We start from the raw sequence: 72,089 nt of genomic DNA on the forward strand, positions 1-72,089 counted from the left end.
AAAAGTACTGCATACAGTTTAACAAAAAAGAACAGTGTTTTGAAAAATGGGACAGTCTGTGACCAGGCTAGAAAGAAAGGGGGAGAGGAGTCTCTTGACCCCTCTTGGGGCTTTGGCCAACAGTTTATCCCACATGAAAGCTTGAAATCAAAGCCTTTCTGCAATACCTTTAAGAAAAGGTATCCGCTTTTACATCCCTGCTGCTACTTTTTCTGTCTACTGGAAGACTAAAACATTGTGATGCTAAGGAACTGATACTCTTAAATAACAAGGAGAGCACCTCAAAAGCTATTATTATAGGAAACATATTTTTTGAAAATAGAAAGCAAATGTGCCCTCACTCAATAGGTGGTTCAACAGAGTTGCTCAGCTGTTTGAGTAGCTGTCTCCTTTGTTGTGTAAGAAATCAGAAGTTAGTGAAATTCCTGGAAAGATTATAAATACCCATCTCCCCTCTCTTTACTGCCAGGCTTCCTAGAATAATCTGCTGTCCCTGGTTACTGTGTTCTCCGTAAGAGAAAGCCGGAGGTTTTTCTAGGAATGGAAAAAGCATATGGATGGATAGCTGTCACAGTTCCTTCCAAGAGGATGTATAGCGGTGCTGCATGCTACCTTGGGGCCTGTGCTATATCACTGTCCTGATATATTGTCTCTGTGTGCTAGAAAGTAGAGGAAAAAGGTGGTATGAAAGGATGTTCTGCAGTCATTTAACCTCGTGCTACTTTGGCTTTAATCCTGAAGTTTGTCTTTCTGTGCTGTGCCTACTAAAGTAATTTGGGCTTGGAGCAACCATTGTGGAAAAATCTGTAAGCATAAAACCATCATTTGTGGGTTTCTGGCTCAAGCAACCATTGGTAAAATCAACTTTTCATCCTCCACTATGGGGGCTTTCGGTAGATGGCATCCAAAAGGAAATCACACCAGTGACTTCCACCCACAACAGACTGGCAGCTAGTCTCTTGTCACAAAAGGTCTCCTTGGAGAAAAGCCTTTGTGGTAGTCTCTACACATTACAAGGAGTCTGAGTTACTCTTCCAGAACAGAACCAGCCACAAGTATCCTATAACTAATTAGTACTCACTTGGATACAATACCGCAGTCTTTTGTCTCTTGAGTAAGTGAAAAGCTGGGCATGAAGAATCAGCAGGGAAAGGAGAAAAAAAAAAAAAAAAAAAAAAAAGAATGACAAAAGAGATTATCCCCATATATTGAAGAAATTTTCCATGGCAAAAGCAGCTAAACATCTCACAGATAAGAGATAAATTGGAATAAACAGCTGTCAGTGTTAAATAAATATCCTGGATAATGTGCAGGACAGAAATAACTACAGCATCGTCAAACTCCTTTCTTCACTTTATTTAGCTGTTCGTGCATGTAGCTCCCAATCTTTGCACTGCTTCAGTTAGCGGAGCATTTATTTTTGAATCAGCTGCATTTGTTAAGACTGTAACAACGAAAGGCATTTCCTGAGAAGCTACAAGGATGAGCTGCAAGAAAGAACAACAGCTAAGGAAATGCGGGACCCTAGTAGTGCTTTTCATCTTCCAAGTTCAGATTTTTGGTTTTGATGTTGACAATCGACCTACAACAGATATCTGCTCGACACACACAATTTTACCTGGACCAAAAGGTGAGGAATATGAGGTTACTAATGCTGAGACCAGTACTGATAAAGGCTGATTTTTTAAAATAGATGTGGAACGCTTGTGGCACAGGCTGGGGATGAAAGATCTAAATTACTGCAGACCGTACAAATGTCTAGAAAAGTGAAACTGTAGTGGGGGAAAGTGATGAAGCAAGGAGATTTGTATTTGCTTTACTTTAGTTTCAGGAATTGTCTTGCATATTCTCATATAAATTAAAGTTGTCCTTTTGCACCTTTCTGCAGCCATATAAATCTTCTCTTACTTCTTGTATTCATCACATAGCCGGTACAGGTAGCAGCCATAAATTGAGGAACTTTGTCTGAAAGTAAGCACCTATTTTGAACTGTTGATGGCTCACTTTGCATATAGGTAGAGAGAGAAATGCAATATTTAAAATGATTGTATTGACATCATTTCCAAATGCTTACCTGTAAACAGAGCTCTGCTGCATTCATCAGACCTGATAGAGAAGCTCCTGTTGAATTAAACACCACCTTCACTGCAGACCTCAACAAGAATTAGATCAGCTCTGGCATGTGCAGTTCTTTTGTCTTCAAAATTCTTTGCAAATGTCTGAAACCAAATTTTCTGCATTAACTTACTTTTTGGGTAACATAACTAATGTCGATGGAATTGCCTGGAGGGTACCTCAGCCAAAAATTAGGACCATGACATACAAATCTATCTTGCAATGAGAGATCTAAAATCTATATTCCACACCATGGCTACTGCAGTTCAAACTATTGCTTTCTTTTTTAGTAATTCATTGTATTTTTCTATAGGCTACGGATTGAGAGGAAAAAAAATTGCAACTGATTTAAATTTTAAGCAGAAAAAAGATTATCAAGTCTAAAGCATTGCTCCAGACTCATTTGTTTTTATGATGGATTATTCAAATGCATGTTGCTTAAAGGACCATTTTTAATCAGCAAATTAATTTCTTTATGATTACAAACCAAGCTTAAACTTTTGCTGCCACAGCATAAATGTAGAGAGATGTAATGATTCCCAGGGGAGCTAGTGGGAGTTTGTTTAGTTAGTACATGAATAATGGCAGGCTGGAGAACAAAGTTTGACAGAATTGTGTTTAACAAGTCATGAGGCTAATGAGGTGGTCTTGTGACAACATGAGAGTAGTTGGGACTCCAGGTGGTTTCTGTGGTCTATCTGGGACAGGGAGCACTTAAAGGCTAGATATCATGATTCTTTGCAAGTGCGGTACTGAGAAAGTCAGTATATATACATTTCCAGTCCTACTGCCCCCTGGCTGATGCTGCAATGGAGAAGCCAAACGTGTTGGCAGGGTCCTCACTACTACTGTAAAATTAGATTACCATAGCCAAGATCCATGATTGGTAAAAGGAGTGTAAATGAGCTCCAAGTTACTGGCTCAAATCCGTTGCAGGTCATCAAATACGTTTTGCAGTTTACATGATACGATCCTATAGCCTGATTTCAGGTCCTACCAGATCTGAGCTCATCCAGGGCAGTTATAAGCTGAAGAGCTGGGCAACTAAAGACAGAGCTGGCTGGGTGTGTGAACTACTCTGCTACTCCTCAGGCATCTCTTGCAGTTAGTGATGAAGCTTGCTGGCCTAATATGGCAGAAGCCAGTCTGTCCTGCTGCCAGTTTTCCTCTATCCATCTTGTGTCTAAAGACTCAGAGCACACGGTCCCCAGCCTAGGACCACACAACAGATACAGGCAACACTGCTGCCCAGACTTTAACCCTGACAATGGACAAGGCTCAGACTTCCATTGCTGTAAGGTTTATTTTCTGTGCTACATTTGTTGTGCCCTTTTGTCAAACATTCTCCCAGATATAGGTTTTGACCCACACTGCACAAGTTCCTCCCCCTCACCTCCCATTTGCTCGGTGGTGACACAGCTATGGTGGTGTCACAAGTCAGAGGTCAGAGGTGCTGGGCTCCCACAGTACAGTGGCCAGCATCTTCCACCACCACAAGCCAGATTCCTGTTGTGGCAACTTCATCCCTCCATCCAGACATTAATGGGATACCTTGAGGATCTTATGGGACCAAGCACCTACATGTGCAAGGAATTCAAAGGTATTAAATAGTTTTGCAAAGCTGTGGTGGCACAAACTGTCCTGTGGGCTAAATCCACTGTGTGGGCCGCAAGTGGGATCAGCCTTGGTACCACACAGCAGTAATGCTGCTCTTCCCATCACACGACACCATGGAGAGGAGGCTAAGGGAGGAGAGACGATGTTTGGAGAGATTCAGGCCTTATCACCCTTACATTCTTGCACTGTTGAAGGCTGCAGTACTCACTTCATCATTTAGGCATTCATAGTTAATACAGGAGCAAGCACTTGACCTTCCTGCATGTTCATCCCAAAGATCACCTGTTCAGAAAGAGTCATCGGTGTCACTGCTTGTACCAGCCACTTGTAACTTTTCCAGATAATTTGTGTAAGCCAAGCTCTTCCCCTTCAAAAATATAGCCTTGTTTATGCTCTGACCTGAGAGGTCACAAGAGAGGTATGATATGAGTGATGGGATGAAAAGAAAGGGTAATTCCAGGCTGATCACCAGGAAAGTCTTCGAACCAGTTGTGACAGACCCAGCAGTCTCCCAAAGTGTGTCAGCAGAACCACAAAACACAAAGAGCTAGAAAATACTCTGGAAGGACACAATCTCATAGGAACAGCAGAAAGACAGCAGACATCCTGTAAGTCTTTTGCACTTTCAGTTGCTATGATAAGCGTCTGCCTGAGTTAAACTGTTCAGCATTTAGAAATGAATAAGGGTTTCAGCCTGACCCCTGGTGGTTATTTGCGATCTAAACCAGGCTCTCTGCAATCCCCTCCATCTATCTGCTGCTTTTCCATGCCTGATGCAAGAAAATGAATGTTGAGGTCTATTTTTAAAGAATTATGCAAAGAAATTTTGAATATATATAATATATATAAGAGAAAAAAAAAAAAAAAAAAAAAGCTGGCCCTTCTCTCCCAGTCTCCCTTTCTATGGAATGATCAGGTCACTTCTCAAAAAGAGGGGAATTTTTTAATGAACCCTGGTGCAATGGCTGTCTTATCCTGGCTCCTTGAGAAAGCTTTTGAGGTACATGGCAAATTGGCTTGTATAGAAGTTAAAAATAGAAATCTGAGAAGTGTTTTCTGTGACCCTTATTGAAATACTGGAAAAGAAGCAAATTCATGCTTTGGACCAATATATGTGTTCTGCATTTGTAACTAGTGATTTTTGGTGTTTGACATGAGACATTTAAGAAGAAATTGGATTTAGCTGGGTTGATTTGGTGAAGTACCTCTGAAAATTTAGTTTAGGCAATGCTTATCCACAGCTGGCTAATTAGGACAGTAAAGACCAAATTCTGTACTCCATTAACTTCTTGGGAACAAACAGAACCAGATCTAGCATAAATAATGCAATGAATTTCCCAGGGTAGCCAAGTGCTTTGACTAGCAAAATTAGTTATGGCCCCATTGCTTACTTTCAACCCTTCCAAGCCTGGAAATAGGCTGGGGGATGCTGATCCTGAGAGAGGAACCAGAAACTATGGGAAAGCAGCAGCAAACACTGTGAAAGGAAAAGCACCAGCTGTCAATCCATGCTCCAGCCTGAGTAAATCAATAAGCCAAAACATGAGGGCAGAAATAAACTGAGAGCCCAAAACTTTGACTACTAAACTCCTAACAAAAGCTTGAGCAGGGGGAGAAGAATAAGGCACAACATTGCAGAAGTGCAGAGCAAGGCTAGAGCTGATTTCATGTGAATTTGGGGGAGTGTGTCTGAGCATTGAATCCAGATCTTGCTGTCTTGCTATCTTGCTATCAGGTCCCAGATCACTTCCTTTGAAATCCAGACACGGGAACTTCAAAGGCCTTGAATCAGGCCCAGGTTGAGAAACTGGAATGAGATGAAATCTGAAGAGTATTGGGAGTTTCCCATAGCAATTCAGATGGAAAGCATTTCCTTACTATTATTGCTGACAAATGATGTTTATAAACTCTATGACTTTGGCTGGCTCCTCAAAATAGCATTTACTGTGGTCTCCAGTATAGCTGTCCATCTCTCAACTTTAATCGCGCTTACGCAATTCCACTCCTGGAAAATCTAAAACTCTCTCAGAAACCAGATATGCTGCTATCCACATTTTCTTCCGAAAATATAAAGTGCCTTACCACATCCTATAGGCTGTTCAAACCTACAACTAAGCTTCCCTCTTAGCACCTCACGTTTGATCTGAAGAGCCCTTTATAATCAACACATAATTCTATTTTGTCATGGATTTTAGCCTTCATGTATTTTAGCACATGTTAAGTTTCTGATGTTTATCAGCCTGAGTTATAAAGCATGCATGTGGGCACTTAAATACAAATTCAGAAGATATCGGGTCTGTATTTCTTACCCATGTTGGTTTGATTCCTCACCCAAACCACCGTAACACATGGGTCTTTGAGATCACATCATAATGGCAGGGGATCAAGTGGAGAAGCTTAAATTGGGACAGATCAAGTGAAAGATGAATCAGAAACAATTTAAATTATTTCTGTGTTATCAAAGACACAATATATGTCCCATCCGTGCACAAAGGCCCACACTTTCAAGTAATCCAGATAAGTGGAGCTTCATAGAACCTAGTGAGGGTCTGAGTGTGGCTCATGCAATGCAGTAGAAGTGGGTATTTCTAGTGAATTCAATATCTCCTTATAAGTGGAAAGCAGAAAAGTGAGCAGATAATCCAATTTATTCCTGAAGATGCATTCCATTTCACCAGGAAAGGTGACTGGGCCCCTGCTGTCTAACTTGGAGCTGGGTAAAGAGAAGAGTACCCAAGAAATTGTGAGCAAAACACTTCTATTCTCATAATGCAACCTGTGGAGCCTTGCATGTTCCCTGCAGGGCACTTGGAAGAGAGGCTATGGGTGAAGTTACACACTACAGCTGGACTGATCTGTCGTTTTTTTTCTCCAAAAGGGGAGGCCCAATATCTTTTTCTTCCACCATTCAGACTGCACGGTCCTACCTTCACCTTGCGCTGGCTCAGCTGTATATTCATCAGAGTCCTCCAGCTTATTAAAAATGTGCACTTTTATTTGCCTTATTGGTATTTCCCTCTTCATTCCAATAATTCATTAAACACAGGGTCAGAAGAGTGCTCAAAATCACCCAAATTGGGACAGAAGTACACAAGTCAGTGCTGAGGTCAGACAGGAGGAGGAAAGACAGGGAAGGGCACATCACGTCAGATCGATTCCAGCCAGATTATATCATTTTACTCCAGGGCAGGACAAGAAATCATGTCCTCACTAATCGCATGCAGCTTGGAAACAAGAACCCCCTCAGCTACGGGAAATTTGCTAAGTGTCTAAAAGACAACGAAAGTGAAATTAGAGGAAATCTTCAGTCTTTCCATTGACGTAACTGTGACATGCTTGTACAATGGAAAGACAAAATGTTTTGGTGTTGGTTATTTATTTATTTGTTTCTTGGAGTCTGCGACTCCCTCTGGTGACCAAGCCTCTCAACAGAGAGAGTACGCATCCAAGTGCTGCAAAGGCTCAGCTCAGCGTCAGTAGGCTGCAGTACATGGTATGTCCTTTTTTCTGTTCAGACTATCTGATGTAGGAGAAGAACTGTGCTTTAGCCCACCAAAGGCAGAGTTTTTATCAGCTGAAATGGGGGGCATGCCCAGGGATCGTGGAGGAAGGTACCCGGGGCTGTGATGCATGCTGAGCCTGCAGGCTCAGGGAGCTGAACCTGGGACTGTTGGGAGGGATCTACAGAGAATAGGCTTTGTCCTTCTTTTTCTTCAGAGGAAGCATTTAATTGATTCACTGTAAAGGAGAGGCTTAAGAAACATTAACATTTATGGAGTATTTTTGGTCAGGAGACAGGAATTGCAGCTGACCTGAGGCCACGGCTTGTCAGAACACCTGGAGACATGTCTGAGTAAAACCCTGCATGGAGCCAGGGTGTCTCATCAGAGCTGTGAGTGAAGAGGCTTGTTACTAAGTGTTCCTGGAGAAAAACATGCCTGTTAGAAGCCCCCTCCCAGCTTTAGACCCCACACAGCCTGCAGATTTGCTCTCGCCCAGATTAGGGCTGCATCTCCAGATAAGCGTGGCCTCTGTAATCCCTGGGGATTACAGTGTGATTCTCCAAGATCCGGGGTCAGCCCCCGATCGCGAGGCTTGGGGAGCCACTAAACATATGTGAACAATTTAACCTGAAAACTTCCTCCGCTCATGAATACAAACCAAATAAACTGCCAACAAAAGGCTGAGGAAGGAAATATAAATCACCCGAAGGTCAGTAAATTCTTGCTAATTGCATTCTTACTAAATGTAACCTCTCAACATTGCATTGTTCAGTGAAACTTCTAAAGAGGCAGAGATCCTTTCAACTGCCTAAAAATCCTGCTGATTATTAGACCTTCAGCATTTCACTGAGCTTGTTTATAGGAGAAGAAAGGACTGGGTTTTCTCTCGCTCAATTACAGTTACAGTTTTCTAATGGCTGCAGAAGCCATTTACTGCTTATCATTTCCTCTTTTGTTCTGTCTTGCACAGTCCCAAGCTGGAAGAGTCTAGCAACTTATTGTTTCATGTATTAACTTAAATATTCTGATAATTTAAATCTGTCACTCAGAAGAAGTGAATCAGCTTGCAGGAATATGAACAGGTAGAGAAAAGGCTGTGCTTCAGCTACTGGCTTCCAGTGCTTCATCCACAACCATATCAGGCATATATATCAGGATCATATTTTATTTATTTCTGTAAGAAAATTCATGTAGCATAAAGCACAGTGGTACAAAAAATCAAAAACTCACTCTAGAGCACAGCCAGAAGTTAGATTTCCCTTTCTGTCAGACCACAAAATAAGTGGCTGGTACACGGGGATGCCCCATCTATATGAGGTCCCAGAAGAAAAGGAGAGATCCTTATTATGAATTAGACAGAAAGCCAGCTCATCTCCTGTCCAAAACAAACTTTCACACTCCCTCCTACCTCGTTGCAAATCACGGTAACACCACGAGGGGGGAGCATAACTCAAGAGTTCACATTGCTTGCCAAAATTTATGATCACTGCACGCAACAGCTAAAGGCAGGCACAATGGATTTATAATTATAACACCATTTTTCCAAGCACTGGGATCAATCCAGTATTACATTAACAATGAAAGGGTACAACTAATTAATGCTGTTGGCTTCTACCCTTGCTTTGCCTATCCATTCTCAGATGTGATACTGGGAGAAAATCAGGATTTCCCTTCTCCTCTTGCAGACAGGCAAATTAGCATTATTCTTATTTTCCCAGGTAATGGAACTAAGGCAGGAGATGGTAGGCTGCTTTATGCCAAGATGAAATAGGTGATAGATCTTCCTTCCCTGTCCTTTAGGTTTTTAGATGGTTTGAGCAATAACTGGGACTATACAGGAGATGTTAGCAATAAATTTGAGACACCTCCTAATTCCTCAAAATCTCCAGATCAAACTTTCCCATACCTTTTACTCCTTTCACCTGTCTGCTCTGAGCCATGAGTCTAATGCCCCATACACTAGCTTCATCTCTGGCAGCCCCACCTGTCCAAAGTCTCAGAAAAACCCACTGCATCTTTTAGTAGCTCTAAACATTGTAACTGAGATTGGAAGAAAATACCTCTGGGGAGTAATCACAGCTTCTCTGCTGGTATATTGACTTTCTTTCCAGGATTCTATTTCTAAGATTAAGTGCCTAAGCAATGCTTTGAGAACAGCAGCCTTGCTAGAGCCTTAACCCAACAGAGCGGTCCACAAGACACAGAGAAGGTGACTGGATGGTGAGGGTGACAGGTAGTCCCCTGGGTAGGAAGGTCAGCAGGAATCTCATCTGCTCTCCTGCATGCTCACAGCCCAAAGAAACTCCCTCAGCTGTTTCTACAACAAACCCAGCATTACAGCATCTCTTGCACATGGAAATTCATTGCACTGGTAAAGGCTGGAAGTGAAAAGGCTCTTAAGTCTCCCTTCCCTGCTGGACAGTGTGGCCCATTTGTTAAATAACCCCATGTTACATTTCTAGTCAGAACTCATACAGCTTTTCCAGACTTTTAATCGCACCCTGATTCCTTTCTGTTATCACACATTTCCTCTCCTGCATGGGTTTGCAGACCGTGAACACATCAGCTCTTAACCTTTTCCTTGAATTTCATTTTACAAGCTCTTTGCCAACCTCTGGGAATCTTTTCTGAATTTCTGCCCTACTGCGAAGTGATTCTTACAGTTTTCTGAAGAGTTTCACAGGTGGGTTTAGAAAGGACAATTGCTTCATTTCTCAGTCGTAAATGATGTTAGCACTGAGGTCAACAGCAAAATTAAACTGCAAATTCTCTGGCTCTGCTGTCTGATGACCCCCAGACAAGTACCCAGTACAAGCAGGTATCCTTCCATCAGCTTGAGGCTAAGACCCAAAGCTTTATCAGGATTTTAAGAAGCTTGGCTTTTGGAAATACATACTGACTTATCAAGTAACTTTGAAGAACCAGTGAGAATAAAAAGATGTTTAAAACTTCTACTTCTGACTGGTTACAGTCTTTTCCTTTCCTATTTTGTCCTGAGGCATCTGGAATTAAAAACAAAGTGCCTGAGTGAACCAGCACACGTCAGGTTTTTGTTTGTCTCTCCCTCTAACAAATGCTTCTTCCCTCCAACTCAGACTGAATTTCAGCACTTTATCATTCTCAGTTTGGATCACTGATGACCATCCCCAAGAGTATCCTGACTGATGGGGTGAGTTTGCCCCTCACAAGGGAGCCCCAGCACTACAGATTTTGTGGCACACACTCGCATGCCAGAGGACCCCCTGCTACATTTTGTATGCTGCACTTAATGTGCCCCATTTCTCATCTCTCATCACCCCATGAGACACCCCATGATATGCTATGTCTTGGCTATAAGTAGAAGGAGGTAAATAATGAGTGGGTAGCTTTTTTCACAAAACAGTGAGGACACACAAAGAAACAGTCAATCTGAAAGCAACCATGGGAAGCTACTTCCCAGCACATTAAATCATTGACCTCTTTGCTACAGGATATTGTAGGAACCAAAAATCTAACTGTGTTTAAAAGGCTCGAGACTAATCCATGCATAGTAGAATAAGAAGTGGCTCTCACAAGTTGCCTGGATGCGGTCCTTGGGTCAGGTGAGCCCTCCAACCATTGCTCATGGGGAGCAGTCACCCTCAGCACACCCTGAACACTTTCTGCCAGGGCTGGAGACACCATCCTTGGTGAGACGGGTTACCGGTCTTGTCATGTAATGCTGTTCTTCTGTCCTTCTCTCTGTCCTTCTTCTTGTCTTGCAGACAATGGGACAATGGTAGGGAACAGGCGAGGAATTTTGGAAGGCTGTCTGTATTCAGTGCTGGTCTTTTGCTGCAGGAGGGTGCAGGTGTCCCCCCAACAGTTGTAAAAAAAAAAAAAAAAAAAAAAAAAAAAAAAAAAAGGAAAGATCTCCTCAGGTCAAAATTAAGAAATAGAAGATAAAATAATCTGTTGTACCTCTGGTTTTCTGTTTTGCTGCATAATCTCAAATGAAATTCTGTGCAACTTCTTTCTTGAGGAAAGAGATAACACTTCTTTCCCATTACTAATCACTGTCTTGCTCTTTCAAACAGCAAGCTGCTCAGTAAGAGGCTGTCTCTTACTATACTTATGGGCAGTAACCTGTGTAATAGGACCTTGGTCTCATTTGGGGAAATCTCTGCACTACTCTAATGAATGCAATGAATTTACTTCCTCTAGATACTCTGGGAATGACTAATTCAAAATGAAGTATTGGAGTAATTGCAGAAGACATTTGCTATGTTAACACATGCCACCTGTCAAAAACTGAAGGCAAGACTTCTGCCACACTAAGTGCTAATGTCTATGCTAAGATCTATTGCAACACATTTATAATCCTCTTGTTTCTATAACATCTGCATACCTTGAACTCAGAGTCACTAGGAACAATTAATAAATTCCATTGTCTCCCTTGGCATTTCTCCCTGGTGTGCTCAGGTTTTTCAATATTTATCTATTGAATAAATTCAATTCATTTATTTATCTGCTTTATAACTAATAGCACTTAAAGGATAAGAATTAGAGTTGGTGTATAATCCTTATGTTGGAACAGATTCCCCCAAAGGGAAAATTTTTAGCTTTTCCTAATGGTCAGATTCATCGGCTCTTCTTTGGAAATTTATCCCATGGCTACTGTGCCCTCAATGTGAAATAAAAAGAAGTAGAAAAAAAATTGACAGTGAACTTTACTTTCTGAGAATGTATACCTGTTCTTACTGCACTGAGTTAAATGTCCCATGATGGTTTATTTTATGTTTCTGGAAGGAGATGAAGGTGAAAAAGGAGATAGAGGAGAAGTGGGCAAACAAGGAAAAGTTGGACCAAAAGGACCTAAAGGTATTTATGTTGGTTTGTTGGCTATTACTGGTATATGACTATCAACATACAAAACTGTACTGGTGCATATGATCAGTGTTGTTTAATGCTTTTCATTCCTCTCACCCCAGTGGATTTCACAATGCCTGTCAAATATTAATCAGGGAACCTAACAATGCTCTGAGAGTTTGGTGCAATTCATGCCAATAGATACTGAAGCTACACCTGGCAATAAATCCAAAGCAAATTTCATGTAATAAATCAGCACTTTTACAGATGATCTCCCAAGTGACAACCATAAGTGTGGTACAGAAGACTGAAAACTACCTAAATCATACGTACAACCAGAAGGATTACTGTTGTCTTACTGAAATTATCCTTTAGGTGTAACTGAATGTTGAGAGTTACTTCCTGGCAATACATCAGGATGCTCAACAAATTTCAGTCTCAGCTGTCCCCATTCTGCAGAAAACCAAACTGAGAAACAAAGTTCCTCTGAGCAAGCAGCATCAGGGCTGAGAACGAGGAGCCAAAGGAGTGTCAGGACTCATATTAAACATGTCCCACACCTTCACAGCGAGCTCAGCAGAGCACTCTGAGGCTCCAGACGTGATAGCGTCAGCCTTGTTTGCATACTCTAACTCAAAAGCTTAATGTATCATTAAAGTTTAATGATAATGCAATCCGTGTTCTTTCTTCCTTGACAGTGGTCTAATATTTTAAGTTTAATCAGAAAAGTGTCTAGCTTTATAGAATCTTTACAAACATCCTGTTATTACTGTTATAATGAAAATCTTCATTTTTAAATGAACTCATATGGCTTTGCTTCTTACCTTAAAAAAGATCGGGTAAGATTCAAGCAGACCAGGTAACAAACCAATTAAGAAGTGACTTAGTGATGTTAACTTCAGTGTGCAAAGTGAGACTTCTAGAAATTAGAACTTAAACTATCAATCAGTCAAAAAGGCACCCATTATTTCGGTGCTCCAACGACTGAGAAAACACACACAGCACAACCAGTAGTTCCCTATTTGCAATCCTGCTTCGATGGAGGATTCCCAGCAAAGCCTGAGTACTTCACCTCCCAAACAAACCCAAGGCTTTTGTCTGGGGTAGAGAAAAAATCAACAGAGATCAACATGCTGATCACCTAGGTTGGCTGTGAAGTTAAATCAATACTCACTAGGAGTTTTAGCTTGTATTTTCTGTACAAAAATATGATGTTTGTGAGCAGCTGAACAGGCAGTTTTGCTAAGGTGCCTTGCAGTGCCCTGCAGGTATCCCACAGTAGCAACGATCTGAACCTGTGCTGCCTGCAGGGAGCCACTGTGGGCCTTGTTTAAAGGCTGGTTTCTGGCATTGGAGTCACTTTGCTGTTCCCTGACAGAAGAGAGGAGCTACCTGTAACCCTGCAGCTCACAGAAACACCTCAGCATCCCAGGCTGGTTCAAGCAAGCTTCATTTATAAAACTTTCTAAATAAAAGTTAAACTGTAAAGCTTGTAATCTGTTCATGTGTATACTCATGAGCACACTTGTGTCCATGCCTTACATTTGGATGGGCCACACTTGGGGAAAACAGCAGCAGTAAAGGGCTAGCGTCTTGGGGAAGAAAGGACAGAAGCCATCCATACCTTTTTCATCCTATTTCTTCTCTCAGGAAACAAAGGAACTGTGGGGGATGTTGGTGACCAGGGAATGCTTGGGAAAATTGGTCCTATTGGTGGAAAGGGTAAGTCCTGGTCTGGGAACTTTTTTGTTTTGTTTTGTTTTGCTTTTTTTCCCTCAAGGTAAATACATGTTTTGTGTGAGTTCCAGGTATGGAGGTATATTAAATACCTGCTGTGACCAGTGATCTCCAGAGAAAACTGTGCATAAAGATCAGTGATGAGAGCTAACTGAAATAGTTTTATTTCCTGTGTGCAATGTATCACTGACATGGCTAAAAATAATTTGCTATGTGAGTTAAAAAAACAGTCCTTTGAGATGATAAAAGAGAAAGAGATAAAATCTGGCCCTTATGAAGGAAGTAGCAAGATCTTCTGAGATCTTGGAAAGAGATAGCCGAACCAGTGCCTCTGCTTTAGATGCTGAAGGGCCTGAGTCAATACTCTGCTGGTGCTCAGGAGGCCACACCTGGTGATCCACATTGGTGTGCGAGGTGTCACCAAGTGATGCCCAAGACAGCCAGGTAAGGGGAGGATTTTTAAAGTTTTAAGAGAGCACTTACATAACGCAGGACAACCACTCCTTGCAAATCAAGGCAGACTCCAAATCTACTTGGAAAATCATTTCATGAAATTATTGGCCTGGGAAGAGTCTCAGGCTTTTCTTTTAGAGCTACTTAAGAAGAAATATTGCTTCTGCCACGAGGAGACCTGCCTCAAAAGCTCAGCAGGGATCCACTATCCTAAGGGGAACTCTGTGGTCTCTAAACCAAAGCATCAGCCCAGACAGGCGGGTGAGTGGGTGGAACAAGCTCTCCTGGGAGCTTCTCAAACCAATGCTTTTTAATAAACCCTTCATGGCCCCTAGCCAGCCGCACTATCAGAGAAGAACAAAAGAATTTGGCCTGAGGGATTAATTTTCAAAAGTACCTAGACAACTGAAGACGCAGATAGCTATCTCCTAAGATGTCTCCAAGCACCAAAGGAGACTAGAATTTAAGAATCCAAAAATTGTTTATCTGAAAGTAAACCAATGCTCTCAGCCTTTAAATCAAACTGTCAACCTGACTGTATAATGTATTGCCCCCTTCTAGGTGGATTTTTTTCTCTTTTCCTTTTTTTATTTGCAGAAGCAAAGGCCACTAAGTCACTGTTTAGACTGACCATTAAACGTTCAACTTCTTAAGGAAGCAACCCTGAAATTTCAGTATATTAGTGTGCAGGCTGTAAAGCTATGTTAATTAAAATGCCAGCCAGCTCCTGATTTCTGTTTAAAAATAATAACTATAATACAACCGTATAAAAGAAAAAGCGCATGAAAACATGGCTATCAACGAGGTAGAGCAAGTATTAACATTATTTGGCCTCTGAAGGTTTTAATTTTTAAAAGAAGAGCTGACACTAATTTTGGATATAGTCAATCTGCTCTTGATCCAGACAGCCAAGAGTTTTGACAGCTGTCAAATCACAGCTGACATTACTTAAAAAAGAAAAAAACAAACATGCTGGTCACCTGCCTTTATTAGCATAGCATTTGGAGAAGCAATTTCATTTTATAACAATCATTTTTGTGAATCACAGTACAAGGGGAAGGCAGCTGGAGGAAAATAAATCCTGTTTCCACGAACTACACCTGAAATGAAACACTGTTCCTTACTGACCTCACTTCATGCAGGTGCTAATTGCTGCCTGCAAACATAATCTGCTGCACACATGAATTCGGTGGCTTAGCGACCATAAGCCCCATATGGTCCCTCGTTCTGACATGAAGCTACCAACCCCACGAAAGGGCTGTGTCCTGCAAGGCAATGAGAGAGGCCAGGTCTCACCTCCCTGAGGTTTTCTGAGTGCTTTCAGCCTCTTGGGATCACTGGGCAGTTTATATTTAAAGCAGTACCAGGAACCAGCAGCACTCAAGATGTCTGTGTTATCAGTGAGTTAGCTATTAAAGAGTCCTCCTTATTTTCATTCACCAGAATTAATCATGGCTTGTTTGACTTGGCACATCTGCCAGTACAGTACATCTACCAGTACGGTACATCTAGCAGTACGGTACATCTGCCAGTACAGTACATAGGGGCTTCCTGTCAGAAGCACACCACTAATATATTATTAAACAGGGTTCTCAAACACACTCCCCTGACATATGTACTGTCTGAGATCTGAAAATGTATTTTCCTTTTTATTCAGGTGACAAAGGAGCCAAAGGCTTAATAGGGGTGTCTGGAAAAAAGGGAAAAGCAGGTATGCTGTTCATCCTTCTCTGAAGAATGGTTGAGTTTTCTGGGTCTCTGTTTTTGGGGTTGGTTTGTCTGGAAAAACTTGAGAATGGGTGAAACAAACAGCAAAAGGCTGAAAAAGTTATGTTTAGCAAAATGAGGATTGGGCAGGGACATGACTGATGGCTATGAATATAAAAACATTCACAACACAGGGAGAAGTTAGCTAAAATAATAAAGAATGGTTGATAAGATAAAAACTAATATGTAAACAGGCCAGGAATATTTTTATACTGGAAACTAGAATAAAGTTTTGGAATACCAAAGGAATGAAGTCCTTTAATAGTTTCCTAATCGGATCACAAGGACAAAAATATATGTGATTGTAGACAGAGCACAATCTGTTGTCAGATCTCCTGTAAGCAATACATTTGCTTACCAGAGAATTTGGATTTGATGACCCAGAAGGTTCTTCTCTGTCCTAGTAACCTTGAATGTTTTCCCACCTTGAATGTTCAGATGTGTTCATTTATAAGACATTTCATAGGCAGCATCAGTCTGGCTCTTTATGGGAAACCATCAGCAAATTGTTTTCTTCCTGACAATAAGAGAGGAATAAACAAAACCTACACTAAGCCAAAATTCAGTTTACCAACAGAAAATATAACTGAGACTTCAGTGCTTGACAGGCTGATTATTTGAGTTGGTATCAACTTTTTCTGCTGTACCACAACTGTATGTAGCAGTCCAGTATCATGGTCCTTCCACTGAGGTATTTCCAGCACCACACAATACTCTTTCATTGAGAAAACAGTGATGCTGTTTCTGTCAGAAGTCTAGGGAATCAGTGCTGTTTATGGATACAGAGGTGCCAAAGGACACCTTCAGCATTCAGATGTGACATCGTGTGATCAACACTTCAAGCCAGTTCTCGGTAGCCAGATGGAATTGATGATGAGAGGGGCAGGAGATGTGTAAATTCTATACTGATATGGGTGGAAGGAAGATGGCAAACTGTTCCATCCCCATGTTTAAAAGGCTCCAGAAGGTTTGAAGGCGGGCTCTGGCTGACCCTACACACACACGTATACACACACAAGTATTTCTGAACAGATAAATCCTCTGTCCTTTGCATTGCATCAGGCACGGTCTGTGACTGTGGAAGATACCGCAGAGTTGTTGGACAACTGAATATCAACGTTGCTCGGCTTAACACATCCATCAAGTTTGTAAAGAATGGTAAGGGTTGTTATGTTGTGTATTTGCTGTGATTTATTTGGCTCTCATAACTTTTGTCACTGCTATTCTTCTACCACTGTTCTGTGGCAGAATCCAGGCAAAGACAGAGGGCTCACTGTGCGATGCAATGCAGTAACATACAGAAAGTAGGCAGTCTTGCACCTGTAAGGATACAAGCAGCTGATGAATAAAAGCAAATACAATACAGCAATGATCAATAGCACAACTGAAAGAATCACAAAAAGAACCAGGCACCACTTGCTAACTGCCTCTGCACTGTCAGCCTGCTCACCCTCAGGCTCAGTGGCCACTCAGGCAATGAAAGGAAAAAAGTTTGTGCAGACCTGGTCCAAATAGCCAGGAAAAGCACTAGGAACCTCTTGATCTTGCTGCTGCTGTGCAGAATAGCTGCATTCATGGTACTCTCCTCATGCCTTCCCTCACTGTGAGTGTCATTGTCCTGTAATAAGGGAGACACCAGCACCCTAAAACCATGGGTTATAAAAAGTCACATTTGCATGCAGTGCTGTCAGCGGAACAGTGAAAAATGTCCCTACTAAAAGGAAGAAAAAGCATTTCCCAGCATGGCAGAGATTTTGAGAAGGCTCCACAACCTCTTCTAGGCCTCAGTTGATATCTGTAAATTAAAACGTGTCTGAAACTGTTCTATGGCCAACTGGCACAGCTCTCATCTATATTACTAAATCCTACAAAACTGAATGGCCATACCAGGAGTGGTCCTCTGCTAAACTGCACCTGCGGTAACTCTGGAGTTGTGTGGGAAAGTGTTATTTGCCCCAGGCCAAAGCTCTGGCCATTTCCGGTCCAGCAATCCAACAGCAGGATCAACTGCCAGTTAGCCAGGAATGCTTCTTGGCACTGCTTTATTCAACAGGATACGTGTTGCCTAAGAAATTTACCTTTTAAAGCTGCTGAGCAGCCACAGTTTCCTTCCTAGTCAATGCCCCTTGGTGGCTACAGCGGCTGTGAATATCAATCTGTATTTAAAATGGCTTATTTTAGCAGTAACATTGACTTTCTTCTGCATGGAAAGGGCCCAGAAGCTATCCATACCCCTGTGTTCCAATCCCACGGCACTCTTTCACGATCTATAACATACAATATGGCAATATGGCAATGACAGGGGTGTCAATAAAGCAACAGGGGTGATTCAGAGTTAGACACTGCTATTTGTCCATTTAGCATGCCTTGATTTGGTAAAATTTACTTTAAGGATGTCTGGTACTGAAGTGTCACAGGAGACAAATGCCAGTCAGGACTGAAGAGCCCTCATCCTAGTGCATGCACGGTGCTTGTCACTCCCACTAGTAGTCTCTGGTCATGTCCTCATTGTTCATCATAAATTCGGTGCTGGGAATACTTTTCTTCTCTCTCTTTCATTAATTCTGGTGTAAAAACCATCAAATTGAAGTTCCTTTGATAGCTGCTGAAATGCCATGAATGATTTTTTTTTTTTGCCTTTAGTTATAGCAGGCATCAGGGAGACAGATGAGAAATTCTACTACATCGTCAAAGAAGAGAAGAATTACAGAGAAGCCCTCATGCACTGCAGGGACAGAGGAGGAACACTTGCCATGCCTAAGGATGAGGCAACCAACGCCCTGCTTGCTGACTACATCTCCACGAGCGGCCTCTTCCGAGCCTTCATTGGGATGAACTACATGGAAAAAGAAGGGCAGTTTGTGTACGCAGACAGCAGCCCATTGCAGAACTACAGTAACTGGAAGGACGGGGAGCCTCATGACTCCACTGGCAGCCAGGACTGTGTGGAAATGCTCAGCACAGGAGAGTGGAATGACTCTGAGTGCCAAGTCACCATCTACTTCATCTGTGAATTCCTCAAGAAGAGAAAATAAATGTGCCACAAAAGATATCTGGCACCTTCTGTACATGCTGTAACCCCTCCTCATTCGTCCGCTGTAGGGAAAGCAGACAAAAAGGGATAAGTCTCCCTCCAGCCTTCACTTCACTGGGTTAAAAAATAACTACTGCTAGATGGCAGTGACCATAAAGTCAGCTCAGGTCTCCACCAACTGTGAATTTTTAATTAAATTTTAAGTGTAATTTGGGGTGGTTGGGCAAATTTAGAACACACAGAGGTGAACATGGGGAGGACTCACTTATCTCTGCTTCCCACTCTGTCACCCATCCCGTTGTGCTGAGGTGTGAGGAACCAATGGCACTTTTGTCTGCAAGTCTGTGCAGCTTGTATGTAACCTGAGAATAGATGGAGATGGGGCAGTTCTAACCTGATGACCCCCAAAAGCTGTGCAAAGATCTAGAAAAGTTTAGCGTAAAGAAAACAGTATAAAGGAAGCAAAACCATTGCTGTAGGCAGTAAACAAGCACAAATAGTTACCTTTGTACCAATGTGCACTGCTGGTTTAACAAGTGACTGTGGGAACATATTATACCCTCCCTCAGTAGCCAGCAAGGTTTGATGTCTAATGCTAAAATTACATGTGCCTTTGTGACAAAGGAAGCAGCTATAAAACATGCTTTATCCTCCAAGAACCCAGATTCGGGTCTGGTTGAGCAACCTTAGTTGTGGGTTGACTTAGCGTGGGACTCTCCACAAATGATGAGCAGTAAGTGCAGGTTTTGACATCACAGCTGGCTCCTCAGTTATCCATGTCAGTATGCCAATAATGGATCAGATTTTCATATCTTTGCTAATACCAAAGGATTACTTTCCTTCATATAGAGGAAGAGCCATGCGCATGTGGTTCCTTCTATAGCATTTTCAGGACTGTTTTTAAGCCTAGGATGCTCCTGGGTCACAGCACCCATTTTGCTTTCAGAATTGAGCCTGTTTGTTCTTAGTCTTTCCTCGGGCTGCTTAGAAGTCTCTTCTTTCCTAATAGCAGGAGACGCCAGGGCCTCTGCAAGGTCTATTGATTTTCTTTCCCACTTGAGACTGAAAAGAAGAGAATGCTACCTGGAGGCTGAGGACAATGCTGGGCACCACTCACAATGCAGAAGCGTGCCCTGCAGGTCACTCTTGCCACCAAGTTACACATAGTGCTCTTCTGGGTGTATGAAAAGCTGAACGTGAAGGCAGTCCCATCAGGTAGGAGTGCAGCAGGTCAGCTCTAAGGCTCCCTCCTACTGGTGCATACAGCACTGCAAAGGCAAGTAGACAACAGTCATACTTAGCCAAGCTGGTCTTCAGCAGGAAAATCCTCCAAACCATTCACCTAGCTGGTAGTTTGGCTGCAAACTCATCTCAGAGCAATAACCAACACAGGAGCTACTTGTTCCTCAAGAAAACCATTTATGGCTACCAGCAGTAAATTACCTGTGCTGCTACACACCCTCCGGAGAACTATTCAGCCCCTTGAATGCAGGGGCGGGACCACATTTCTTCTCATTGCTCCTCTGCTATGCCATGAGAGTATTTGGGCAAATAGGTTCACTTAGCACAATGCACCTCATCCTGAATTGTTCCCTTCCTGATAACTGACATCCCCAACACCCAGCAGAATTACACTTTTTAGGATCTATAATAATAAACTCACTAAGCTAAATTATTTGGTTTTTAGAATCATTAATGGATAATGATAAAGAATTAATGGCTAATTCAAGGCCAAGTGTCTTGAAAAAGTAGTGCCTTTTTTTCAGTTCAAGTCGAGGGCTGCTAGCTTCACTTGTGTTACGTCAGTTCTTACGAGTCAAGAAGAAATGGCTTACTAACATCCCTGTGGGTAGGCACAATCACACTGGTACCCACCTCCCCAGCCCACATCTTCACCTCTGAGCCAAAAAGTCACCAAAACATGCTTGCCAGACTGGAGGAACAAAATTCAGAACTGCCTGGCCATACTGGGATCACTGGCTGACAAAAAACAGAGGTGTCCTTAATGCTGACAATCAACATTAACAGGCCATTCTCTTGTTTTTTAGGAGAAAACTCAGAGCTGAGAGAAGGTAAGGAGCAGAAACACTTTGCTGCAGGGTCAAGCTCTGCCTGGGATTTGACCAGGCAGTCTGATCACGTATAAAATCAGTCTCCTTCATGTACAAAAGCAAGGAGCACCTGTCTAGATTGAAATATGGTCAAAGCAAAGAAGGAAGTTGGACTCCATTTACCCTGTTAGCAGACAGAGAATTACAAGTAACCCAGGAGCATGCCCCACGTGTGGGGAGGAAGGACTGTTGCACTGCTTAGGGAAACAAGTAACAAACTTGCTTTGGGTTTCTGCAATGGAAAGGCTTGAACTGCCTGCTGCATCCTCCATCTCACCTACCACACCAGATTCACCCCTTCTTAAATAGAAAAAAATAAACAAAACCAGTCCCCTTAACCACTCTGCATTCACTGGGCAAATAGACCTGGGGTGTCTGTTTCTTTGCTAACTACAGAAGAACGACAGCCCAGGAAAGCAGCACAGATGTGTAAACTAGCCAGGCATAAGCAAGGTCAGGTGCTCACATAACCCATTCCTGCAGCACTGGGTCTCAGTTAATAAATTTTGCCAAGAAGTCTAGCTCATAGGCCAAGCCAAATAAGACACTGTACCACACAGGAAACCTGGCAAGTAAGTCCGTACAGCTCTGCACCATGCAGACACAAGTTTGAGCTAGCACTTACTCAAGGCTTGTAGCTGTGTTTTGCAGGAAAAACATGCCTGTTATAATTACGAATTTGGGCTAGATCACAGGTTTCACTGCTAGCCAATGGAAATTCACTATGGTAGGTAAAGTACCTTAGGTTTCTACATGAAGTGAATGGAGACGGGAGCACAGGAAATGGTGTCAGACCACTCATGATTTACGGTGTGTTGGAGCAGGGTATCTAAACCATTTACTCTAACCCCAGTATTTTTCCCATGTTTTTCTTTTCCTTATACCCAGCCTGAACCTTTCTTGTTTCAATTTATGCCCACTGTTACTTGTCCTCCTACCAGATATCACTGCGAAGAGTCTGTCTTCATCTTCTTGAAGACCCCCTTGTAGGTCCTGGCAGGCAGATATCAGGTTCACTTAGAACCACTTCTCCAAACTGAACAACTCTGGTTTCCTTAGCTCCTCCTCACCATCCTGGGGGCCCTCATCTGAACTTGCTCCAATTTTTTCATGTCTTTCCTGTTCTGGAGGTGGCTTAAAAGGACACAGTGTCTAGATGTGCTCTAACAAGTGCTGAATGGGAGGATAATCCCTTTCTCAGTCTCCTGGTGGTGCTCCTGCTAGAACAGCCCAGGATGCTGTGAGCCTTCCTTGCTGCCAGGGCACACTGTCCCATGGGCAGTGCTGTCTACCACGACTCCCGAGGGCCTTCTCAGCAAAGCCAGTCAGCCCCAGCATCTAACGGTGCAGGAGGCTCTGCCTCCCCAAAAGAAGAAAACTTTGCATTTGCCCTTGCTGAATTTCCTAAGGTTCCTGCCAGCCCTCCACTCCCTCTGGGTCTCCTTTGCAAGTGTATTGACTGAATATTGTTGGAAACACAGTGTCAAAAGCCTTCCTAAAGCTGAGATAAATGACAGCCACTGCTCTCCACTGCTCATCACAAATCCAGTCATTTTATCACAGAGAGCTACCAGGATGGCCAGGCATGATTTACCTTTAATAAATTCATGATGTTCCTATTCAGCCTCTCCTCATTGATATGCCCAGAAATGTGCTTCAGGAGGACTCCCTCTGTTAAGTTCCATGTGGACCAATGTGATACTGACCGGTCTATAGACCCCTGGATTATTTTTTGGTGTTTTTGAAGACGGGTGCAACATTTGCCTATTCCAGTCATTAGGAACCTTCCACGTTCACCATAACCTTTCCAAAGTGACAAAGTGGCCTTGCAATCAGTTCCCTCAGCAACTTGGCTGTGATCTGTCTGGTCCCATGGGGTTTTCTGGTCAAACTCTCAAGCAGTCCCTGACTCAGCCCTCATCTATTGCCTGTTGTTCTCTTTTGGCACTTTCCCTAAGCACAGAGGAATGGGATAACTTGTTCAAGAAAGCGAAGAAACCACTGGATGCTTCAGTTTTATCTGTCTGCTGTCACTACATCATCAGCTACATTTTCTTTGCTCAGCCTTTTTCTACTGACATAATGGTGGAAGCTCTTCTTATTGCCCTAAATATCCTGTGCAAGTCACAACTTCATCTAAGCTTTAGATTTCCTGCTGTTACCCCCATATACTAAGGTAATGTTCCTAAACTCTTCCACCATAGCCCATTACTACTTCTATCTCCTCTATACTACCTTTTTATTTGGAACTCCACCATGAGCTCCCTGTTCAGCCACACCAGCATCATGATACATCTGCTTGTAGATGAACAGTGAACACAAGACAGCAGCCTAAGATCTTGACAGATCATACCAGGAATACTTCAGTGTTCTTCCTGCTCTTAGAGAGTCAGGATTTTATGATCTCCTACAGATTTTATGATCTCCTGCAGACTATCACCTCAATGCAATCATTAACCTCCTGCTCACACCGGGTGTAGAATGCACATAAGGTGCAGATCTTAGTGATAGATGCAATTTTTTGAAAAATAATTCTAATAAAAAAGATTACAGAATAAATATATACCATTAGGAATATATTTTCCTCAACATTGCAAGCAATCTCACATGGGCATTAAGCAGACCCACTTCTTTCACTGACTTTAGTGTGGTCAATGACTTTTTTAAAAAAAATAGTACCTAAAGCAATGGTGTGACACATTCTTGACCACATCCACAAGAATATACAGGCAGCTCTATTTGGTTTCATATAGTCTTGAATATTACACTGTAGTTGAAGTTCAACCAGATGAAACAGTTATTACGAGATGCGATTTGACGCTGTGTGATGACATGTGGTGTATGTGTCACAGAAAGGGGCCAGCTTCTGGTTCTGTTGGAAGGCATTGTTCTAGATTGCTTCACTTCAATACAATTGCACAGGTAGGAAAGCCATGAACTGCCTTTTTTTTTTTTTCTTTCCTTCTTTTATTGAAGTCATACTTAACATACTCAACGTGTGTAAGAAAGAATGAGGAAGATCAAAGCCGTAGCTTAATCCGGGTTGTTTTTATGCCTGTGTGGGAGGGGAGAACAGTGAATGGTACAAGAATTCTGTGAGCTCGGCCTACCTGCCGCACGCAGCGCACACTGCTGCTGCAGGCCGCCCCACCCTCCCTGGGCCTGGAAAGGTTTCTCCATGCTGATATTTCAACATGGGGAGGAAAAGTTTCACTTAATTTTCATTAGATGGGTGGGACCAGGAACTTGCATCACCTTGTTTTGCAGAAAGCAGCAGTGGCCTGCCAAAGCACAGTAGTTAACCTCACAGAGATCTCTGTGTCTGGGAAGCATATGTGATCATGTACATTTTTGAGTTCTGAATTCGTAATACCCGTAACATCCTCCATGCTACACCTATACTTAAATCCCACAGACGTCCTACGCCTAAAGAAGAGCAGATCTCTTGCTGTTGGGGCAGTAAGGGGGCTGTAGCTCCCCATTAGCAAGATGCAGTACAGCATGGGCCTGTCTGCAGACCTGCAACCCTCTCACACAATGTAATTTCACTTCACAATATATCTTCCCTTTCCACCCAGATAATAGCTGCATTAGTCTTTACTTATGTGTTTTACAAAACAGGCATAGCTTTGTAAAAGTAGCCAGATGACTATTATTGCTCTGGTCTTACTGTTTCAGGCACAGTTCCATCCTTAAGAGCATAGTAAATGTAAACAATGTCTTTTTGAAAATATATTTCAGTCATGAATCCTCTGTTCGTTTTTTTTCCCTTACTAGATTTTTCAAGTCTTTGCTATTTCATTAACCTATCAGTGAAGAATTGTCCAGCAAGAGATGCTAATTTTACCAACTTAATACAATGGAAGCCTTTGTACCAGTTGCCCCACAACATTCCCTGAGCATGTGGGACACTATACCATGTGGAGGGTGGAGGAGCAACAATGATGATCAGTCAGCTGGGAGAAAATTAAGTAAAACACTGCAGAAAAATGTGAATGCAGAGTTGGCGGATACTTAGCATGTGAACTGAGGAATTCTTTTCCCATTGTGAGCCAGCTTCTAGGTCTTGAAAATGCTTAAAAGCTTGTCTGAGGAAATTTGAACGGCTGTCAGTAGATCAAGAAGAAATCTGAATTCAATAACTCAGGAACCCCAGAGCTTCCTACAAGTTCACATATGCAAGAGACTGAGCTTTCTTAGCACCTGAAGAGGTAGAAATACATTTTCTGTACAAGGACAATTACAATCACACATAATTTTGTGAAAGGTACACTTTTTCATTCCTACTTTCTCAGATATGAACCTTTTCCAGTGTAGGCACATAACACTGGACATATTAAAGTTTATGCAGGGAATGTATATGACTGCACTTCATATGATTTTCTCTGTGGACAGATGATAGTGACTATACAAGCCATATCATGCCACACCACTGAAAGACTCTCACTAAAGAGAACAAAAGAACAGTATAATAATAATAACAACAACAATAAAAACAATAACAATAATAATAATAGCAGAACAACTCTACATCATACTATCCAAGTAGCTATAGGAATCTGGGAAGCAGAGGAACCACAGAGATGGAAGGTTATGGAATCAGATAGGTATCCTCGCTTATCCTTCCTAGTTGTTCTAATTACATATAACTAATTAAATTCTGAAACTTCAGGCTGTGGTTCCTCCCAACACACAGGGATCTGATTTGTAACTCAGAGACATCTGATTGCATGTTGTATTACCAGTCCCTATATTCATCCTCTTTTGGTCATGGCAGTCAGGTAATTTTCTCTGAAGTTCCTATTTTCCTATTCCAATGGAGGTGAGGATTACTTGAAAAGCTGGAAGTGAGGGCTAGCTGCTTGTATGGCTCAGAAAAAAACAAACAAACAAACAAACAAAAAACAAACAAACAAAAAAAAAAACCAGGATCATAGAATACTCAAGTTGGAAGAGACCCACAAGGATTACTGAGTCCAACTCCTGGATCCCCAGAGACCACACACACACACACACACAAAAATTAAAAAATCAGATCATGTGTCTGAGAGAAAGCATAATTTAGACAGAAGAGATTTGGAAAAAGTTAAAGAGAGCACCTCAGAAGAAGAGCCCTGCAATGGTCCATCTGGGAGACCAGTTTTGGGGAAAGAAGCTGGAGAAAGTCTTGAAGGAACACAGCACAATCTTACACTGACAAAGATGTTTTTGTTTTTTTTTTGCTAACTGGGTTAGCAAAACTCTGAAAGAAAGGATTTTCTACAGAAGAGCCAGACTGGGACATGGAAAGAAGTACTGGGAGTGAAGAAGTTGTTTATGTTTGAGGTTAAGGACCCAAAACATAGATGTGGATTCCACTGATTACCTGCTGATCACAACTGCTTCTGTGGGGCTAGAAAGACTCCAGGCATAAGACAATCAGTTAAGTGTATGTGGGGAAGGCTGGAAAGAGTTTTGTGTCTGCCATAGATCCAAGAAGGAAGGTTGTACTTTTGCTTTGTGTTTACTTTACCACCAAATGTGCAAGGCCGCAACTGTTTCCGAGATACCACCCGCAAGGTGACCGACACAAGGGGCTGGGAAGCTCAGATGTCTCTGGAAGGAAGCCACGGCAGGCTGATACAGCATCAAGTCTGAATGGGTTTGCTCTAAGAACTTAGCCTGCTAGGTTTTGACAGAAAGAAAAGCATAGACTTTGAGGGCAAAGAAAAAGAGCATAACAACATTTTTCATTCACCATGTCAGATGTGCTCGGAACCAGGTACATATGCGTATGCAGTCCCTTCAAGTTACATTGAGTCAGTCCTTTCAATCAACCAGCCCAGACTGCTATTCAACTCATTTTAAGCAGCCCTTCTATCCTCTTTCAAATCACTGCAGAAAACACTGAACTAGTTTGGTCTAGGCATTTTTTGTCACCTAACTTTAAGAATGTGCAAGGTAGATGTCCACGTCGGGTACAGTCGCTATAAACTTCCTTTATAGTTGAGAAGCAGACACAAATGATTTATGATCTGTTTCCAGTTATCTTCTTTAGTATGAAAAAATTTCTTCAAATGTGGCTGTTTCTTCTTCCTTTGCAGTAGGGGTCTAGCCAGATAGCTCAGAGATGCACATAAGCACTTGGTCAGCCAGATCACACCTGTTTGTTTTTGTTGTTGTTGTTTTGTTGTTGTTTTGTTTTGTTTTGTTTTGTTTTTTCTTTTTGCACTAGAAACCCCAAGGACTTCATGCTAGGTTAATAATTTCTTTCCAAGTAGAATGTAGCTACATGTAGAAGTGTATGAACATTGCATTAGTCCAGTACAACGGATTATAACTTCGAAGTACCATATAAACATTAACTTCAGTGCAATTAGACTATTCTATTAGTAAAATAATGCACAGAATACTGGCCTATTTATTCTTTTGCTATTATGCAAAATTAATGAGCTGTGTTTTTTGACCACTGATTCCTCCTTCCTCTAAATACCTGTGGATTAAAATTTAAGCTATTTAAACAGCTCCACAAAATTACTGGTAAGCCAAAAATGGAAAGGCAACTATTTGAAATGCACTGCTACACACTGTAAACACTCAGAAGGGTATGTGAGCATAAGATCCCATCCCAAATCAGATTCTAAAGTAGATGAAACATTTTGTTTAGAATCAGAGATGTGTAGGGAGACTGCTCCTTTAAGCTCATTTGATTTTAGTTTTCACTTACAGTCTTGTAAATAAAAAACAAAAATTTCCTGGTAGCTATTTCATCTTCCCTTTCTGTCCCCTCACTCAGAATTTCTAAGAACAATGTGCTAGTTCACTCTGAGGAGTTACTTACTGTAAAGGATGACAACGCTCATGACAATGGAGGAACATATATAAGAAGTGAAAAAAATGACTGGAAAAAAAGCACAAGATCAGGCACTGATGAACACGAGACTGTATTATCAGCTGTGAATGAACTAAAATATTCATTAGCATTACCTGGGTGAGTAACTGCTGTAGTTGTCTCATTAAAAATCATACAGTGAAAGTGAGATAGTTGGTCTTTAACTTATTTTTCATAGTCTGAACCACATCTTAGCAGAGTGTGTCTCAGTGTGAGGACAGACAAAACACTTCACCTTCCTCTGTGAATCATAAGTTAAAGGATGCTAATAGAACTACAGATTGTTTTCTATTCAAAAATTGCACATGTACTCTGTGTAATACTTATTTCTTCATGAAGGACACCAGGCTAACAGGAATGCAGTGTAACTGGTTTAGGATTTGTGAAAGAAGGAAAAAAAATCCTCGAACCTGTTTGCTTTACTATGAATCAAGACCTACTTGATCAAATGCTTAAACTTACCAAAACATTGTGCAAGAACCTGAAGCTGGGTTGAGTAGGAACCTGACATTGAGCTCAGTAGGATCTGAGTAGTTGAAATAGGCCTGAAAAAATATACTCACCATAAATTGCATTTACAAATACTTCCCAGTTCATTGCATTTGCAGCTGAGATTCCTCCAGAATTTTCCCCACAGTGAAATCATTATACACATGGGAGTAACCACGTATTTCCCCAAACTCATGGTGTGGTTTGAAATAAAGATACTGTTCTCACCTGTTATGCTAACTTCTGATGTTGCTTCAGCACTTGGGTGAACCAGAAACAGTTACCATTTGGAACTTGCCATCAGTATGAGGGCTGGTTTTCAGATGGTGTAAGTATATTAGTGGGCAGCATTTCACAATCTGACATCTGAAAATTTGGCATTAGAAATAAGGTTCATGTTCTATAAGCTCCTGCAAACATCTGAGTGCCTGCTGGGAGTTTATCATTTCAGTGGACAGACAAGCTCAAAAAATTCAAGGTGACAGAACATGTATTTGCGCTTACCCTGAGTTCACAAAAAAAAAAATGAGATAAATGATGACGTGTCCTATTTGTCTCTACTAAGACTCTTGGAGTTTTCCAGGATGTAAAACCCTGGAAATCTGGCTCATTAAAGCAGTTCAAATTTGTCTAACTAAAATAAATTCCAGATACTAATTTCACTAAAATTACCTACACATATATCACCTATATGTTTAAACTCCTCTTTATGAACAATTTGAATTTCATGCTGAAATCAATATTCTTTCAGTATAAGCAGATCCCTGTGATGATCTGTTTTTTTTTTTTTTTTTTTTTTTTTTTTTTTTCTCTTTATGTAGTATGGTTATAGCAGCACAGGTTTTAAAGATGCAGAAGCATGGCTCATCATGTGAAAGCTTCTAGCAGCTGGGTGCATCATTATTTCTTATTTATGTATTTTTCAGAAAATCTTTTTTAAAAATCATAATAATGGTTTTCTGTTTATCACCTTACAAGAGAATTAAAATCCACATTTGGCAGATTCCATAAAGAAGACAGAACATAGCAGTGTATTCAGCTCATAAATCCTGTGTTTATTTTTAAACCAATTTGTTATTACAGAAAAATAATCAATCTCAGCACAAGCCTAATCAATCAAAGAGAAAAAAAAGGACAGTTATGTCTTGGTCTGACCCACTCAGTACCCTCATTTACGCCAGCTCTAACACAAAGGAGGCAGAGGTAAACCATGGGTGGGGGAACAGGATCCCTTGATTTGGCAGAAGCCCAGTTACACTGACTTATGTGCAGCTTGAAGTTCCACAGAAAAGCTCATAAACAACAGAGGTGTAAGATTCCTGGATGCCAGGGTCAAAGACCCTGAGATGAAGCGTTGTCAGTAAAAGGATTGGGAGTCTGTGCATTATTCAGTGCTCAAAGAGCTCCCTCTCAGCCTTATAACTCCAGTAGTTAATTTAAGTAGCAAAAGATGCCAATAGAATAAGACCCTACACTCTTAAGCAAACTGAAACTACAAATATAGAGGTTACTTATCATTCACTTAATGATGCTCATAATTGCATTCAAATAGTTATGTTTACCATCCTACTAACAGTCATCAGATAAGGCCTAATTACGTGGCCTTATCTTACACTAAGATTAATCCTTCTTATTTACAACTGAATAAACTGGTGTTTTGAAATCTAAAGGCTTGCTCCATTTGCAAAAGTTTTTATGCTATTTCAAAATACTACAGAGCATTTGTCTACAAACATATTTTAATTTCATAGAATCATTGAATATCCCAAGTTGGAAGTGACCCGCTAGGATCATTGAGCCCAACTACTGGGTTCCCAAGGGACCACCCAAAAATCAGACCACATGTCTGAGAGCGTTGTTCAAATGCTTCTTGAACTCCGGCAGGCTCAGTGCCATGACCACTGCCCTGGGGAGCCTGTCCCAGTGCCCGACCACCTCTGGGTGCAGAACTTTCCCTAACCCCCAGCCTGACCCTCCCCTGTCCCAGCTCCATGCCATTCCCTCGGGTCCTGTCGCTGTCCCCAGAGAGCAGAGCTCAGCACCTGCCCCTCCGCTCCCCTCGTGAGGGAGCTGCAGGCCCCCATGAGGCCTCCCCTCAGCCTGCTCTGCTCTGGGCTGAACAAACCAAGGAACCTCAGCTGCTCCTCATACACCTTCCTCTCTAGACCTTTCACCATCTTTGTTGCCTTCCTTTGGATGCTCTCTAATAGTTTTATGTCCTTCTCATATTGTGGCACCCAAAACTCTACACATTACTTGAGGCGAGACCACACTACTGCAGAGCAGAGTGGGGCAATCACTTCCCTCAACTGGCTAGCAATGCTGTGCTTGATTTCTCTCCCTACTTCTCCTTCCTGAACTCATTCATGGGAAAATGAAGCTACCTTTGTCTTTTGCCTAATTACCCTTTGCCCTCTATTGGATTTTTAGCCAGGAATTCACTCAATAAAACAAACAGTCCCCCAAAAGCAAACAAAGTGCAACTAGGGAAAAAAAGTGACTCTCTGTCAGCATGGATAGTTCATCAAAACACCAGGTACATACTTCTGACCAGTGAGAGAAGATCAGAGGCCAACGCATTACAACTAAAGATGAATCCATGAAGCTCTGACTGATGAGAATTGAGAAGGGCCCCACACTATCAGCAGCTCTAATGGCACGGCACTGTGCTGCATCCTGTGTTGACAACACTTAGATGACATCCTCCAGCCTGTGCTGACCAACCTAAGTTCCTCTGCAACCAGCTAAACTGCTCCTCTTTTACACCACAAACCTGGAGGCTGGCAGGAAGAAAAAAACAGTAAGTATTGCTGGCGTGCAGTCCAACTACCAATCTCTCAGTCTTCATCCCATCTTTTCAGCGAACATCCTAAACGCAGTTTTACTGGACCAGGCAAGTGACTTCAACAGTTATTTTTCTTTTAGTTAGGCGATGCAAAAAGTGCCAGCATGCAATCAAAAGCCTGGCCCTGCATGTCAGAATAAAAATTGTTAGGCTGCCTCTGAAGAAACCTCAACAATGTGGTATTTACACACCAAATCATAATATGCACTGGTCCAAACATGACCGTAAAGTTCTGTTACCACTGGGCAAACACACTACACAAAAGGGTTTCCCTGTCATTCATTTTATGCAAAACAGTTTTATGCCAATTTAATTTCACTGGCTAAAGAGGAATGACACCCAGTTTCCACCAGTATGAGATCAGAATCCTGTATGCAATTTCCAGGAGCATATTAAATGAATTAATCTATAAACAAAACAATCTGCATGTCATACAATCAACTTCTGGCTTTCTATTTGTTTTTTCTACAAGGCCCCTTGCTACAAGAAGGACATCGAGGTGCTCAAGCGAGTCCAGAGAAGGGCAACGAAGCTGGTGAGGGGTCTGGAGAACAAGCCTTACGAGGAGCGGCTGAGGGAGCTGGGATTGTTGAGCCTGGAAAAGAGAAGGCTCAGGAATGATCTTATCACTCTTTATAGGTACATTAAAGCAGGCTGTAGTGATGTGGGGGTTGGTCTATTCTTCCGTGTGCCTGGTGACAGGACAAGGGGGAATGGGCTAAAGTTGCACCAGGGGTGGTTTAGGTTGGATATTAGGAAGAACTTCTTTACTGAGAGGGTTGTGAGGCATTGGAACGGGCTGCCCAGGGAAGTGGTGGAGTCACCATCCCTGAAGGTCTTTTAAAAGATATTTAGATTTAGAGCTTAGTGATATGGTTTAGTGGAGATCAGAGGTTGGACCAGGTGATCTTGGAGGTCTCTTCCAACCTAGATGATTCTGCGATTCCCCTTGCAGATATTTCTTATCATCTAAAAATGACAGTAAGTGATCTTGCAGTTCTTTGACAATCCCAACTTTACATTAGGCTGCAATAAGCACTTCAAGAACACCAGGGGAAGTTTGGACTTTATTTAATACTTTAATTAAGAGAAGTTTTTAGTCCCTTTGGTTGTATAAACAGACCTTCCTAGGTAGAGTGAGTCAATATACATCTGTCTACTTATCAACTCTGGTGGACTTGAAGCTGCATCATTAGTTTGCCTTGTAGCATGCCTCAATGCAATTATTTACATAAAAATGCTATTAAGACAGCTGTCCAGCACAAACATGCTTTTGCCATGGAAACTTAAAAACGCAGTCCTGGTACTGATCCCTTATAGACTTCAGATTTTTAAAAGATTCAAACAGTATCCGAATCAGTATATAAGGATACAGATACGGCATTGTCATGTATACTGCCCAAACAGTAATAATCATTTAAACAGCTACTTTCATTTAAATTATTAGGATTTATTAATAAAAAAAAAAAAAAAAAAAAAAAAAAGGATTTCTATAAATCTGCTTTAGGACTATTTGTGTATACATATACCTAACAGTGATATTTAGACTTTACTGTGACAACCTTGTAAAAGTCAAGAATATCAGTGTTAAAAGGCAAGTGCAGGTTAAAATGAATGGTCCTTACAAGAAAAAAAAAATCTATTGCTGCTGGAGTCCACACAGATTAATTGTGTAGCAGGATAATAAAGATGGAAATGTTTATGACCAAGTGTTATTTGTACTTCCTCTGAATAAGAGAAAAATAATCATATTTCTTCTTCCAAATCATAAACTGCTCAACACAGTTTTCTACCCACTCAGATCTCTCCCTGTGCAGGGCAATCTCAACAGATTTAGGACCAGACTGTTAAGTTAATTGGACATATGGTCTCCAGAACGCAGCCCCAAGAAAGAACCACCTACACCTCATCAGTTAGGCACAAGTCTGGATCCTATTCCCTTCCAAAACACACCCAAGTCAGGACCTGTAGGCATGTGCCTCCAGAGCCTGGAATTCTTCCCTGAAGATAAATGAATGGGACATCATGTTCATTTCTAAAATATGTCCAGAGGAGGAATAAGAGGTATCCTTCTCATCTGATAACTGACAGGTTAAAGCACTCAGAAAAGAGAGGAGGCCAGGCTCAGTGCCTCCCTTACCCAAACAGACAATTCAACCCTACATCTCCCACGTCTTAAGAGTGGAAGAGGCACGCAGCCACAAGGGGTGTGGCGATGAGGAGAGAGCACAAGAAAATACAAATTGTTGCTTCTTCCTTCCCTATTAGCCATGATTTAAAAATTGAGCTGCTTTTACTGCATTTCAGAAGTATCCCCATCCTACTTATATACTAGGTATGCTCTAAGGACATATGAGGTGTGTTTAGAGGAGCTGACTGCTTCCCCACCTAGATTTTAGATTGGGGTGGGGAGGACAGGCATCTCAAGCTAAAATATTTCTTGTCATCACAAAAAACAAACCTCTGAAAGACACCGCACATCTAAAAACAAAGGAATACAATGTTAATGCCCTTGTGGGTTCAACCTTCAGAGCAGCTACACTTGCATGAAACCTTCTTAAAACATTAGCTTTAAAATCTCAGCTGAATATGTTGAGGATTAACACCCAGAAACACTGGATGAAACAGTACTTACTCATTCAAATGGACACCTTAAGTCTTATTTCAGCCTCTGAGAAAGTAATAGAACAAGTCCTAGAAACAACTACAAACCAAATGAAGCAGGTGGTTGTGAAAAGCCAATATGGATTTACCAAAGGCAAATCATACCTGACTAACCTTGTCATCTTCTAGAGCAAAATAATATCTGCTTGTTGACATGGGGAGAGCAGTAGGTATTTTTAACCCGGATTTCACCAAAGCACTCAGCACTTTTTCTGACATTCTTCTGGACAAACTGACAAGATTGGATGGGTGCTCTGTGAGATGGGTAGGAATTTGGCTAATAGGCTGCACTCAAAGGGTGGAGTGAATGGTTTTTGCTCAGGCTGGCAGCCAGGCACAAGTGGGATGCCCCAGGGATCAATACTGGTCAACATCTTCATAAGTGGTCTGGATGGTGGCCTTGATAGCACCCTCCCCGGGTTTGCTGATGACACTAAACTGTGGTGAGGTGGACACATCAGAAGGGGTGCCATCTTACAGGGAGACCTGGGCAGGCTGGGAGAAGCAAGAACTGTATGAAGCTTAACAAAGTGCAAGGTCCTGGACCCGGGACCAGTACAGGCTTGGATCTGTGTGGCTGAGGAGCAGCCTTGGTGAAAGGGACCTGTAGGTGCTGGTGGACAACAAGCTGAATGTGAGATGTCACTGCAGCAACAAAGACAAATCAGATTCTGAGCTGTTTCTGCAGGGTCATTACTAGCAGAAATAGAGATGTGATCACCCCACTTTGCTCAGCGCCTGGCAGTCTGCACATGGTACAGTTCTGGTTCTGCAATTTAAAAAAGACAAGGAGAGGGTCCAAAGGAAGCCAGGAAGATGACTGAAGGGGTGGAGAACCTGCCCTATGAGGAAAGATTGAAAGAATCATATCTTTTCACCCTGGAGAAGACTTGGGGTGACCTCATCGCAGTATCCCAGCACTTAAAGGATGTCTACAGAGAGGATGGAGGCTCTCTCTTCACAAGAAACCACACAGAGAAGGGGCAACAGGTACAATCTGCACCATGACAAATTCCATCTTGACAAAGGAAAGATATTTTTTACAGTGAGAATAATCAATCACCAGAACAACCCCAGAGGCAGAACCCCCATCAGTGGAGGTTTTGAGGATGCAGCTGGACAGGGTGCAAAGGGTGAAGGCTCTCTTTTCCTTTGAAGGTTGGACCTGATGATCTTTTGAAGTCCCTTCCAACCTGAGCTGTGCTGTGATTCTGTCCTCAGCCACGAAGGGAAAACCAACAAAAATGCTGGTCAATGCTACATCCTTCATCTAGGAAAGACCTTGTAAAGGTATTCATACTAAGAAGGATGAGAAAATACATTATATGTGGTTTGACGACTATGTGGTTTGACGACCATGTACCTTTCTAGACCTGTATTTACCCCAAACTTTTACAGCAGAAAAACACTTTATAATAGTATTGGATTTTAGTAATTGTGCATGATTGAATGAAAAGCAGATGCACGTGATTGTGTTCAGTATTTGAACAGGTAAACCAAATAGACTCCTTAGGGAAAAAAAAAAAAAAAAATGCATCCTCCTAATTTCAAAGCCTCAAATATCTAAACCAGAATGTAAATAACCACCTTCTGCAGATCGGCATGAGGAAACAACCACGTAAACGTGGCTGGAACTGACTCAGGGCTCCTGAACGGGCGGTTTTGCAATCCGGAGCAAACACCCAGCAAGCAGGAGGCCCCCAGCCCGGCCGGAGAGGCTCCTGAGGAACCTGCTCCTGCTTTTCACGGCTGCTGGTGCGGGGTTTTGGCCGGGAGAAGAGTCCCGGGTGGTGACACCGGGGCAGCTCCTCCGGCCCCGGGGCGGGGTGGGGAAGGAGGGAGGCGGCCGGGGCGGTGCGTACGGGCTCGCCCGCACCTGCTCCCTCCTCCTCTTCCTCCTCCTCTCCTTCCTCCTCCTCCTCCTCCTCGCCCACCTGGCCGCGGCTCAGCCGTCCCCGCTCGGCGGCACTGGCACCATGCTGCCCAGGGGAGCCTCGTCCATGCCGCCTCCTCCCAACCCCGCCGCCTACTTCCCGCCCCCCCGGGTCACTTTGCCCTCGGGGCTGGAGATCCTGCGCACCTACTCGGGAGCCTTCATCTTCCTGGAGATCGTGAGTTGTGTTTTTTTTTTTGGAGGGGGGAACACCGTACTCTTCTTCCCTCCCCACCCCGTCGCTCCTCACCTGCCATTTTGTGAGCGGGCTGTGGCAGCCGCCGGGAAGGAGGGAGGGAAGGAGGGAAGGGGAGGCACCGTCGCTCCTATCCCAGCCCAAAAAGGGGAGAAAACGGCTCTGTGCCCCGGGGAAGGGCAGCAGGAGCCGGGATCTCCCTCCCCGGTCATCCCCGCCTCCCCTTGGGCACCCCTGGCCCGGCCCTGTGTGGGGAGCTGCCCCCCCAGCCCCGTCCTGATGGGTGGCAGGGGGAGCTCAAGCTGCTGAGAACCCAAAAATCTCTCTGAAAAGTTACAGTGGTTGTGCTACAGGTCCTGTGAAAACTCCTGCAAGTGAGCTTAATCTGCGTGTGCGGAAGGCCATGCTGATTTATGTGGGACTGGGGTCCTTTGAGCTCAGTCTCTGTGGCACTAATTAGTGTGTGTGGTGGAGAGAAATCTGGCAGAAGCGATTTTATTAATTTATTAAGATTTTTTTTTCTTGGCGTCCCGCCCCATGTGTCTGTGAGCTAGGTGCCACCCTGCAAGCTGTACAACAGCACCTGAGGAAGGAGCTGAGCACCAAGTCCTGGCGCTGAATCAGGGCCTGAGTCAGTTGGCACAAAAGGTTAATTAGGTTGGCTAACCTGGCAGGCATTTGCCCTGCGAGCCGAAGGGGACAGCTGTAGTATTGGGGAAATTGCACAGCCCTGCGTGCTGAGATTAGCAATCTCTGCAGTAGTTTTCTATTTTTCTTTCTCTCTTTTCCCGGTTTTTGTTTCCTTTTTTAAAAGAATCCTGCAAGGTTCCATATTCAAAATACTGAAAACATTTCGTGTGTATCCACTTCTTGTTTCGCAAATGCTTTCTGCTATCCCTTCTGCTTCCCCACTGCCCATCGCTGTCTGGTCAATAAGTAACAGACTTGCACCTGCAGCCTTGTGAAACTAGAGAAAGCGGTTTGTCACACAGCAAAAAAAAAAAAAAAAAAAAAAAAAGGAACCCTAAAGAACAACTTGAAGGCTAATACCAAAACCCTTGGGAGTTTTGAACTGAGACTACCAGTGTGTCTTTACGTGCATGCTGCTGCAACATAACACTAGAGAGGACCCGACTAATTTTCTAACCAATTATAGCTAATTTTATAGCAGGCAGCTTTTGAAAGGTATCGCTCTTTCAACCTTGATTCTCAAGGAAGTTATCTGAATCTGAAAATGTAGCCTCTGACTTTGTAGTTTTAAATCTGTAGGATTTAAATAAGGAAGTAGTAGCTTGCTTTGAAGTTAACTGTAGCTATCCAACAGGGGAAGTAAATGCTCCACAGTACCCCCACTACTCATTCACTCAGATCTGTATACTGAAAAAGATTGGTAATGCTGTGTTCTTTCTCTGGTTACAATAACTTCTGGAAAATGTACATTTCTCTAGCCATTGCAACATAGTTTATAACTCACCTTATTCTATAACCTAGTTTTATCTTTCACTTTATTACTTATTGTGTACTTTATCAGCATTTCATTACAAATACGTTAAAAAAAAAGATGTAGTTTCATCTTCTTTATGTATCTCATCTGATTAGGACTACCAAACTAAACAGTATGAGATTGAATCCAAATTTGATGTGCATCATCATCAAGCTAACTTTAGTGTATGAGTGTGTGTATATATACGTATATATATATACATAGTTGTATATTTATGTGTGTGAGTAATATTTTCACGCTTCTTTTATTTCCCTTTAAATGACAGTAAGAGCAACATTTTCAGCAGCAGCACACAAGTCACCTAAGTATGTAAATCCCATTGTCGAGACTGTTTTAAGAGGGGCTTTGTTTAACCTCCACTTAGTGCCTATCATTTCTCAGAACAACACTTATACTCTTAGAGAACTTTTGAAGTGTTTCCTCTGTTTTCCTGAAAGTAGTCAGAGGGCTTGTTGATGTGTGATATGAAGTGCTAATTCTGAGTTAGAAGGGACTGAATGAAAATTCTCTGTCAGTTCATCGTCTGCATTCCTTTCCTTGCAGCTGTTTGGAACAATAGTCTGGATTTTAGTAGCATCTACAAAAGTTCCACTGCCACTGCTGCAGGGATGGGTAATGTTCGTAGCAGTGACTGCGTGGTTCCTCTCCATCGTGTTCCTGTGCGTGTTCCTCTTCGGTTATGCAAATAGAATTGCCGTCAACTGGAACCAGACAGTAAGATATTTTTTTATTTACGTATACATGTATTTTTTAAAGGATTATGTTTATTTTATAAATTGAAAATGATTTTATAAGAAGTAGTTATCCTAAGTCTTAATGCCTAGGCTTACATTTAACAGGAAGTTTCTCAGAAAAGGAACTCAGAACTGGAAGAGGACAGAGTAGGGCCACAAGGATGACATATGAGGGGAAATACGAGACCTCGTTTATGATGAAAGCTGAAAGAACCTACCTTTTGAAACAGACTGAAGCAGTGTACTTGTCCTCTATAAGCACATAAAAGGCATGAGCAGCAGGAAAAGAGCTAGTTTAATAAATCACGACAACCAATTGGTTTAAATGGTCAGAAATAATTATAGACTAGAAAATAGAAAATATTTTTGGACTACTAGAGAAGTGAGTAACTGGAGGTATAAAGATGTATGTAATGTTGTAAAGGAAACAATACATATTTTGAACACATTGTGTGATGTGGTTGTCTGAAATAGCACCAGACTAAAGCACCCAAGAAGTCTCCTTCGCTTCCTAAGAAAGTCTTCAGCTGACTTGGGGTCAGTTCCAGAACAGCATTGACAACTGGCTGTTAGATCTTAGGTAGTCAAAGTCGGAATAAGCCTTAGTAGCTTACCTTTTTTTTTAATTTATCTTTATAAATTTATCTTCCTTATGGGAAATCTGGGGAAACTACAGATCTCATTATGTTCTCTTCAGCTTTTGTCCAGTGTGAAGAAAAGACTTAATTCATGCTGTAATGGAGCATTATGGCTTGTGCCAATAGTTCTCACAGGCTGTACCTTCCTATTAAAAAAGGGAAGCTGTTGGTTCTGGTTTTTACCAGCAACATGGATATACGAGGTTATTGACTGTTAATTTATGTACTCCTTTGTTGTCATAAACTGGTTTTTACTTTGAGGTTTTTAGTGCTCAAGTAGTTGAGCACAAGGTGGTATTACTCTCTCTAATAATTCTGGGAGTGAATAATAACAGGTGGCAAAACTGTCATCAGAGTGGGAATTATCAAAAAAAAAAAAAAAAAAACTTCTGAAAGCATCAAAACTCCTGAAATATAAAAACAGACATGTTTTAAAGGTGAAGGTGATCAGCAGATTCTCTCACATGCCTTAGTTTTCTTACTGACACTTTTTTGATGATAACTGGATTTGTTTTTTTCAGTATCAATATATTTATGTATCTGTTCAGGTTATTGACAGTCCTTTGAAAAAAAATGCTCTTTAAAGCAAGATCATAGAGCTTTATAAGTTTGAGGCTCTAACAGCATCAAAGTCCATCAATGGTAACAAACTGGATTCTACTAAAACAAACACTTCTATTAAAACAGACTGGATTCTATAAAAGCAAATACACATACGTACGGTCTTAGCTTTCCAGCACAATACAGGCAGTAATTAAGCTCATAATGAGTTACAATTAGAGAGTGTTACAGGAATTTACGCTGTGACATCCTCACAAGTTATGACGCAACGAAGCCCTTGAGCATGTACATAACTTAAGTAAATTAATAGTGTCCTGGGTTTCATTGAAACTATTTGCCAATTTATAATCATTAATCTATTTCAGGGTTGCTGGGTAAGGGCAGAGTCTTTTATAAATTGAAAAAGATTGTTTTAAGATGAGCATTTATCTTGCACGTTGGCTGCCTGGTGTTGGTAGTGCTTGGTTGTGCTATTAATTTTCTCCCCTTGTATTTGATAAATCAGTGAGAAACTTTCCGTGTCAGGAAACTGCTAGATGAGCTGTATAAAAGCCATGCCTGTGGGACTCTAACTTACTCCAAAAAGGTATCGTAACTAAGGCAGTTTCTTAAATAAATGCAGTGTGGATCCTTTTATCTCTAGCATGGTGGCTGAAATCCAGCCTCTTCCAGTCTTCAACAGAAATAACAGTAGATGTATCATTTGACCACTATTGTTAGGTACACAAAAGTTCTGTAACTTGTTGGCACTAAACTCTTTAGTAGCACTTCACAAGGATTTTTACCTGCTGTTTCAAATAAATAATTACTAGAAATACTAAAAACTTTTTATTGTTACACAATACAGAGGTGTACGTGTTCGTTTTAGGTTGCCACATATTTATATAAATACATGTTTTTGGTACTTCAGAAATTAAATTTATAATAAACTCAGATATTACAGGTTATAAAATTAGGAAAAATAGGAAGAGTTGTAGATTGTTTATGGGAGAGTACAAATGCATTCTTTATAGATTTATGAGCAAAGGTGGTTTCAGGCTCTGGAAGGCTAAGTGTAAATTTGAAAAATAGCTTGGGATTCTGACAGACCTGCGTTTGTTAATACCGTATGACATAAGTAGCTCCACTGAGCTCATACAGATATTTAAAAAATAAGATGCTACACAGTGAAAAGTTGGGGGAAAATATGGACCTTAATACATCACTGTATTAAACCAGATGGTATGACAAATATATTTCTTTATGGCCTGACTCACAACACACTTGTTTACAAAATTAGATGTGAAGTAGCATATCACACAGATCTGGTGCTGTTTTACATATCCCTTGTGTGAGGCTTCCATGATTATACAAGGGTTAAGACAATGGAAAGTTAGGCACTGTGCTAACAATTATTAAAAACAAAACTGACCACCTTCCCTAATAACATCTCGGCTTTTTCGGTCATAGAAACCCTAACCGTATGAATGTGAAACCTTTCTGCTGCTACATGGCTTCACTGTAATTGCTGCCAGGAGAAGGAAATTAGAGGCTTCAGCAGGAGGATGGAGGAAATGAAAGAGTTTGTCTTCTGAAAACACCTGTCCTGCATGCATTCAGCACTATCTTCCTCATGGAGCTATTTGTGTTCCCTCCAGTATTTAGTAGCCCCAAAAAACTGGATGTCCTTGATTATCTATGGATTTATGCACACCAATTGAGTTGCTGAACTTCAGCGCTATGAAATTTGTATGTCAGGTCATGTTGGGGTTTGGGGTTTGTCACGGAGGGAGCACACAGCTGCATGCAGTCTGTCACGGTGCACACAGCTGGTCATGTAGAAGATGCAGGTCTGTCTGCCAGCTCAGTTGAGCAGGGGAAACCAAACCAGTAAGCTTCTGGTGGAGAGAAGTGCCTCCCCAATTGCAGCACAGCACCATAGGTTCTCCAGTGCTCCATTGCTCTCATGTACAAGCGGTTGCTGGTCTCTACAATTTTTTGTACGAGGTACGGATGTTACAGGAGAGCAGCAGACTGAGGGAATGAGTCTTGTGTCCAAAGCTTGAGTTCTGGCAAGCCTAGGACATGACAGCCATCCATCTAGGTTGTAAAGCCAATCTCAGCACTCTTTTCTTCTCTTAGTTCCGTGGATGTCAGTGGCATTTCCTGGTGATGCTCCTAAAGAAGTAAAAGCTTAGGGGAGGGGGAAAAAAAAAAAGTAAAGCAGACAGGATAGAAGACCAGAAGTTGGGAATTACTGCAGCTGTTTTTGCCAAAACTTATATTCTTAGAAATAAGCAGTCATTAAGAAAGTAGTATTGTCTATGACCTAGCCTCAAATGATTGTTAATTAAGAGAAAATTATTTCCTGGTCAAAGTGGAATTGGAAACTGTAAGTGGCCTCTTAGATCATAACTTGCCGAAACTAACTGGAGTGTGAGTACTAGAGTAGCTCTATCTGCTATCAAATATGAAACAACCGATGAATTTGGAAAGGAATTCTTTTAATGATAACAATAAAATAAAATCTAACACCTTTGAAGAAACATTTCTCTAATCAGGGAAACTCAGCGCATTCCTGCCTTGCTATCAGATAGCCACGAGGTAAGGGTAATGCACAGTAAGTTCTGGTGTGTATGAATACTCTCTGCTGTTGTGATGAGATCAGGATGCTTCTTCCTGGGTGCTCGCTCTTGGCATACTGGTAGTCTGTTGCACTCACACCAATGACAGGTCCACAATGAATTTGTGCTCGAGATAGACCATGTATCATGGTTTTCATCAAAAAGCATACCCATGCTTGTGTATAATATACAAAATGGTGCAGGCCTGCATGTGTACGCACACGCTGCACGTGGTGTATGGACTCAGGAACTGAGTGTGGTGCACATGTATGCTTTGCAGACTGAACACCAGAGGGAGGTGCTGGAAAAATGCGTTAGATGTCTTCAAACTGTACTGGAACATGTCTTGCGTCTTGCCGCATGGAACACTCTGAGGCACAAGCCACAGAAAGATTTAGGCACCAAAGCTGCTTTTTTGTGTACACCAGTAATAGAATCCAGAAATGTTAGATGTCTGAACCTTGTGCTTAGCTAGCATTCACTACAGAGCAGCGAATTGCCTAGAGAAGAGCATGAGAGACACATATATAAAGCAAATCCTAGCTCTTGTTAAGTGCCAGGCATTTTATTCAGCAGGATCACAAAGTACCTCCACATTACTTTATTCTGCGTAGAGCCAAAACAGAGAGAGTTGAGGAGGTGCCTCAGTACTTGGACTTTGTACCATGAAGTAAACTTCAGCTGTGTCAAGGTTGGCATGTTTCTGGACACGTACAGAAGCAACATTTAAATGTAAAAGGAGCTTTTGGAGTTGAGGTTGTGGCTGAGAAGGGATTCAGGGGACTGCAAGTTTGTATTGTACTGCTTCAGTTGTGATAGTCAGCCTGAACGTCCCTTCTTTTTGATCTGAGCTTTATAAATAGAAAGTTCTGTAAGCTCTACTTGCTTTAAAGTGATCTAAAAGGTCAGCACATGTACATAAGCTGAGCACATGTGCCTCTTCATTTGAAAGAATATGGAGGCTGGGGAGAGGGAGGGCTGTCTTAGTACTAATTATGTTAGTGAGTTGTTTGTAATTGCAAGCAGTTGTGAAAACATGTACTGTTTAAGCTCTCAGATGGATTTAGCATTGCTCAAGTACAGTTATTGTTATCAGTGCTTGTTTCAGGTTTCAGTGTTGGCTTTCACTTACACTGAGACTACAAGAACTAGGTGCATGTTGTAGCACAGACTCAATCTGTTCTTTGCTTTTCAGGACTTTCTTTTCCATGGGGCTACTTTTGTCTTTTATTTTGGAGCTTTTCTACTGCAAGCAGCAACTACGTCTCTGCATTACTTCCCCCGCAAATTCAACTCCACCACACATGAGAAGATTCTAGCTGATCATGAATATAACATAAGCATAGCAGCCTCGGTATGTACTTCATTAATTTGTATCTAGGGACAGAAGTCTGTTGTAAGTCCTTGTAGCCAACTACTCAAAATGGAAGAAGTGATCGTCTTTGAAAGCAGCAAATATTTTCACAGTGGCATGCAAAAAATATCACAGTAAGCTGTTGCTCAGAGGGTACTTTTCACAATAGTATTTGAAGTCTATTATCACTCCAGCTTATAATTTTAGATGAGATATTATAAAAGCGATGCTGTTTTTTGGAATAGGAGAAATAGATAAAAACTGAGCCTTCATCAAAGCATCAGGTGTGAATTTCAAGCCTGTGCTCAGACTTCACAGAATCACAGAATTTCTAGGTTGGAAGAGACCTCAAGAACATCGAGTCCAACCTCTGACCTAACGCTAACAGTCCCCACTAAACCATTTCCCTAAGCTCTACATCTAAACGTCTTTTGAAGACTTCCAGGGATGGTGACTGCACCACTTCCCTGGGCAGCCTGTTAATTTGTGAATGCTTGGGATTTTTGGTACTGTTCAGGTAGTCCTGAACATGCTATGGGGAAAAATCTTGGGCTAGCTCCTTGTGCAGCTCCAGATATGCCTGACATCAAAAAAGTGTATAAAAGTTAGCTGCAAAGGCCATGCTGTTACCTATGACAAGGATTAGTGTGTTTTTATTGATAGCCTAAGCTCAGACTTCCTTTTTATCACTGCAATTGCATCATCACCGAATCCCTGTATCTGGTGATGTGGGCGTGTGGAGCTGAGTCAGGAAATACACCGGGCGTTAGCTTTCTCCCTGACTGGACTCTTGAATGGCAAGGAGGCGTGTGGAACTGAACTAAAACTACTGAGCCTTTTTTTTTTTTTTTTTTTAACCTCCAAGAGCATCTCACATACCTCAGGGAACTGTATGGGTTTGTTAAGCTTCTAAAATGCTCTGTGGGTATCTGTTGTCTTCAGAACTAGATAACCACAAATCTTATGCTGTAAACACCTTCAGCTTATCTTAGGATAAAAACAGATGAGCCTAAGGTGTGAAGTTTACATTCTCTCTGAAAGAAAATAAAGGAAAAACCTTTTGCTTTGGCAAGCCAAGCTCTGAAGGGGTGAGGTGAGGCACTCAGGACTTGGAGACTGACATGCCCACCATTACCCTCTTGCTATTAGCACACTCCAACACATTTAATGGTACACAGACAGAGGTGGTGTCTCATGGCTGTGTCCAAACTGAGAGAGGACTTTCTATTAAATATCTCAAATTCTACACTTCAGTGTAGTTCTTCAGTCCTTGTTTGAGTGTGTTCAGATCCTACTTAATATTTGGTAAAATATTTTTCTTCAGTCACCTTCATTATCTTTTCTGACAGTAGAATACTCCAAGAAACCCTTTACCCCTTCCATACTATTTTTAAGGAGAATTCAGTTCTTCGTGACCCTCAAATCCCTCTCAAGATGGGGAGGAGGAGATTTGCATCTCAGTAATTTTTAATTAAGAGATGCTGGGAACTGCTGAATCAGATACTGTAGTCTTTAGCATCTTCATGTTTGTTTGTTTGTTTGTTTGTTTGTTTTTCCCAAAATTATCTAATTAGAAAGTCAGGACATACAGAGAAAAAAATTATGACCCTTTTCAAACACTTCATTAAAACAATCCTATGATCTAAATGGGGGAAAAAAAAAAGATAAAGCCTTGTGGACATTTGTCTTTTAAAATTACTTCTTAGATATGTATACTGTGATTAAAAATGTATCTTTTCCTTTTATGAGTGATAGTTTTAGGATGTAGCATCTATTCAAAACTTGATGTGTCGGATTAACACTTGTAAGGAAAGCAAGGTTGTAATCGTGATTGAATCTGTATGTTCTAGGAGAGTGACCATCATTAGCACTGGACAATACAAGAAACTATGTTTCAAAAATTCAGTGTCTAATTTTTTTCTTCTGGTTTATATTATATAACTGAGTTTGCCATGGCATGACCTTCAGTTTCTATCTCTTCAATTTAGTTCTTGAGCACCAGCAGATTCCTGGCATTTCTTAGGAATCTCTTCTAGTGTCTGGTTATCTGGTTAAGGAGGCCAGATTTGAATCAATCTCTGTATTTCTGCAAGTAAAGAACTCTGCTTTTTAGAGGTTTGTCTCCTTAATTGTTTACTGGTAAAGGCATGCACTTGTAGGTCTTCTAATCAAACACTAAAAACTGAAGTTTTCAAACTTCCAAAACTGAAACGCAAGGTGTAAGTATGCACAATTGTTTTGTACCATAACTTCTGAACATGTTCTGTTTAGATCCTATTTCAAAAGATCTTCTGCAGCTAGCAAGTTAAAAACAGTTACATGGGTTTAAAACAGAGAAGTTTGTGAGAAAACTTCAGAGGATCCCAGACCTGTCTTTACAATAAGAATTTTGGGTAGGGAGCTACCTTTTGAATCATTTGTGTTGGTATATTCTTTTGGAATAGAAAAAAAGTAGATCAATATAATGTGTGATTCACTTTTTTTTTCTTTTCTTTTTCCCCCCTACTCCTCTAGATTTTTGCCTTTGCAACAGCTGTTTGTTATGGTTGCAGCACAGCCATGGCGTTGAGGAGATGGAAGCTATAGCGGTTGAAGAGACTTTAATGCCTGAGTGCTCCACTTCAGATCAAATTAACTACTACTTGTCTGTTTTACTGTAATGTAATTCCAAAAAAGACTTTTTTTTTTTTTTTTTTTTTTTGCTTAAAATCTGTTTTCAACTGCTGAAATGCAAATAACCCCTAATCAGGATTTCCTTAACAGAAGACATGTTTCTGTCTCTTCCTTTTTTAGTTTTTACTTTTATTGAGTCCTCATTAGAAACATTATTCACTGAATAATATTAGAGTTCAGGGATAAACAGATATCATGAGCAGACAGCAGAATTTTAGTGCTAAACCAGAAGAGCAGGAAGAAAGCTGAAACTAAACAGACATGTTATCTGCACAGGCAGCTAAGAAGCTCCCCCCTCGTTAAGTCCTGGGACTGGGCTTTCAGTGCTTTGCAGCATTGCAGTGCGCTCCACACAGGTGGGCATTGAGGCTCCTGGTGGAGTCACTGGTCTTGTGTGTGCTGCTCGGTGCATAATCAGAGCCCAAGCTGACTTTGCAGTATCAGCTTAGTATAAATTATTAACTTTGTACAGAGGAAATATTTTAAATATCCACGCAGTGCAATCTTTTGGTGTTATTTTACAACCATATTCAGCTATGGTGATCTGATCCTCTAAAGCTTCTTGTGTTCTTTTGTAGATGGAAAGTGTCTGGGAGTGCCAGACAGTAGTTCATTAGTTTTAGGCATTTAGCTCAATCAGATCTATTTATACTGCAAAACAAACAGTGCATTTGTGTTGTGTGTATATAGGTGATATAATTTTGTTTAACAGGAATATTTGCACTGTTTTACTTTGTTGAAGTACGGCTGTGGTTTTGTTACTTCAAGTGCTGCATTTGTTACTTAATTATGTGAGTCAACTTCATCTGAATGGAATGTTACCAAATGGTGAATATTGTCTGACCTCAATTCATGCAGTGCGCTGTTTGTTACATCTTAAACCTGCGGTGTTGTAAAGGTGTTTTTATTTGGAGAGATGCCTATGCAGCATCTTGCTGAAAGCAGTGGAATGCAAAGCAGTCCGCCCATGAGGGAGTTTGCTTTTGGCAGGAATGAAGTTTAATTGAGCCTCCTTTGAATATCCCAGTTGTATAATGACATGCAATGTTATAAATACAAAGTTAACGAAACGATAGTGTTGCACTCTGTTCCTTAACACTCATCCTTTTTGGCAGATGGCAAAACTTCTTTTTTTTTATAATGCTAGTAAATATTTTTTTTTTTTTTTGCTCTTGTGAATAGTGCCAAATTGATAATGTGGGAACGTAAAGGTTCTCTGTCATTCAAGAACAACTCGCTCACTGCATCTTGCCAGTGCACCTTACAATTCTACAAAGACCAGCGGCGGTTGGGTAAGGGAAGACAGGACTTCCCTCATTCCTGGGCCTACTCATTCTTCTTGAGCCAACAAAAGTATCTGCTCTGAAGGTCACTTTGCCAAATTTGCCAGGAACAAGGATCTATGAGAGCCAGCCACCATCAGTGGAGCCCTTCAGTCCCTGCTGACCCAGGACAGAGATTTTTATCGGTGACACGAAAGTGAGCAGCCACCCTTCTGACTACTGGGACCACCTCCTGAATTATTGCAATGGGATGGTTTTGTGTATCTTTTCTGAAAATTTTATCTTCCAGAGATTTTATACTCTGCCTGATTATTTTTTTCTAATCCTCTACTTGCGTTAAAACTTGTTTTGTGAATGTTTTACCTAGAGCCATATACTTTTAAAACACTTCATATTGTATAAAATACATTTACACTGGAGTATATGGATGAAAATGTTTAATGGACTTATGCTAAGCAGCATTAAAGTTACTAAATATGTTTATGGCAGCAGTCTGGTTATTAATCTTGTTTGTAAAGTCTTGTCATTAGTTCTCTTTTTGGAAAGTATCAAAAAACTACTTTGCAGCTCAGTGTGATTCTAGACATACAAAATAAAGGCTAAGATTTCTCAAGAAGACACAACTACATTAGTTTTGTATAGTGGTTTGCTATGTGATACAGCATGAACATCAGTGAGAAGAAGAGCCAGATCAGCTACAACAACACTGTAAATGGGTGCTGCATTTTGGTGTGGTTACTCCCTCACCCTGGAACCTAGAAGTGCACGGCACACTGCAGACTGTGCACAGCTACAGCACCTGCAGCCAGCTGGGACGATGAGGGAAAGATCTTAACTTTTTGCCTGTTTAAACGTACAGAGGATGAATCCCACACGTGGTGTCAATTAAAAAGCTGTCCAAGGTTAGTTGGACTTTGTACCTAACCTGGGAGTTCAAACCTGAGGTGTAAAGATGATGACTAGTGGGTGCTGTTTAAATGTCTTATACCACTTGTAGAAGAAGCCCAGGTAACAGAGTGCAGTTAGCATAGCATGGGAACTTTATTTGCATAGTGAGGAAAGGTGAAACTTTCCCTCTTAACTATCAAAGACAAACAAAGGGCAGTGAAGAGATAAAGGTAAAAACTCCAGTAATGAAAAGGTGGCTTTCGTATGAAAAGGTGGCTAAAAAGCACTGAAAGGACATAAATGTTCTGTTAGCATCTAAGGAGTTTTACTGGTCTTTGAGGAATATCTAAGGAAGGACACAGCATAAAAAGGAACAAGGAAGCCATCACATTCCTTTTTTTTTTTTTTTTTTAAAAAAAAAAAGGCCAGTAATTAATTTTGTATTACTTTGTAAAAAGACGGGTGTGACTCACAAATGGTGTGTGCATGCTGGGATGTCTGTATGCAAATACTGATAGGGAATTAGCACGAACCTTGTGATGGTTATTACAGGTGATATATGCAAGCTGGTTCTAATACGTCTCACTCTTTTCTCCTAAATTAAATGTATAAAAATGTCCCCAAGCCTCTGAGTGATGACCTTGAAGAGCACAATATTAGACTTCTTCAAAGAACAAAGGCAGCCCAGGAGGAGATAGGAATATAAACTGTCACAATGAATTTAAGGTGGATGGAATTAGACCACAGATGCCAAAAAGTGTTTTCATCAAATGTCTCTATGAAGTGAAGCTACAGTGCAGGGATATCCAAAATACCATGCAGGTACCTACTCTTATTGAAACAAAAAAACATTTCATAGTATTTTGGATACTGCTGTTCCACAGCTGCTGCTAAATAAGTTCTCTATAAGGAGACTTCAGAAGGTGCAGGGAGAAGCACTAGTTTGCTATTGCTTAAGAGAAAGGAAAGGATACATTTTAGAAAGCTAAGCTTCTGTTAGAACATACTCAGAAAATGATGCACAGAAAGTGCTTCACCGAAGTCCTGACTTTATTTCTGTCTTCTTGAATACCTGGAAATGACCCAAGGTGACACAGCACCTGCAGTGACTATTGATATGTACAGGATCAGGCTGTTAATGATTTCTCAGGCCTTTGTATATTGGTTATAAATCATAAAGCGAGTAAAGTTATGTTGATGTAAAACACATCTGTAGAAAGAGAGAGGCAGAACCGGACAGAGATCATGCAAATCTGTTCACTTCATAAAAAGTTAAAGAAAAAGCACTGAAAAATCAATAGGCCAGTGTCTTTTCCTCTTTAGCTTCCAAACCCGTCTCACAGCACTGACTCCCATTGCACTTCCTCTAATCCTTGTATTTTTGCAATTGCTTTATAAGTGTAAAAAATGTTGATGTTCCGGTCTGAATTTGAAAAAAAAAACAACATGTTAAGAGAGCATAAAACTCTTGGAGAACTAGTTTGCTCCATTTTTATCTATACAGAGGGAAACTGGTCTCTGAATGCTGGTATCCTGATGCATTTCACAGTCCACTGCCGGGCTTGTACAGAAAGGCTTCCTGGTTGTGTCTGAATATAATGGGGAACCACAAATCCTAAAACTGAAATGCAAACCTAACAATGGACTTTTCAGTCTTATAAAGTCTTATAAAATGGAAAATTGGAAAGTGAGATCATGCTGTATGTTTTTCTGATCTGCATTTTGGACAATTGGTTGTGATACCTTGGCCTTTGTGGAGACATTGGAGACACAAGGAACACCATCAGAAGAAGAAAAAACAAAAAACAAAAAACAAACAAACAAAAAAAAAAATCAGCAATGGAAGTATTATATATATGTGTATTTATTTATTTATTATTATTATTTTAAGTGGAGTCCAGCATGACTCTTCACCTTTCCCCTGGTGGGTTAAGCTGCTGTTGGTCCCTTATGGTGCTCCTGTAAACCTCCTTCCAACCTGGGCAGCCCAGAATTTACTGCAGCTGTACCTGAGGAGTTCCTGGGAAGATAAGTGCTGTTCTCCTGTCACAGATGGGAAGCTCAGAGAGGCTCATGTGCTGAAGGAGACCTGTGGTGGAGAAGAACCCAGTTGCTCAAGGCAAAGGTGGATTTAAATGTGGGCAGGAAGACAGCGGTGTCGTGCGGCCTGTACGTGATCGACAGGGACCATTTCTGTCTCTGTCACGGTTGTATTAAGTCAGGCAACTAGTTACATGGGCTTAAAAGATAGGACTGTTTGTGAAGGTTTATGAGTTAAAGGGAAGATTTATGTGCCAAATTGGCCATTCCTATATCCAACGCTAGTTTCTGGGTATTCTGACCTTCAGTTTGATTATCCAGCTGTAAATACACAGAGTTCCTGCTTGAGGTGTTGGTCTGCCTCCTGCATCTTAGAAGAGGAAACAGATCCTCAGGAATCTGCAGGTTTCAGCTGCTTCCTGCTACACGAAATGTTTGAGCCTTACAAACTTGGCGTTAGGAAAACTACCTGCATCCAGCCCGCCAAGGCACAGCTTGCAGGTCAGAAACCTGAGCTAAGTTTTGGCAACTAATTTGTTCAAGCTGCCTTCCAAGGAAGCACAATGATCAAGTCATCAGGCTTGGATAGGTGTTTGAACACCTTCCTTGCTGTGGGATTAGTACAAATATCTGTAAGGATTCTGGAGACTGTGGGCAATATATTCACACATGCCCAGCAAACCCAGTGTCAGACCTGGTTCCAGAGAGGCTCTTGTGCAAGGACTGGGCCCCAGGGACCTACACTTGATTACAGCATTACTAGTAATCTTTAAGGAATTACTGGAGCTTTTAATCTCATCCATACTTATTTTCTAGTCTTCTCAGCGAAGTGTGGCCCATATCACCAGGCCAGTGCTGTGGAACAGCAAACAGCAGATGAGAACAAGCCCAGAGGGGTTTCCTGCAGAGCAAAGGATCCTCCGCACTCCTCTGGCTGCACAGCCAAGACCTCACACTGCCCCATTTCCCTGTACAAAGGCACTGGAGCTTCAGGGTGATCTGATTACCTTGCTGCAGGTATTGTTTTAGGTTCAATAAACTTTATGACACTAACCATTGAGGCAAAAATTTTTCTTTTAACAAACACTTTTCAACCCCCTTTTTTTTTTTTTTTTTTTTGTCCTTAAAAGGACTATAACCATCTTTCTTTGCAATTAATTTTCAAGTGGAAAGAATATTGTAGCATAAATTAATAATGTAATTACTGATACCATAGGTCTTACTGTTTCCAAATTGAAGGATCTGGAGTTATTTCCAGTTGCCTGGGTCCAGGTGAACACCCTAGCTACATCACAGCTCTATGTGATAGTGTGACCTGAACAGGCATCCCCTCTTCTCCCTGTTTCTTGCCTGGTTTTGGAAAGGAAGCCAGGCATGCAGACAAGCAGGGAGCTGCACCATGATCTGGACAAGCTGGACAACCCAGAAAGCAACGTGGTGTATTTGGATGTGATTCACTCTTAGGTAGGCAACACATGCACAGATGAACTTTGATGGTTCCACCAAGACAACATAGAAGTTAGGGCAAATGGAGGAATTGTGTGGGAGGCCCACTGATTATAAAAGGAGGTTTAAGACTTTAGCAATTCTTTGCATTTGTCCCATGCAATAAGTCGAGGTCTTGAAACTTGAATATGCCTGTTTTTCAAGCTGTAAATACCTTGTGCTGGGATGTGACGTCCTGGGAAACCTGTAGGGCCAGCTTAGAGCCTTGGGCTGTTCAAATAAGAGGCAAGGTGAATCATCACCGGATGCTTTAACCCCAAATTCAGGACCAGAGGGGAAGGGGAAGTGTTCCCCACCTCCCAGGTCGACTTCCCAACATGGTATCAGCTCTAAAGGTTGGAAGAAGGACAGGAATTCTTCCTCTCTGTTCCCTGGCTACAATCAGCATGGACCCTGCATGAGCTGGAGAGCAGAAAGGAGGAGCTGGACAGAGGTGTCATCTGAGTGCTAAGACATGGCTGACCTGACCCGTAGCAGTGACAGCTGTTCCTGGGCTAAAACCCAAGGTTCAGTCCCTGACCTAAAATAAAAAGTAAATATACCCGATAATGAATTTGTCAAACAACATGTCTGGGTCTTAGCTGGAGCAAATGTTCCTAAAAAAGACAGAATACGTCAGAGAGAAATTTCTTGATGAACAAGAGGCCAGATTTTGCTTTTAGTTATATAAATGCAACTTCTTTTGAGGTCGCCAGCAAGGAATCTCACTAATGGAAGTAAGAACAGAATTTTCCCTCAGCACTAAATAGAGCTGACCTTTGAAATAAATGGTATTACAAATTCTTTGGCCTTGTGTCATTTGCTTTTTCTTCTTAGGATCCTGCTGCTGGGATAAGTTATTGCTGGAATAGCTGCTGCCACAAAAGGAAAAAGAGCCTTTGTGTCCATGGCAGACTTAGGAGACATGAAGGCTCCAAGATAAAAACCCAGCACTTGTGGGGTCTCGTTGTTTTAGAGGATCTGACTCATGGGTTGTGATTGGTTTAGGGTTGGCAATGCTGAAACAAGCTAGGTGAGGCACAATGTCACATGGGACTTCTGAGATGAAGAACTACTGCAGTGTCACCACTTAATTGATACCACCAAATTGTGCGTCTCTGCTGGCTGAAAGGATATTAGGAGAAGAAGTTAATGGTGAATTTAACTCATTCATTAATCCCTTATTTTTCTTTAATAAAAAATAAATAAACAACAAGACCTCCAAGGAGAACATTACTTGGTGTAGCTCATGACTTAAACGTGGAGATCAGCCCAGTTAGTGCCGGTAGATGGAGCTACAACCACAGAAAGCCCTTCACTGGCTGCACTGACTTTAGGGACGTCCTTGGCCACTCCGTCTTCAGGGTTTCTCCATACCCTAATTTCCAAATAAGCAAAGCTGCTAGCAGTGCAATTTGGAAGACTCCTTATAAGTTAACTAATTTGTCTGAATGGATGGGGGTCACACTTTCATCTTTTTTGTTATACACGTACACAGCATCATCTTAGTGCCGTACACTACTTCATACTTCTGTCGGTACATTCATATTCCACATTTCATATTTATTGGGAACAATCCCAGTACAGTAACGCAAAGAAAAGCCCCTTTTCTAAGGAGGTAAGAGGCAGCTGGAGATAGCATCCTTCCCTCTTCTCCCTGCAGGACTCAGTTGGCTTTGTTGACCTCTATAAATCACATGTGACTGAAACCCCTGGAGCTCCACTAGGTCAGACAAGTGGAAACTAGCTTTCAGACCTTAAGGGGATTTTGGAGAGATTTCTTTTTCCTAGGGAGTTATGGATGTTAACCAAGTCAGCTCATTTAAAATGGCAGCTGAAGAAATGGAGCCACAGACTTTGCAGAGTTTGCAGATACTAAATTCTTTCAGATAGTTGAATTCTGTGCATGCCATGAAGACTTCATCAAACTGAGCTGGCACAAAGGTGGCAGATGAACTTTAATGTAGATAAATACAGGGCAAAGCATCTAGGAAAAAATGATCTATACCAAACTTGGAACTGAGAGTTACAACTTAGGAAAGACATCTTGGAGCCATTGCTGATGGCTCTCTGAAATCATCAGCTCAGTATGCGATGGCAAGCAAGAAAAGTCAATAAAACACTGGAGCTCATGAGAAAGTTATTAGGAACAGAACAGAGGGTGTAATGTTGCTGAGAGAGAGAGAAAGAAAAAAAGAGAGAGAACAAGAGGAAGAAAGAGAAGAAGAAAGAGGGGAAGAAAGAAAGAGGAAGAAAGAGGGAGGAAAAAAAAGAAAGGAAGGAAGAAAGAAAGAGAAAGAGAGAAAGAGAAAGAGAGAGGAAGAAAGAAAGCGAAAGAAAGAAAGAGAGGAAGAAGGGAAGAGGAGGACAGAGAGGAAGACAGAGAGGAAGAGAGGAAGACAGAAGAAGGGAGGAGGGGAGGGAGAAAGGGAGGGAAGGAGGAAGGGAGGAAAGAGGAAGGAAGGAAGGAAGGAAGGAAGGAAGGAAGGAAGGAAGGAAGGAAGGAAGGAAGGAAGGAAGGAAGGAAGGAAGGAAGGAAGGAAGGAAGGAAGGAAGGAAGGAAGGAAGGAAGGGAGGGAGAGAGAAAGAGAGAGAGAGAGAGAGAGAAAGAAAGAAAGAAAGAAAGAAAGAAAGAAAGAAAGAAAGAAAGAAAGAAAGAAAGAAAGAAAGAAAGAAAGAAAGAAAGAAAGAAAGAAAGAAAGAAAGAAAGAAAGAAAGAAAGAAAGAAGAAAGAAGAAAGAAAGACAGAAAGAAAGAAAGTTAGAAAGAAAGACAGAAAGAAAGAAAGAAAGAAAGACTATGATGGAGAGAAAGAAAGAGAGAAAGAGAGAAAGAGAAAGAAAGAGAGAAAGAGAGAGAGAGAGAGAAAGAGAGAAAGAAAGGAAAGAAAGAAAGAAAGAAAGAAAGAAAGAAAGAAAGAAAGAAAGAAAGAAAGAAAGAAAGAAAGAAAGAAAGAAAGAAAGACTGTGGATACAAACAGTATTAGTATGTTTATGATGGGATTAGGCTAATCAACGAATAATGGGTCAGTGTGTTAAAAGGATGAAGGAGGAACAGATGCTCTGGTGTCCCTGATCCACCAGTTGTGGATTTTGATAGCTAAGGGAAAGAGTTGCACTGTCATGTTCAAACGTTCATCCTAAATAGCAGTTCCTCATGCCACCACCAGAAAGCAGTGGGCTAGATGGCTCACCAGTGTGATTCCTGGGGCATCTCTCACCTTAGGCTGTTCAGCAAAGAAGCTTGTGTCCTTTCAAGTGGTGAAGTTCCCCTGTGGGATACAGCCTCACATACACAGTCCATCCTTGCATTACTGAAATGCTGAGTGCATTTCATCAGAACTGACAGTTTAAAATAAAGCCAGCCAAGTTAATATTTTTAGGAAAATGTACAACTTGTATGCCCCAGCACAAACAGAGATCAAGAAGCTCTGTTTGGTACATATTTGGTACATATGAATAACAGTGCTGGCTCCTGGTCCTTCACATTGCAATGGAAGAACAAGAGGTAAAATCAGGTCATCCTCTTATGCACAGTTTTGGGAACAGTGAATGGATACAATACAAGCTGCCCAAGTTAGCTGAGAAAGTTCTCTTGTCCTTTAACTACTGCTCTTCAGACTTTCCCCAAACAAATATTTCATCAGTGACATGCTGAAAACTAAGCATCTAAGCTTGTACATGTACAAGGTTATTGAAAGAGAAGTTTCACAAAATCTTCCTGTTCTTTCCAAGATACTTTCTGTCCTGTTTCTCTCTCCCCCCGTTCATTACCTTTTCTTCTACAGCTCTGCAAGGGCTGGGCTGCCTGTATGCACTTGCTCATGCATGCGCATGCACACACTTCCTCATCCCACTCACATTTTTTTCTTTCAAAATCCCATAGCATCCTGATTCAAGCCATCTATTTCCTCTGCACTATCTTTTTTTTTTTCTTGTTTGTCTTTTTAATGCAGACCCAGTTTCCTCTATGCAGTGTCTTCAGTCTCAACATGCCTTGCTGATGTTTCATCCCTTCCTCTTCTCATATTCCTCACCCCTTCATTAATCTTCCCTGTTGTCAGCATTTACCAATTATCTTCTGTGTTAGACACAAGACGGGGATGCTAGTCATTGGAGTGACTCGAGCTGTGCCTCTTGTAGAGCTGTGGGACCTCAGGTAACAGGAGTTACACTCTGCTTCTGGGCATGCCACTAGTGCTACGTGTCGAGTCAGGGACCTGACAGGTACCTGCCTTGCCCTTGCAGAACATGCAGCTGCTTGGTTGCGTAGTTACAGGTTGGGTGTTCTGGTGTCTTGTTTTGTTTTTCACTATAGGCAAAGCAGAGCAGCTTTTCCTAATTGCTCCTAGAAAGGTTTTAATGACTTCTGATTAAACTTTTCTCAGAGGACCCAGCAGAAAATAAGCAACTAGCATGGAAAATTTCTGGCAAATCATAAGCAATTGAAAAAGTCTTTTAAAGGAAAAGTGTTGTTTCCTCAATTATAGACTGTTTCCTGCCCTAGCCAGAGCATCTTTAACCCTTCATGCCAAACAAATCCTTTGACATCAAAGAAATTCTGCCTTTTCTGGACAAAATGTCAGCTGTATGATCACCACTGAAAAACCCTTGTATTGCTACAACCAAATATTTTCCATCACAGTCTGAACGGCATTTTCCTCAAGTAAAGGAGGCAGTTTCCTGAGTAACTGAAGTATTTGCTCCCTTCCCAGATCACATCTACTGCTTTTCTAGAGGTCTGATGCTGTGGTGCTGCTCTCCTGGCTGCAGCTGAGCTGTGCCAGCTTACATCAGCCAAGCATCCAACCTGCTCTTTCACTAAAGCTCTTTTTCAACCTTTATGCTTCATTTTTCTTTACCCAGCAACACCGTGAGGGTGGGTAACCACCCACTGGCTGCCACCAATGGCTATCCCAGAAGGCCATGAGCAGATGGAGCAGGTGAAGATGCTCTGAAATGGCTGGAAGAAAACAACCACCACAGTCAGGAGAGACCTCCTGAGCCCCTGGCTCAGATGTGTGCCAGGCAGAAGGGAGCAGGCTTTTAGCAGCAGTGTTTCAGAGACCTTCACAATATCACTCTTCCCTCAGAGAGTATCTTGTATTTGAGTGTGCATTAAAGGGTAGCAAACTGCCACGGGATTCAGTGAGACTCTGTATTCTGTGAAGAGGCAGCCTGGGTTGTCTTTAACAGGAGATGATACAGGTCTGGAAGCTTTCCATTTTCCATCCTGCTGGCTTCAGCAATAATGTCATGTAAATCCAAAGGGAGACAAGTGACCTTCTAGCTCAAGGCACTGTGCTGGTAACACACATAAACAAAGCCTGTAGCTAGAGGGGGGAAGAATTTCACCAAAACAAGGTCTAAGGAGAAGTAATTTCCTTTACCTTTCTGTGCAACACTCTTGTGATAAAAGGTCTCCCCTGAGCGAGTGGTATTTCAGGCCCCTGTCACCTGAGGGGTTTAAACTCACCTCTCCCTTTGTCAGAACAGATCATTAAACAGACACTCATCAGGACCAAAATGGCTCACAAACACACGTCCATGCTGAAGTTACACCATAGTCCATAAAGCAGTCTTGTATTCGCAAGGCAACATCAGTGATGGCTATCTTCCCAATGTGCCCTTGTCTTCTGTTACCAAATGTCTATAGAATATCCATGACAAAATTACACAATTACAGAATGGCTGAGGCTGGCAGGGCCCTCTGGGGTCCATCCGGTCCCACCCCAGCTCAAGCAAGGACACCCAAATCAGGGTGCCCAGGACCACGTCCAGGTGGCTTTAGAAGATCTCCAAAGAGGAGGCTCCACAGCCTCTCTAGGCAACCTGTGCCAGTGCTTGGTCACCCGCACAGGACAGAAATGCTTCCTGACGGTCAGGGGAACCTCCTGTGTTCCTGTTTGTGCCCATTGCCTCTTGTCCTGGCACTGGGCACCACTGAAAAGAGCCTGAATCCATTTGCACGCTCCCTTCAGGTATTTATACACATTGATGAGACCCCCCCGAACCTTCTCTATGCTTTTCTCATTTCTACCTAAGACAGGTTCAAGTTAAAATTTTAATAGCTGTAAAACATGGTCCAGTTCTTGGATTATAGTGTCATTACTAGCCACTATCAGCTTGGATTTTCCCCTCTTCTTGCAGCACATGATGTGCTGACAGCTGTCCCCAGATGCAGTCTCAGGCAAGCCTGCCTCCAACAGCAGTTTGGGATGTCTCCACCCCACTGCTGCTCCTGTCTGAAGGATGCTGCTGCATGTCCCATCCTGGCCCCGTGAAGGACACCTGTCCCAAGGGGAGCTGGCAGCTTTTTCAGGACACAGGCGGGGCATATGTAGCAGCACTTCCAGCAGAAAGGGGAAAAAAAGGGTTTAAAATATTTCCTATCTTTAGCATTTGAAAAATATTGACTGTTCCAGTGTAACAGTGTGCCCCTTGTGGCTTGCTCCACAGCTTAGGCCAGCTCTCCCCTTTGATGTTTTGCCCACAGTATAATAAACTTCAACAGAGAAAAGAAAAACAGCTCGTCTCCTTGAGAGCAATGAACAAATGAACTGCAAATGTGAACTGAAACTGTGCAGTGTTTTTTGCAGCAGCAGATTCTTTTATGTTAAGTGGCCTAAAACGATACTGTAAAATTCAAACAAACAGTCAGCCCAGCTGGAATTTGCCTGGATCTGCCTGGGTAGAAAATGTTGTGTTTAAGATGTTTTAGTCAATTCCTAAATTTTGGTACCTGCAAAAAAAGGGAAAAATACTTTCTTCAGAGCTAGGTAGTTTAGTTCTTCCTTCTGCTCTGACTCTTGGTTTCAGGCAGCTCGGTATCAAAGAAACCAAACTGAAATAAGAAAAATGTAATTTCTGGGAAACAATCAGTTGTGGGAAGAGCAGAGCTCAGGTCCGAGAGTTATAATCAGAAAATAATTTCTGTAAGACTCACCAAAAATGTATGGCCAAATCCTCAGTACCCTATAAGTTAAAAGGGAAATGTTCTCTCTAATCTGTCTTGAACACTTCTCTTGGGAGATTTTTTTCCCCTCTCACTGTGTTCTTTGCTGTTTGTGTCATTCCTGGAAAGGGACTTCTTTTCTACATATCTTCTAATTTTGTGGTGGGGATTGTGGACTCTGGCAAAGTGCCAGAGTTTGAAGACTTTCAACACCAAAAGTTTCTAAGAAAGAAATTATGTCAGATAGACTTTCTTACCTCATATGACACTTGGCCTGAGACTTAGTGCTGTTATTTTATTTTTTTTTTTTCTAGTATGCTGTAAGAAAGCTACACTAGACTGGTAGAGCAGACTGTAGATTATCTTCTGAGCAGTTCTTCACAGGTTTTATCCACAGAGGAGCAGAAAACTTTACCAGGAGAATGTAGTGCATCAACAGGAGCAACATGCCACATGAGCTAAATTTGGGACCTATTTTTGAAAGCGTGTATCTGATGTAAAAGGCTCAACACCATAGCTTTTTTAAGTCATGAAAGGCAAGCTCCTCAGAGACCTGAATTATGACTGTTGTGCACATTGCCATACCTAAATATGGGCTCAGACCCCAAGCTGGACTTTCCTGACTGGATGCAGGGTGGGAGGGCAGGTAAGGCATCCCAGTGCACAGATGGTACCTCATTTTTAAAGTATCCCATAACCAAGTATAATGGAAGAAGGTCCAAGAGATGAGATGTGCCTCGTGCTCATCACACACCTGTTTGCAAGCCATGTCTGTGCACACATCAGTACACAAAGGGCAACAGGCCCCCCACACCTCACTGACCCCAGGCAGGGATGCTGAGGACAGTGCAATAGGCAACACCATGTCTTGCTCTCCCTGTTGGCATCTGTCTTAACTTCTGAATTTCATGTGGTCCTGAGCAATAATGGAAGACCTGGACTGGAGACCAGTGCTCAACAAGGAGTGTTCTTCTCTGAAGATGCTGCAGAACTCACTGTTAGAGAATTGGGGTACATCATGGGACTGTGTATGGATGTATCTGCAGACAGAGAATACCGGGAACTGTTCTTTCAAGACAGAGAAGACCCCATGGTCTTCTCTTTCTAGGGTTAGAAAAAGTCTATTTCCATGAAGAGTTTCTACATAATTTTTCTGCTCTAAAGTTCAGCCCTTGTATGATGTAAACCCATGCAAGATGCCCCTGCTACAGGATGCCCAAAAGACCCTTTTGATGATCCCTTTGACTCCACGATGCTCCAAGGCACCGAGGGTCCCAGAATGAAAACCACAACTGGGGTGCCTGTGACAAAGGCTGTGATGTGGGCATCCCAAGAAAGTTAGAAGCATGCTTCTGCCAGGAGTCTTCCAGGTAAAGTGTTAAGGACAAGTCCGCTTGCCTAGCAGGTGTGAAATTTCACCACAGAAATGCACATAGACACAGACTGCAAGTCCCTGGCAAGCGATTTTTGTACAATTTCCATGCCAAGTGCTCATGCTAACAGCTTTGCATGCAAGTCAGAGCAAAACTGAGTCCCAGTTCCAACATTCTCCTGCTCCCACATGGCTTTCCCTGAAATCACCTTGCATGTCACGGTTGCTTAGCATTGAGTACTGTAGTTACAGTTGACAAGACCTCAGATTTATGCAGGCCATAAGCTAACACACCAGAAGAGGTTTGCACAAACTGAGCCAGTTCTGCACAGAAGCAGTGGTGCTCCTGTCACATCACTGCAGCACGCATGGGTGCCCACCTGGCTATGTGCTAGCTGGGCTGGGCTGACACCCAGGACTGGAAGAGATAATGTTCTCCCATCCCCTGCAAAATGAGGGTCAGGGTTTGCTGTTTGCTCAAGAGCAATATTCCGGGGGGTGGTAAGAAAGGTGCCAGACAACTTGCTTCCAATGTGACAGAGGACTTACAAGCCAAGTGACAACAGGACACAGTATTCAATTATTGCAGGTGAAGTCCCTGACATTTGCTAGTGTCCTTAGAGGATTCTTTGAAGGAAGTCATCTTGGGGAGTAGGTTTACGGCAAGAAGCTGTCACTCACAGTTTGTTTTTCAGCAAGACTTCATCCTCCATGATACGAATGTTGGATGAGTGGCTGATGAACCAGAGGGGTCATACTGCCATCCAGAGGAACCCATATAGGCAGGAGAATTGAGCAAAGATGAACCTCATGGTGTTCAACGTGGGAAATGTAAACTCGTGACCCCGAGCAGCAACAACTGCAAGCACCAGTACATGCTGATGAGAAGAGAAGGTACAGCAGGATTTCATTGATGTATATAAATACTTGTTGGGGAGAGTAAAAAAGACAGAGCCAGTAACAAGACAAGAGGCAATGGACACAATTTGAAATAAATTATATTTATATATTTAAAAACAAAAGCAAAACTTTTTGTGTGTTTGTGGTTTTTTTTTTTGGTTTTGTTTTGTTTTTTTGTTTCCCCCACAAATGTGGTCAAACAGTGACAGGTTGCCCGGAGAGGCTGTGGAGTCTGTCCTTGGCAATATCCCAAACCCAACTAGATACAGCTTTGAGAAGGGCAGCTGGACCAGAGATGCAGAGTTCTCTTCCAACCTCAGTTATTCCACGATGCTATGACTTTGGCAACACAAAAAAAGTAAACCTCATCAGCAGAAAGGCCTGAAAGAGATGTGCCTTACACTTGGATAGATTTTCTTCAGGCAGCTAAGCAGAAGGAGCACAATATAAGACTGGTCACAGCACACACTGCTTTGCCAACTCAGGTGATTCTTCAGCAGCAAATCATCTGAACTGCAGGACCCATGTAACACTGTCTCAAGGTAGGCCTGATAGGACGTGGAGCTACTGCTCGGTGGTACGATGCAGACATTTCAGACCAGCTGAAGAAGCCATAAATCACAGAACTGCAGAACAGTTGAGGTTGGAAGGTGCCTCTTGAGGTCATCTAGAGAGTCCCTTTTCTCTGCACACTTGCAGGCAGTGCAATGTTAGATACACCATATATACACCATCATAGTCAGTGAGACTTGATCCATCAAGATCCTTCTCTGAAAAGCCTACAGACTGTTGGAAGCAGCTTTGGGTCAGGATGCTAATGGAGGTCTCCCAGCCATGTGTCCTACTGTGGCCCTCAGAGTGCTTTGCAAGCTATATTCATTTCAACTGATTCATCTTTCTTTGAGTACTTTTTAGGGGGTACTGGAAAAACTTCCTCTTAGTTTTTCCAGTCTCTACCACAGACAGAGTTTGCTCCTTTTTCTCTCAAATTGGGATCATATTTGGGAACTGATAACACTGTTTGTCTCTCTTTATTTTTGTTCAGATGGCTTTTCTTCAGGTGCAAGCATTTAATCTCTTGCAGTAACTACAAAGTACTCAGAGGCTTTGTGTTACATGTCCAAAAAAGTGAAAATTAACTGAAGTAAAACACCAGACCACATTTTCTATATTTCTGACATCTAGTTCACCAGAAATGTTTAACCTATTTCTTTAATCATGTGAAGCCTGATCCAATCTCCCCTGAGGAACATCATAGTCCTTCCACTGACTTTCATATGTCTGGATCACATACACAGTGTATGCAGTGTATCTCCACCACATAACTCATGGAATGTTCTCCTTACCTTTCAAGAGTATATGGTACATTTTACATATACATATATATGCATATATAAAAGGAGTAGGATTTTACTGCCATGGCTAGGAATGGAAGTAATCATTAGGAAGTCGTACCTTGTACCTTGTGCCTATTCCAATACTGAAGTCTACAGCAAACTCCAAAATCTGAAGGAATGAAGGGAGGCCATTATTACTTTTTCTATGAAAATGCAATTTTTATTAAAAACAGAAGGTGAGCTAAAGGCACCAATCCTCTTTAAAATAACTTGGATTTTAGCATCAATAATGGAAATTTATATACTGTGGCTGGGTTATGTCTAGCACCTCTCCCATCTTTTCTGACTGTCCATAAATAAAATGTTTAAGGCCAATGAATATAATCAATGAATGATCTTAACGTTTTGCTCTCAAATTTTTCCATTTCACAGGAAGTTCAAGTTTCCTTCAGTAAATGGTGTAGACTTTCCCATGCATTCTCATATTCTAGTAAAATCTATTTTACACATATTAAGTCTTGGTTTATTTATTGGGGAAGAACAGGAATGCCACAGAATAATCATGACTGTGATATTTCTAAGGTTAAGTTTCTTTAAAATATTTAGCAACTCCTTTTACCCTGCCATTTTGAATGGGATAAATGCATCACTGCTTTCAGTTTCTTGGGTATGTCTGCAGTGGTTTCCTAAACAACAGCCTTACACGGGTTTAGGCTATCTGAAATGCAAGTCTGAGACCCAGATCAGAAGTGATAACAAACATTTGCAACTGTGGAGGGTCCCACTTCTTTCCATGGGGCTCTGGATGGGGTGGCAAGTCCCCATGTAAAGACCAGACCCTGTGACTGGATCCTTGATTTTTCTAGGCAGGAGGAATTTACCAGCTGGTATCTCAAACAGCAGAAGCTTGGCATATTTTCCTGTTCTTTGACGGTGTCAAAACACGGAATCTCAAGAACATCGTAAGAAAAGAGGGCATGTCAACTGCCCCTAGTGAATCTGATTTACTATGTGTAAAGAAAAACTTCATCCTTCTTACAAAACCACTTAGTTATTTTTCTGAGAACAGATTTTCTCAACAAATTAAACACTTTCTACTTTACAAGGAATACAAACCACTATTGATTGCAAACACAGTCTATCCTGCTAAAATATTGAAGGAGATAAAAACCTAAGCATTCCTGCAGGAGCAAACTCTAAAATTAAAGAGCTGGAATCTTCCATGTTCATTTTATTAAAGTTTCTCCAATATCTATAATGAGCCCTTTATCACTAATTCACTTCAAACACTTGCTGACTTTTTGGTACTGACTGTAGGAAAATCCTCCTCTTACTCTTGCCACATCCTTTCCAGTGGCCTAGAAGAAGGTTTGTTAATGGTCTTTCCTCACCTACTCTTTATTCATTCCCTGCGTATCACAAATATTTAATACTCAATTCTGGATTCTGGTTAAGTGCTCAGTACACAAATTCCAAACCGCAAGCCAGGTGTTTGACAGAGCTGGAGGAGGAAACAAATTGCTCCTACCTATGGGTCCAGGGATTTAGAGCTAAGGCAGGACAAGTGGTGGAGCTGTTACCGACCGTCCCTGAGGTCCTGCCCTGGAGGAAGGCTCTGATGGATGGTCAGAGCTGGCAAAAGATGCTGGAAGAGGCAGCTATGAAGAAGTGCTTAAATTCTCACAGGTTCCCTGGCCATTGACTTGTTGTGGAGAAGACAGGAAGATGGAATTACTTACCAGAAAGTCTTTAAAAGCACAGCAGGTGGAACACTTAATATATATTAAACAAAAAATAAATAAATAAAAAATGTAGAAGCCTACTGCCAGCATTTTTAACAAGGGAATTCCCAGTAACAATACACCTGGTTTTACCTTGGTTGTCTGAGAAACTAGAGTCTATTCAGCCTTCAGTGTCATCCAAATGCTCTCTGGCTTCTGTCCCCAGGTGGGGAGATGCCCTTACCTGCTAAGCACTTACCTACACAGAGCACATCACTTCATGTTCTGTTCCTGGAAAACAAACCAGGTATATATGGGTGAAGTAAAACCATGCTTGGCTTGTTCACCTGAACCTGGGGAAGAAGAGACTTTGGGGCAAAAAGAGGAGTGTTCTTGGCACCCACTTCTGGGAATTTTCTTTAAAATTCTTCCCATTTTTTGTGACCTGGTCTAGGCCAATAATAAGAAAAAAATAAATGCACTCTTTGGGAGTATTTCAGTAATACCTAGCGATAAGTTGTCTCTGGCAGAGATTATTTCTGCAAGATCCAGGGAGGATTTAAAATCCAAATAGAGACAGGAAAGCAGCCCAGCACTCCATTTGAATTGGTGGCAAAATTAAGTCAAGTGTCTCAGCAGCACCCGTGAGCTCTTGCCAAATATCTCTAAGATGGCAATTTAACCTGGAATTGTGTTGTGGCTGCTCCTTTTGAGAGCCTTCAGGGCAATAGAAGGGCATAAGCCCCACAGAGACTTTCCTGCACTGTGTCTGTAAATCTCAACAGTATGCAGTGAGTAAGGAGAGAGTAGAGCAGGCATAAATAGTTCTCTCCTTCCTTCCAGCTGTTTCTTGCATGGGGTTTGCTGTTAAAAGATCCATAGCAATAGGTGACTGAGTTTGGCCTAAATCCCAGCCTTATGTCTATCCTTGCACAACAGAATGGATGTGAACAATAAAACTGGTTATAGGTCTGTGGCTACTCACATCCTTAAGTGCTTTGTGTTTTGCAGTGTAATTGCTAGCCAGCTGAGGGAAGTGCTTAACCCAGTCTACTCTGCCCTGCTGTGTCATCGCCTCAAGTAATGTGTAGAGTTTTGATGCCACAATATCAGAAGGACATAAAACTATTAGAGAGTGTCCAAAGAAAGGCAACAAAGATGGTGAAAAGTCTAGAGAGGAAGATGTATGAGGAGCAGCTGAGGTCATTTGGTTTGTTCAGCCCAGAGCAGAGCAGGCTGAGGGGAGGCCTCATGGCGGCTTGCAGCTCCCTCACGAGGGGAGCGGAGGGGCAGGCGCTGAGCTCTGCTCTCTGGGGACAGCGACAGGACCCAAGGGAACGGCATGGAGCTGGGACAGGGGAGGGTCAGGCTGGGGGTTAGGGAAAGGGTCTGCACCCAGAGGTGGTCGGGCACTGGGACAGGCTCCCCAGGGCAGTGGTCACGGCACCGAGCCTGCTGGAGTTCAAGAAATATTTGGACAACACTCTCAGACATGTGGTCTGATTTTTGGGTGATCCTGTTTGGATCCATGAGTTGGAGTCAATGATCCTTGTGGGTCACTTCCAACTCAAGATATTCTGTGGTTCTAGGATTGTAGGTGCAATCTTGACCCTGCTTCCAGGGTTTGGGGCACGAGGATAAACCAGCATCACAGCAAAAAATTCTTGCTCTGTATTCATAAGAACTTGAGAAAATGGCTCCTGTTGTGGGATTCTTGGAGGAAGTGAAGTTATGGGTGGGCTATCTTGTAGCCTAAGCCTAAAGACAGAATCTGGCTTTGCATCGTTTTCTGTCTTCATCTTTTCAAAATCAGTCTCCTATTTTCATGTCCAGCCTGGGAACATGCCAAACAATGCATTTTGCAATTCCATCACCTGTGCTGTGAAAGAAATGTAGGTGTGGTTGTACATGTGGATTTCTGCAGGTACAGCTGAAGTCATGCTGTCACTTCTGACAGTTTGCACCCAGCACTGGCAGAATGCCTCCCAGCTACAGCTCATGTATTTGGAGGCATGAAAAGCTGAGCACCTAATTAAGAAGGTACTGAAAACACAGGTGTTTAGATCAGAAGCTTGTCAGGTATATGCCAGACTCCCTTTACCGGCAGAATCATGTTACTAATCTATTTGTAGAACTTGATTTATGAAGATAAATATGACAGCCAAATTATGTCAACTTATGGCAAAAATCATGTATTTTTCTTTCAGCTCAGATTCCAAAAGGTTATTTTCTTTCTCATAAGGTTATTTTTAATGGCAGAATATATGTGTATGCTACCCAGTCCTGCATGCAATGCCAGGACAGCTCAAAACACGGCAATTATGTTGACCCACCAAAAGTTCAAGCAAAAAAGTATATGGTGCTTACCAATATTTATTAGCCATTTCAAACCTGGACAAAACCAGGGTATCACATTTATCTTCTTTCTTAGTACTTTGTGCAGAAATCCCTTGTATCTACTTCATTTGTGTCTTCATATCCTCCTTAATGTTAGCTGAAAGATCCTGGTGTCTTATGCTGTCTAGTAAGCCAAACTGTGTTAAACCTGTTCAAATAAATATGTAAATAGAAAGAAATCTGCATATTAAACATTGTGAATCTTGACAGCCTACATTTTCACTGTGTCTTCTACACTTTTCTTAAACACAAAGCACTTAAGGAAGTGGTTAGCCACAGACCTATAACCAATTTTATTTGTCACATCTATTTGGTTGTGCAAGAGCAGACATAAGGCTGGGATTTAGGCCAAACGCAACACCCATCCACATTATTTGCCTTCAGGGGTATTTCAGAGTTCTTTCTGAGATAATTCATTGGATTTGTTCAAGTGGGATGATATCTGTCTGTTGTTCTGCTTCCAAATATATTCAAGATAATGGGCATCAGCCTTTTGTGCACCCTTTCTCTATGCTTTCCCCCCTGAAGTGATGCCACATGAGTGACAGCAAACAAACAAGTCAGCCACTGAAGAGGGTAAGTGAAGACTTTCTTAAGATATCTGCCTGCCACCCAGCTCTAAGATATATAGATTGCTGAAGCCTCTATTCAGGTTTCTTATGTCTAACAAATCCAGATTAAATAAAAATCAATATATTTAGGTTTTGGAAACACAGTGGGTTATAGGTTTGTCTCAAGACTCAACAGCATAGGTATTGTGTTGATGTAGGTATGAGAGGAACTCTTCTAAAATATCCTTCATGTGATCTTTTGGACCAAGAGAGATGTTACCAGAAAATCCATTTATAATAGACATTAGGAAGAGGAAGAAATCTAAACTCTTTCATGTGCATTGATCCACAGTCTCATAACAGACTTCATTAGTAAAAATAACAAGATGTGATGATACCTGCACATTTCTTTTTTTAACTGTGTATGTAAATTTTTTTTTGCTAGTCAAAGTAATCATTTTGTCGAGCTCATTTGGTTCAGCTGTCACTTTCATCTACACAGTTAATCATTGCTCCTGAAAATGACTTAATCATGGGCTTTGCATCCTCAGAAGGAAGAGATTCTGCAATCTGACAGCAACCCCAAACTAGAGCCAACGCCTGGTTCTGCTATTTGAAGTGTAAAGCATAAAGGATATAACTGTGTGACCAAAACAGACTAATACATGTCCAGGTCAGAGACAAGAGCAAAGGAAGCTGGACCAGAGAAGTGACTAACTAGAAAAGCCTGGGGCCTTGATGACTATGGGTAAAATAAGGGCTCATGGTTGAAAAAAAAAATAAAAATCTAGGAAGTTTATTTTATTTACAGAGTTCACATTAATGCTCCCACTACAGACAAGGATTGAAAGTAAATACATTTATGCAAAGAAAAACATGATGCATTTTATGTCACAGTCAAGCTTTTTTTTATATTTTGCGAGAGACATTTTCTTCCCAAATCAAGGAATTAATTAGCAAATAGACATACGTTCTGGTTTTCAGAGTCTAAGCATCACAGATTCCTCCAAACGGATGAAATCTGATTGTCTTAAGAACCCTAACACTCTATTTGAAAAGCTGGGCTTTACAGACCAAAACTTGAAAATTTTGCATACTTGTATTGATCTCATTGTCATATGTATTACACCAGAAATCTAAGTATGAATCTGTCTCTGAAAAGACTGACTAAACTCTTACAATATTTCTCTATATTGCAGTAGTTTTTCATATTCCTTCTTTCTGTCCTGCCAGAGCTATTGGTCAACAAACTGTGTATGCAGCAGTATTCAGAAAAATATAGTAGCTAACTATAAACTTCCAGGGCCTGAACAGTTTTAATATTTAACTTCTCTGTGTTATGTAAATCTTAAAGTGATTTTCATTCCAATTTCTTTCTCACTTTGGCCTTTCAGTATCTGATCCAACTGAAATGACTTTGAAAAGTACCACCTTGACCTTTTGACATTAGCATGATAGAAGAGAGAGGAATGAAAACCTATTGTCTTATGGAGGAAGAAGTAAAGTTACTGATTTAATCTCTCTCTCTCTCTCTCTTTTTTTTTTTTTTCTCTCATTTTTTTTAATTGGATTAAATAGCTAGAGGGAGGTAGACACAATTCATCAGCACTTGATTTAAATTGCTGTATCTTCATTTTTTGTGTGAACCAGTACATGCTTATTCCTGTAGGTATGCAGACTGCATACTTATCACCAAAAGCTTCAGAAATATGTGGGTGTAGGCAACATCTGTGACTGCTTTGGCTGAATGTTATGGCCTGTTGCAATCTTCTGACAATAGAAGCAAAAGGAAACACCTTTCACTGTATATGTAAGGCAAGAAATGCAATTTGTGTTTGTCTCATCTTTTCCATTTTTAAAATCCTTAATAAGTATTAATCATTTAATCCCACCTGGCTTCCTTGAAGAAAGAAGGTAGGTGAAGTTATCTCCATTGCACAGACAGGAAGACTGAGGCAGAAATATGACACATCAGAAAATATACCTCTAATTCAGAAGTCAGAAATCTGTATCACTTAATCCTGAATTTTCATTAGAGTGGTCAAAATAGACAAGTATACTTTGGGAGTGTCATAAGGACTCTTCAGAGAGATATATCAGCATTTTTCATGCAGAACATATAGAATGGATTAGAAGTACTTAAAGGCTCATTACCACATATGTTCATGTTCCTAAATACTACATTTACTATGCAGTACTTCCAAAGTCCATATCAACCCTGGGTTATGCCTGATTCAAGTGTATTAAAACTTGTTTTACATTAAATCATTCCACAGTACATTTTTACTAATGACTTGACATGGAACTGTTCTTCACTCAGGGGTTCATTTGTGAGCTATCTGTGGCTATCTGTGGAATATGATTTCAACTAATTTGGTCTAGATGATACTTTATTCCCACCTCCCCCCTCAATAAATAAATAGACAAATGAATAAATAAATAAATAAAAGAACAAAGTGTTAGAACAATGCTGGGCCCAGCCTGGTGTTACCACTTATATCCCAATTTTTAGATTGTTATTGCCATTTATACAGAAGCAAGAGATGGAATATTTCCCCCTTCTAGCCCCCTGTATGATATTGCCCAATACTGTCTGAGATTTAGACTTCTAAGAAAGAAGGGCTTGGATGCCTGAGCCAGGAGAGTCCTTTGTGTGCCCTCCTGCTCTGTGCCCAACCTCTTTGGTAGTTTGTACATCTCTGCTGATGTCTATGCTCAGGGCATAAATGATCCTTGTGCACTAACCAGGAACAGGCTTGAGCTGAGTTTACTCAGATCCTAGGGAAAGCTGAACATACTGGCCACCCAGGCCCCATGTCCCTCTCCACAGACATATTCAGGAAGCTGAACTGACTACACACACAAAACCCATGTGTAGGTAAAATATTACAGGTTGGGAACCTCTGGCTAACAGCATGGCTTTGAAAGAAGTAGTACACAACTAGCCCCAAACTCTCTTACCCTCTGTTTGGCTTCCTTCACCTTCTGATAATGCTCATCCATTTCCCTAGCAGTTTCACTCCAAGGGGAGAAACACAAAACTGTAACAACCAACTAATAAATTGATCATTTATTTATTTTATTATACATATTTTTCCCTATAAATTAAACTAATACACAGCATGGGAGGGGTGGATCATCTCCTACTTAAATTCTTGATTGAAGTTAGCTGAGCTTGAGTCACATATGCTGAGACCCATCACATATCCCCCCAGAAGGAGACAAAAAACCCAAAGTTTGAAGTGTGGTGCTACAAATATGGCCAGAGTAAGATTTTGAAACTGTCAGCTTCATTTCAAGCAGTTAAGATCTACTGTTATTGTGATTTGAAGGTAAGCTTCACAGTGAACATCCTTATATTAATTTGGATATGAATTTAGACATACAGTTACACACACCTATTTTTAAGGACAGGGATATTGATCTTGGCAAGGCAATAAATTCCAGTAATATCTCTCTTCAGAATAAAGCCAAGACAATTCAAATCCGTTTATTTTTTTGTCTTCATAACATTTTGCCAAAACCATCATTTTCTTGGCCACATAATTCTGATTTATATTCAACAAGAGTAGTAAAAAGCTTTTATAGAGGAGACAGCCAGAGTGACATTTTCCTATAAATCACAATGATTTTTACTGCCACAAGATCCTGCGGCTCAACTTCAAATACAACTGTGCTGTAAACTGCGTGGATGAAACTGCATTCTTTCTGAATGAGAACCATGTTTCCCTTTCTCACTGAGTGACTCCACATTCCTATCAGTCTCTAGCAGATAATAACAATATCCAAACAAAAGCAGTTTTCAGAGCTGGTAGAGCAGTGATGGGAAAATATGTTCAAAGTGGGTGCCACTCAGCATTAAACCACTCTCTACCAAAAAAAAAGGAGAGAAAGAAGGAAGCAGGCTTCTATGTAATCTTCTAGGCACTTTAACCAGGTGAGGGAGTTGGGAAATACCTATATCCATTTCTTAACATAACAAAGGAAAATCCATCATGGATGGTTGAAATCCTTGTGGAGGAACAGTCCCGTGCATGAATGTATGCTGAGGGTCAACCAGCTGGAAAGCAGCCCTGCAGAAGAGAACCTGAAGGTTTTGGTGGACACCAAGTTGAACATGAGCCAGCAGCATGCCCTTGCTGCAAAGAAGGCTAATGGCGTTCTTGGCTGCATTAAGCAAAGTACCGCCAGCAAGAGAGGTGATCCTTCCTCTTTACTCTGCACTGATGAAGCCACATCTGAAGTAGTGTGACTAGTTCCAGGCTCCTCAGTACAAGAGAGACATGGATGTACTGGAGAGAGTCCAGCAAATGTCCATGAAGATGAGCACTTCTCCTGTGAGGAAGGGCTGAGAGAGCTGGAAGTTTTTAGCCTAGATATGAAGAGGCTAAGGGAGGAGCTCATCCCTTATAAACACTTGAAGCCAGGTTCTTTCCAGTGGTGCCCAGTGCCAGGTTGAGAGGCAACGGGCACAAACTGGAGCACATGAGCTTCCATCTGAACACCAGGAATCACTTCTGTGCTGTGCGGGTGACAGAGCACTGGCACAGGTTGCCCAGAGAGGTTGTGGAGTCTCCTTCTTGGAGATATTCAAAGGCCACCTGGACGTGGTCCTGGGCACCCTTCTCTGGGCGTCCCTGCTTCAGCTGAGGAGTTAGACCAAACGACCTCTAGAGATCCCTTCCAACCTCAGCCATTCTTTAATTCTGCACAGTTAAAATAATTCTAACCTGTTATATACAGTAAGGCATTTGTTTCCTGAGAAGGGATGACATTTGTCTTCCACAGTCCTTTCATTGTGTTCTTTGGGCACTGTCCCCTGTAAAGTGAGGTGAATGGAGCAGGGTCAAGGACACAGTATTTTGATATGACTCTAGATTAAATTTAGGCAAAGGTCTGTCCACTAAGCTCAGGATACACTCCTACTTTGCC

The 72,089-nt window shown here is 41.6% G+C and overlaps 2 protein-coding genes across 2 annotated transcripts; both read left to right on the forward strand.

The window, feature by feature from the left end:
• The first annotated feature begins 1,314 nt into the window (after positions 1-1,314).
• Positions 1,315-19,087, forward strand: COLEC10 (collectin subfamily member 10). The gene is made up of 6 exons (XM_032181974.1): positions 1,315-1,630; positions 12,003-12,074; positions 13,713-13,784; positions 15,910-15,963; positions 17,082-17,177; positions 18,663-19,087. Exons 1-6 carry the CDS (start codon positions 1,483-1,485, stop codon positions 19,052-19,054), a joined length of 834 nt encoding a protein of 277 aa, XP_032037865.1. The 5' UTR covers positions 1,315-1,482; the 3' UTR covers positions 19,055-19,087.
• Positions 19,088-36,009: 16,922 nt separating this feature from the next.
• Positions 36,010-46,224, forward strand: MAL2 (mal, T cell differentiation protein 2). The gene is made up of 4 exons (XM_032180585.1): positions 36,010-36,144; positions 38,210-38,380; positions 43,398-43,556; positions 46,071-46,224. The coding sequence occupies exons 1-4, from the start codon at positions 36,010-36,012 to the stop codon at positions 46,140-46,142; spliced, it is 537 nt and encodes a 178-aa protein (XP_032036476.1). The 3' UTR covers positions 46,143-46,224.
• The last annotated feature ends 25,865 nt before the right edge of the window (positions 46,225-72,089 follow it).

Source organism: Aythya fuligula, chromosome 2 (genome assembly GCF_009819795.1).
Source record: "Aythya fuligula isolate bAytFul2 chromosome 2, bAytFul2.pri, whole genome shotgun sequence".
NCBI lineage: Eukaryota > Metazoa > Chordata > Aves > Anseriformes > Anatidae > Aythya > Aythya fuligula.

Excerpts from the sequence above, each read along its gene's own strand:
- COLEC10 (XM_032181974.1), top strand. The coding sequence starts at position 1,483 with ATGAGCTGCAAGAAAGAACAACAGCTAAGGAAATGCGGGACCCTAGTA. Across the intron at positions 1,631-12,002 it reads AATTTTACCTGGACCAAAAG|GAGATGAAGGTGAAAAAGGA; the intron begins GTGAGGAATATG and ends TGTTTCTGGAAG. Across the intron at positions 13,785-15,909 it reads TGGTCCTATTGGTGGAAAGG|GTGACAAAGGAGCCAAAGGC; the intron begins GTAAGTCCTGGT and ends CTTTTTATTCAG.
- MAL2 (XM_032180585.1), top strand. The coding sequence starts at position 36,010 with ATGCTGCCCAGGGGAGCCTCGTCCATGCCGCCTCCTCCCAACCCCGCC. Across the intron at positions 36,145-38,209 it reads CCTTCATCTTCCTGGAGATC|CTGTTTGGAACAATAGTCTG; the intron begins GTGAGTTGTGTT and ends CTTTCCTTGCAG. Across the intron at positions 38,381-43,397 it reads CCGTCAACTGGAACCAGACA|GACTTTCTTTTCCATGGGGC; the intron begins GTAAGATATTTT and ends TTTGCTTTTCAG.